At 38.9% G+C, this 72,089-nt stretch overlaps 3 protein-coding genes across 3 annotated transcripts; 2 read left to right on the top strand and 1 right to left on the bottom strand.

Annotated features, from left to right (window-relative positions):
• Positions 1 to 1,018: 1,018 nt before the first annotated feature.
• On the top strand, positions 1,019 to 5,536 carry MRPS18C (mitochondrial ribosomal protein S18C). Its single transcript, XM_053455818.1, has 6 exons — positions 1,019 to 1,186; positions 1,940 to 1,998; positions 3,565 to 3,648; positions 3,906 to 3,963; positions 5,296 to 5,355; positions 5,437 to 5,536. Exons 1-6 carry the CDS (start codon positions 1,084 to 1,086, stop codon positions 5,499 to 5,501), a joined length of 429 nt encoding a protein of 142 aa, XP_053311793.1. The 5' UTR covers positions 1,019 to 1,083; the 3' UTR covers positions 5,502 to 5,536.
• A 327-nt stretch (positions 5,537 to 5,863) lies between these two features.
• ABRAXAS1 (abraxas 1, BRCA1 A complex subunit) lies at positions 5,864 to 15,671 on the bottom strand. The gene is made up of 9 exons (XM_053461715.1): positions 15,331 to 15,671; positions 14,361 to 14,451; positions 11,504 to 11,540; positions 10,904 to 10,970; positions 9,818 to 10,011; positions 8,679 to 8,798; positions 8,090 to 8,174; positions 7,544 to 7,658; positions 5,864 to 6,362 (listed from the first exon to the last, which is right to left on the bottom strand). The coding sequence occupies exons 1-9, from the start codon at positions 15,415 to 15,417 to the stop codon at positions 5,932 to 5,934; spliced, it is 1,227 nt and encodes a 408-aa protein (XP_053317690.1). The 5' UTR covers positions 15,418 to 15,671; the 3' UTR covers positions 5,864 to 5,931.
• Positions 15,672 to 26,965: 11,294 nt separating this feature from the next.
• On the top strand, positions 26,966 to 52,793 carry GPAT3 (glycerol-3-phosphate acyltransferase 3). Its single transcript, XM_053461716.1, has 12 exons — positions 26,966 to 27,226; positions 35,838 to 35,904; positions 40,991 to 41,285; positions 41,696 to 41,770; positions 43,296 to 43,385; positions 44,377 to 44,470; positions 45,463 to 45,578; positions 45,830 to 45,885; positions 46,429 to 46,514; positions 49,979 to 50,107; positions 51,589 to 51,668; positions 52,124 to 52,793. Exons 1-12 carry the CDS (start codon positions 27,083 to 27,085, stop codon positions 52,236 to 52,238), a joined length of 1,347 nt encoding a protein of 448 aa, XP_053317691.1. The 5' UTR covers positions 26,966 to 27,082; the 3' UTR covers positions 52,239 to 52,793.
• The last annotated feature ends 19,296 nt before the right edge of the window (positions 52,794 to 72,089 follow it).

A 72,089-nucleotide genomic window follows, 5' to 3' on the forward strand; every position in this document is an offset into this window, starting at 1 on the left:
ATGTCTTCTTGTTACTAAATAACGTAACATATAAAATGATTTGCTGTGAATAAAACAAAGTATCCATTTGAGAACCTGCTGGCTATTTAAACCAACGAATGGATAATATGTTTCTCCTTCAGAAACATAGTGGAGAAAGTGTTCCACATCGTTCTATTTACTATTGTAGCAATTCAGCTGGCTCTATACATTGCACTGTACAGCCTGACATTTACCCCACCGCTTCCATTATTCATTATCCCTCCATTAGGTTACTACTCACGTCAGCCTAATCCGAAGAAGACAAATTCAAACTCAGCCACACTCTGCATTAACCTGGCCAATGAAAAGCCCAAAATGCATTTTTTTTAATAAACCGGAAGTTTTACTTTTTCCATCGTTACGTAGAAACCCACATTTCAAATTTGAATCTCAGAGTACTAATCACGAAGAGAAAAGGCGAGGCCAAAACGTCTCCATTGTGGAGTCCAGACACATCCATTTTCACGGCGACTAGTTTTATTCGAGTACTCTTTTGTCGATAGCATATACTGGCCCGTGTTATAGCTCCGGTGTTTATCACTCTACGGTTCAAAAGTCGGGAATCACTGGAAGTGCTAGAGAGCGTAGCGATTTTTTTTTTGGAAATAGGGTATTTGTATTTTCCATATGAGTATGTTTGCTTAGTCCAAAGAACTATTTTATTATTGCACAATTTAAATGAATCGTGATGAACGCAAAGAAACCGCTAAAATGATCTGATTTTTTCGATACATAAACAAATGTATATAATATATAAATACATCGATTTAGATATATAGATATATACTTATACATTATATACTTAAACAGGTATAGACTGGAATATATATATATATATATATATATATATATATATATATATATATATATATATATATATATATATAATTTTGCATACTGTATTGCAGATTTTACTCCCGTCAGTGTGGTTTTCTTGAATTGCACGGAACAGGAGTTTAACAGACACTGTTTCCGGTCGGACTCTTATGTTGGTTACCAAAACAGGAAGCAATAGGATTCCTCCTTCTCTCATGCAGGTCATAGGACAAGCTTTGCTGTAGGATGCTTCTTATAAGATTGTCGCTAAAAACTTTTGCTAGCAGACAGCTACCTGTAAAGCTGTTCAGTCCCTCAGCATTGCATGGTGCCGGAGGCTCTGGCACAGGTAGGTTCCCATTGTAGTGGCAGCTCTACCAAAAAGTGCTATGGATGAAGTGCCACACATCGATTAGTCTTTTCAAGTGCATATAAAGACATTTGTTTGCCATTACTACAATATACACTGTAAGCTCATTGAGCAGGGCCCTCCTCACCTGTTGTTTTTGTAAGTCAGTACTACTTGTTATGTCCTGTCTACCCACTGTACAGCGCTACGGAATATGATGGCGCTATGTAACATGTTACACAATACGTAAGTGGCATCACTGGTGTTTATCGATTTGTTTTCCCTACTGATCTTCCTAAAGAGTTGTGGAAGCTGAGTATCCCTGGCACATTTTTCTACCCCTAATTTTATTACATAATTACCTTTCTTTTTTATGGGGTACTTGGGAAGATGACCCCCCCCATTCGAAGATCAATTACATTATGTATCTTGGTGGTGTGATTGTAAGCTTGAGAGCCGGACCCTCGGTGTCAGTTGTATAAGAACGTATGTTCTGTAAGAAGTGCTGTGTGAAGAGTTATAATAATAATCTTAGCATTTATGTACGTAAATCCATGCAGTAAAAGTTCCCAACTCCAAGGGATGGCTTTTCAAGTCATGTAGCAAATGAATATGTCTTGACCAGTAGATATACAATGTTGATTAAACAGTAGACGCTACTACAATTTTCTCAATGAATTAACAATTTTTGTCTATTAATAGCAACAATTATGAAGTAAAGTCTGACTGATGTTTTTTTCTTTCTTTCTTTAGTAATATGTCTTAGAAGCCAGAGTACACATCAAACTACACAACATGTGCATGATGATATGGTAAGATATTGTGTTTAAATAAATGCTATATATAATAATTTACTTTGGTATAATAGACCACGAAACAATCCTGGCAGGGAGGGACAGGGAGGTGAGTGGTACCTGGAATCCTTCCTAATCCCTTTCTTGTAGAAGATGCTGTATCTTCTTATGCCTTTTTCTTTTGACACCAGTTGGTGGGGTTGTGCAAAGAAAATGTGTGAGGACTCCTCGATGAGACAATATCCTTTGATGCTTTCCCAAAGCTTGTAAAACATCACCCCATAAGTAAAACGTCTGCCCCCCTGGTCAGGGGGTGTGCATTTAAAAAAAAATGTACTATGAAAAACAATCTTAAATAGTTTTTATAAATGGTCAAAATATGGGTCACCCATTGGGCATTAGCATTAAAATGGAGATATCTGAGCAGGCTATACCTGAACCTGAGGTATTCAATGGAATATTTGAGGGCTGAAAAGCTATGATTTTTCATAGAAATCACAAACTCATGCTCGCTCTTGCCACAGATCATAAAGAGCAGGGTGCAGCGCATGTTGGAGCTCGCCACAGGATTTTCTTCAGGGCTTACCGGTACGTCCATCAGGTAATCTTACCACGTCTTTTGTTGACGTACCGGTACGTCCATAGGTAAAGAAAGGGAATAAGAAACTTCCCGGGTCTCTGATACGTCGCTTCCTTAATGGATTGCTCTATTTCCCTGCATGTGATGCTTTTCATTGCCGGATCACAGTTTAGTTCTGTATTATTTACCGTATTTGCTCGATTATAAGACAAGGTTTTTTCCAGAGCAAATGGTCTGAAAAATACCCCTCGTCTTATAATCGGGGGTCGTCTCATAATTAGACCTCAACTAGGTCTGACTATGAGACTAAGATCCAGATCCCCCGCAGCGATGCAGGGGACTCGGATCCTCCTGCCCCCCCCACTTACCGGTACTTCTGAGTCCCCGGTGCTTAGTCCGGGCAGCGTGTAGAGCCAGGAGGAGGTGCGGTTAGCAGCGGGGGTTGTCTGCGTCCATCGCGCAGACCTTCCCCGGCTGTCAGAGATCAGAGATCCCCCTGATAGTTTACACGAATTAACATTTACTGGTAAAACTTTTTTCCTATAGGGTCGTCTTTTATTCAGGCTTTTTCTTTTTTTCATAAATTAATATTCAGATTTTGGGGGGGGGTCGTCTTATAATCAGGGTCGTCTTATAATCGAGCAAATACGGTAGTTATTTCTGTTACTACAATATGGTTTTACTATGTGGAACCAGGACTGGCGTGCTACTCTGTAATTTTATTTTGTAATTTCAAATTCTACGAGTGCGCCCAGTCATTCTTCTTGTCATGATTATCTCTGTGATGTGCAATAGGCTCACACTTTTCTTTGGTACGTGACTAAAGATGAAGTATTTGACATGTATACTTTGTGTGAGTCATGTACAATACCCATGTGTCGGTACATTGTATTTCTGTATTTTCCACCCTTTTGTGCAATAAGAGAATTGATTAAGAAAAGAGGGATAACGTGTAAATATGTTTCAAAATATTTTATTTATCCATCTTTTTGAATTGATTACAGCCCCAGCAGATGGAGAATCCATATAAAGAGCCACCCAAGAAGTGCATATTGTGTGGGGTGCCTGTAGATTACAAGAACACACAGGTAAGGTGTACTGTACGCGCCTGCAGTCTACCGCTGTACGCGTCTGTTTCTACAGACGTTGGAAATGGGCTTGTGTGAAGTGGCATTTAAATAGCTGGGTTGCATAAATAATTCACTTAATGACCAGTTGCCAGAAACATTAAATGTCTATAAAACAATGTCATTTTTTCAGTCCTTCTTAGTGGGGTTTATTGACAACCTTATTTGTTCAAGTTGATCTAAGCTATAATAACCATTGTCCCATTTCATTCCAACAGCTATTGTCTCAGTTTGTTTCACCTCACACTGGGCGTATCTATGGCAGACACATAACAGGTAATTATTTGGTTTATTATAATTTATTATTATAATTTATAATATTATAATTATTATAATTGGTGCAAAGTCTTAAAAGGTTTTATCTTCATGGCCAGCAATTAAATGGTCCACCCAGCTGGAGCATACCAAGACATCACAGCGACGTGCCAATTGTTTACATTGTCTTTTGAGCCATTTCAAATGATAAAATTCAGGTATTGTATCATTTAACCTAATCACAGGTCAAATACAATTTGGATAAAAATTAGTTCTTTTTTTCTTACGATTTTACCACTTTTTGTAAGCTGATGGAGGAAAATACCTTTAAGTCAGGAAACAGGATCCCAAAATAACCAAAACATGCTCTTCAAAACCAGATATAGTTTATTGTGTCAAAGATATGTGGCTGCGGGTTACAGGGGGGAAGCCTGTGTCAGCATTATCAAAACGCCCCCGATCGAAGGTACACTACTGCTGGACACGAAGATGCAATTATGAATATATAAATGCTAAAAATGTATTATGTTCTGAGCATATTCCTTTGTTACGTAACTATATAATTGAAATGCAGGTCTAGTTCACGACCTCTACTTCCGTTTAGCAGTTTTAACACATGGTCAGAATTTCAAGTTTTTGTGGGGACGACAAATTCCTCATTCCCCACGGTACTTTGTAATTCCATTGGTTGAACTACTGTTCCTCAACAAAGAATCCATTTAAAAGGCACTTTGTAAATATCTTAATATGCATTTGTTAAACCTGTGGACAGAAAACAAATCACTTAACGTCAAAAGGAGCAACTGTTGCTCCTCTGTTGTCCAAAGTTTTGTGCCGCTGCACATAGAGGTCTTGTTGGATCGGCATAAGTAGGTAAGAACGTAGAATTTGGTGGAAGAACCATTAGGCTTATCTAGTTCACCATTTTTTTTTTCTAATGTAAAGACTCAAACCTTCAATCAGTCCTTGATCTTAGACTCTGAATAGTCATACACTTAGCTCGCGTGTGTTTAAATTCTCTCACTGTGTTAGCCTCTACTACTTCTGCTGAGAGGCTGTTCCCATTATCTACCATACTCTCTAGTAATGTAAAACTTTCTTGCATTGCATCTAAGCCTCTGACCCTCCAGTTTTATATTATGACCTGTTGTTCTAACCTTTATCCTCTTTTACCCTCCTGTATTGTTAAACTGATTAGTTTAAATTTGTATAGCACCAGCAGTTTATGTAGTGCTGTTGACATATTGGTACAGAAGGGTAAGCAACGGGGGCACCAACAAAACTTAAAAAGACCTCTGGGCTATGATTTGCATTAGGGTGCATGTGATGACTTATTTTTTTCCTCCTTTTCAGGGTTGTGCGGGAAGAAGCAGAGGGAGATCTCCAAAGCCATAAAGAGGGCACACATAATGGGTAAGAATTTTGTAACTCCTGTCTTCTCGCGATACCTGTGATATTGCTAGTTAGTACTCTAATTTTTATTTTATTTTACAGGTTTTATGCCTGTTACATTCAAGGATCCTGCATTTCTCAAAGACCCCAAAATATGTGACATATAAACGTAATACAGTTTAATAAATATCTATTTGAAATATGTTTTTTGTTTACGTTACTGTATTGCCTGTAAACATCAACAGAACATATACAATATTGCCAGGCTGCTGGTATCTTACAGCTAATACTGGATGATCTTCTCACTGGAGTTGGACCTTCATAATATATAGTGAAATAAGTGAGTTCAAATTACTCCTGCGCTCTCTTACTTTAGTGTACAGCGCTAAGTGGAAAAGGGGGAAGCAGCGCTGTTAGGGATGGCATTAGATTATACTGTATTAGAAAACAGTATCTTCATTTGAATTATTATAATAGTAAAAACATTATATTGGTAAACCACTTTTTCCCCAGTTGGCTAACCATGGGATATAGAAAAGTTACCACGTGTTTAATAAAATGTTTTATTATGTATGTAGACATACATTTTAAACAGATCTAGAAGGTTGGGGACTGTGGCACGGAGCACTCCATCTTTAAGCTGTCACAAATATCATCATCTGTTTCTGTGCCACTGGTAAGTGGCAGCTTTTCGCTGTCGCTAGTCTCACCCTCTCCCCTGAGAGAACGGGTCTTGCGAAGATGCAGAAACCGGGTCTTTTTTACTGCTTGTGCTCCATCTTGAATAGCCATTGCTTTTCTCTTTTTTGTCCGCCTTGCCCGGGTTTCTACGAAGTCACTTTGGCTGATCATTAAAGTGAGCTTGTCGGCCTGATGTAGGTCGTGGTTGACGCTGCAGCTATGTGGGATTGGCCTTCCAGTCGCTGAAAGCCGGCATGTTTGTAGGAGGACAGAACTTGGAAAAAATTTATGTAAGGCTTCACATAAGAGAACATTTTCCGGAAGTTCATTTGCAGTATGCTCTTCCCCTAAGAGAAGATAAAAAAAAAAAAAGAAAATACGATAGTCGTACCAATCTAATCATAGTGCTGTTTAAGAGGCAAAATGGGAAATGTCTTTTGTGAATTCACACGTAATCCTCAAAGCCAGGAGTGGAGCCAGTCCTCACTCCCTTCTCTGGCCCCAGGCACTGAGTTGGTTAAGTGGCTACCTGGTATTCCTGCCTGATCTGTAGGTGTGTTTTCATCATCAAGTGAGCAGAGGGGCTGCACAGAGCTGGCTATAGGTGATACTTGAGATTCAGCTCTGCGTGGCCTCTACGTTATCAAAATTGCCAAGCAGCCTCTGAATGTTTAAATCTTTCCCAGAATACTGGAGGATATGAAGTGACTGAGCATATATGAGTTGTGTAATTGTCTATGTGTTGTGATTGCTGTAAGTTATGTCTGTGAGAGATATCTCAAATTGTTGTGCATGTCTGTGAATGTTTTATGCATCATATAACTAAATATATATGTGAACTGGATTTTTTTTTTTTTATGGAGTAGAAAATATGCAGCCCCCAATTTGTGGCTGTGGATTCAAACCAGCCCCCATGTCCATTTGACACCCCCGATCAAAAGGAAAGTACAATCCGACCATATTTTCGGTTAAATTGAACTGTTAAATTAAAAGTATACTTCCTTCAACTACACAGTATCCTGCGGAATTTAAACACTGCAAGGCTACTTGAAACCGTCCCTTTTAGTTACATTGAATGGAAAGATCCCGGCCACTGGGAGCGCTGGGTGCACGTTCCTGGTTATTAAGACGTTTCCTACCTTTACGTTTAAACAGTCAATACATAGCCTCATGCTCATGGCACAACTCTGCCGAGGAAATTGCTGTCTGCCACTCTCCCAGTTAAATAACTATTTTATTTGAAGCAGCAAAACATGTTAGAATGGGGTGTACCTGATGAGCTACACCTTATTTACGATTATCAGCTGCAGGGGAGAACGCAAACATCTTAAAGGGGCACTGAGTGACTTGCACTAACCAGAGACCTACAGCGCATACAGTGCAACTTCATAATGAAGGTTTGTGGATTTTAAAAATAAGTAAAATGAAGGTAATCTTTGGTGTACTATGTGGTGCTTATCTCCATTCATCATCAGATATTTTGCACATTTTATTATGCTGTTAACTGATATTGTTGTTATAAAGTTACCTGACTTCAGACAAAGCTGCCTTTTCTTTTCGGCAATTTGGTTCTTAATATCATTCACTTCTTGCAAAAGCTTTTCCACCGATCTCTCGCTTTCTAGCACACTACTGCATGTTTTCTGCAAACCGAAAGAAAAGGGGGTTTTCTGTTGAAAATGTACACTTTAATGCAACAAAATTGTTAAGCTAACAAGCAAATTATCACGTCACAATTAGCCACCCATTAATATTCACGTGCACAAGCATCCAGTCCTTTCACAATGTCTATACCAACACCAGGTAAATGGCCTGGTTTAACCTCACAAGAGACATACAAATCAGAACTCCTTAAATTAAAATTATACCCTGAAATATGACTAAGGAGAAATTATTATGGTTATGTTTACAAGAAAAATGTAATTTGAGCTGTAGATTTGCTTCCAGCTCAAAGGATAGGCCATTTTTTATTACCAATGGATAAAATAGACATTATGCAATATTTAGATTGTTATTGTAATCATAAAGCAAAATATTTACATTAAAAGCTGATGTGCAGTACAATCTTAGTTACCTTTAGCTCTTCCTGAAGGCTCAGATACAAATTGTTGATTTTATTAACTTCTTTTAAAGTGTCATCTTCGTGAAAGAAGTGCGATCTGTTTAACACAAAAACATTGCGTGAAAACCAGGTCTACGCTTATTTGGCACATTTAGTGGTGAATATATTAAAAAAAAAAAAAAAAGTGTCATGAATTCCAGATAACACATCTAGTATTCCAACATGCAGAATATAGATATATATATATATATATATATATATATCTCCTAATACAGTAGTAAATGTGTACTTCCGTCTAGTGGCAGAGAAAGAACCACATGCCCATTATAATTAGATATATAGATATATAGATATAGACTAAGTAAACCTACAAAATGTTTGAAACTAGCCAGGTAAAAAATGCACTCACAAATGATGAATGCTACCGGATACAGAACATTAATCTTGCATCACAACTGTCAGTTGAAATATAAATACAAATGAATATAATTGGAAATGTGTGATATATTTAAAATGGAGCAGGATAAAACATATACAGAGCGTTGAAATAGCATTTTGTATGTTATCTCTCACTAAAAATGGTACAGTGTCCGGTGACTACCTGTGCTTGTTCACTGCTTGGCTAAACCCGATAGAAACGCATGACCCAGAAACCGTCTTATAGCCCTGCTGCTCAGACATCCCGAGGTTGGAAACTACCAGTGGCACTCTCTGAAAAACACTGATAAAAATAGGAAAGAGTTAGAATTTCACTGCACAGTTGGAAAGATGTAAAATTAAGTCGCAGAAAACAAAAAAACAAAAGAAAGAAAAACTTGAAATATGTATATGCGCAAACACAAAAACTGATATGCAGGTGTATCCAAAGACTGGTGCCAAGAAAAGGAACTTGTTCACCCGCTGGCACAATTTCGCCCAACTGGACATTTTGTTTTAAATGTGAAGAATCAGGATGTCCCTTCAAAACATTTAAGTTCATCATTCAAATGTATTGCATATAATTTATGTATTTCTACAAAACACTGATCTCCACCATCACCGAGGCACCCTTTTTGGGAGTATAATGTATTATTTAATCTAAATAAGGAGATGTACTTTTATAAAAAGCTTATCGTGTTTCGGAGATGCCTACGTTCCGGGTGAGAGAGTTCATAATTGCACCTTGAATTGGCTCAGATGCTCCAGGACTCAGATCTCATTACCAGATTCATCCCTGAGCCAGAAGGGATGCTGGTCATTCTGCCCATGTTCTGTCTAATACTACCCTTTTTATTATTATTTATTGTTTTATATAGCGCCATCAAATCCCGTAGCGCTGTACAATGGGTACTGCTGGCTAATCACATGTCTGTGCACATTTGGCCACACTTCCCCAAGTTATTGCCTCCATCCTCCCAGGTATGTTGACAATAAAAGAGAGCCTCAGTGCCTTATCTTATACGATCTTTCTATCATATCTCAATATTGAGATGTCTCTTGTCTAAGAATCACAGGATGAGCAACCCATTGTCTAGTAAACTCTAGTAACCTCATAAGTTATTTCAAAGGGATTGGGGCCACAAGCTTTACAACAGAATTGTTTAATAAAATGCCTCCAAGTGAAAGTGAAATGAATCGTTACTATGAACTCCAGTTCTCTCCCCTTTCCATATGAACTATTTACACTGCCATGTGTTGTGTGGTGGCACCAAATGTTTCATTGCATTTTAATGGAATTTCTGCTAGTAGACCGTAACTTGCCTGTCTTGAGGTTTATGTAAAGAATATTCCATCCGGTGGGTGGATTTTGTCTCTGTTGTCGAACTTGATGTTAATAATAAGAAGACGAGTCCTGGGTTTGACAGCTGCTCTTGCAGGTTCTTGTGAAGCAGCCTTTCCCGATACGTCATGGTCTGATCAGTGTTGTGTCGAAATCTGTACCAGCCTATCACATTCTGTTATTGCAACACAAACAGAGTCTGAGCACGGTTTACTATACAAAGTGTACAGATCATTTAAGATGCAACAAACTGGGTAGTCACTTAATATTTAAAACCCATTTTGCATTATATTAACCAAGTAAATTCACAAAGCATGCCACCTGTTCAGATGAATCAACTGCCATTAACTGGGTTAGGATATCGCATGGATAAAAGTAGAAAGCATAAACTAATACGACATCGTAATAAAGTATGATTTAATGCCTTTATCCCTGACTTATTACACACAACAGCAAGAATATCACTTCAAAACAAAATACCGTATTGGCCCGATTATAGGCCATGCGTTATAGTTCGGTGCTATTTTAAAGAAAAAATGCACATTAGTTCAATGGTAAAACAGTGTTTTATTTAATGAACAGGAATACATGTTTCTACAATTGCTTCAGAGTAACCAGAGTACTAAAATACATTAAAAAAATGTAATTTTATTTTTAAGGTTGGCTCATATAAAAAATATCACAAAGATTGAGAAGCTTTTCCGATCCTGTGTCACATGACCAGTGTTCCAAGCAAAATTTATGAACGCAATAGAATTTTAACTAGCTAAAGAATTATTTCTGGGAGAGTTTTGGACATTCAACAGTACTAGAAATGATGTTTTGGATGCGGCATTTAGTTATAAAACAAAAAGTGGTAAAGTCAACCGAGTAGGTGGAATAGAACTTTTAAGGAAAGTATTTCTTTATTCATGGGGTTGCCATAATGTTATGAATAATACATCCTTTGGTATGGAGCCATTACTTTTTATTGTCAAATCAACACACTACCAGTGGTGATTGCCTCACCCACCCTTCCTTGCTTGTCCTGAAGTATACTGCTCAACGTTAATAAAACCCACACTTACCTTTCTATGGCATGCAAGTAACTTTTTCAAGGCTGGTTTGTTGAGCTCACCCAATGAACTGTAAAAGCTAGACAGGACAATCATATTTAGAATAATGATATAGGAAGAAAATAAAATCCTTACTCTACATTTACATTTTACTAGATAATGTCTACTAATTTTATCAAACTGGAAAAGAAAAAAAACAGCAATGTAACATGAAAGCTTTTAGTTATCTGTAACTGGTTTAGGAAGGAAAACTTTTATAAGGAGATACATCTCCATGATGAACACCAAGAAGATGAAATAATCTCATATTTTTAACTGAAATAAGGACATATTCATTAAATTATGAGTAGAAACACTGCAGCTCAAAAGGCTAATCAACCCATTTTTGCCAGAGAAGCTCCCTGGCCCTTCACAATACATAGCCAATTTTTCTATACTGAATCTAAGATGAGAACAATGAGTAATTACATTTTTTTTAAAGGAAAAAAAAATAAAAAAGTCTTTCCATTAAGAAAAATGGCCAGACTGGTTAAGTTTCATCTTAAGTCTGCAGATCATTAAATAAACTTTGTTTGGGGCGTTTAGTTATTAACGTTTAACATGTATACAAACCTTGAAAGTCGATAACATGGTATATGTTTCTGAATATCTGGGTGGAAGAATGAGAAAATATATTTAAAACTAGTTACATACAAAATGCATTTAAGTACATTTAGTAGTACACAATTTGCAACACTTATGTCTAAGACATAAAAAACATAAAATATAATGTAAGTATCATTTGTACGTAACATTTAAATTGTATATTTTATTCCTTTCAATCTTTATGCTTGCATGATTTTACTTGTTTTGCAAAATTTTTTGCTTTGCACATTTAAAGATTTATTGTGCGTGTATATATATATTCAAGAATGCAGGCACTCATGAGTCCTTGTAATTAAATAACTTTTTTCTTCAATAAGAGGTATAGATGAATTGTATGTATACCTCTTATTCAAAAAAAAGTAAATTTATCACAAAGACAAAAGTATTGGGACACTTGACCATTACACCAAGGACTTTTAGAGAAACATAGAAGGTGATGGCAGATAAGAACCATTCAGCCCATTTAGTCAGCCCAATGTCTGAATGCTTTCCTTAGTCCCTGGTCTTATCTTCTGTCTATTTTAGCCTTATGCTTGGTTAATCTCCTTCACTGTATTAACCTCTATGACTTTTGCTGGAAGACTATTCCACGCATCCACTACCCTCTCAGCAAAGTAATATTTCCTGATATTAGTCTTAAATTACATGGGCTAAGGTTTAAAAGTATGTCCTCTTGTTGTGGAAGTATTTCTTTTGTTAAATAAACTCTCTGTTCATTCCCTTTAAGTATTAAAAAGTTTCTATCGCAGCCTGCTGTAACGTCTTTCCTCCAGGATATATATGTTAAGATCATTTAGCCTTTCATGGTAAATTTTATCATATAATCCATGAGCCATTTTAGTAGCCCTTCTCTAAACTTTCTCCAGCATATCTAGATCCTTCTTGAGGTACGGTCTCGGGTACTGTACACAATACCCCAAGTCAGGTCTCACCAGTGATCTGTGCTACTGCATGAATGGGGAAAGCCTTCTCAGAAGAGTGGAATCTAATATATCTGCAATGCGGGACCAACTACATTAATTACACTATTAATGTCTATGTATTAAGAGTGCAATTTCACAAAAGTATCTGGTGGTGTAATGGTCAGGTGTCCCAATACTTATGTCCATATAGTGTATTTCAAAGACCCTGGCAATGGTTTGGATTTTTTTTGAAAAGGCTAAGTGCAAGCATCTTGGACTATATATACTGATCACCATAACATTATGACTATTGACAGGTGAAGTGAACAACATCGATAATCTTTTTTTCATGGCACATGTCAATGGATGAGAGATATTAGGCAGCAAAGTTGATGTGTTAGAAGGCAGATCAAAAGCGACCAAATTGTGCTGTCTAGACCACTGAGTCAGAGCAGCTACAAAACTGCAACACTTGTCTGCATTGGTCAGTACCTATCAAAAGTGGTCCAAGAAAGAAAAGGCAGCGAACCAGTGACAGGGTCATGGACGGCCAAGGCTCACTGACACAAAGGCTGGCCCATGTGGTCAAATCCAACAAGCTACTGTAGCTCATTGCTGAAAAAGTTAATGCATTGCAGTTTGCTGCATATGGGGCTGCGTAACCACAGACTAGTCAGGGTGCCCATGCTGACCCCTGTCTTTTGTTGAAAGACATTGTGCGTACAATGGGCATGCGAGCATAAGAACTGGACCACAGAGCAATGGAAGAAGGTGACCTGGTCTAATAAATCACGTTTTCTTTTACATCATGTGGATGCAAAAAGCAAAAACTGTCTGCGCTTCTTACCCTAATAAAGTTGGCAACAAATGTATAAACATAATGTAAATGAGAGGTTTTGGTTATATGAATTGGCCAAAGCATAATTAAGCTCATCCGCCACGTCAAGGCACACTCTCAATAGGGTGAGAACCTACTCTCACCTCCTACATAGTGGGCACACAAAGCAGTTTATACTGCTACCAAAACCTTATTAATGTGTTGGGGGAGGTGCAATTAAACCTCCTCCATGTGGATGGCCAGGTGCGTGTGCATTGCTTACCTGGAGAACACGTGGCACCAGGATGTATCCATGGAGTCCCCACCTTGCAACTTAGAGAACTTAAAGGATCTGCTGCTAAAGTCTTGGTGCCACTTACCACAGCACACCTTCAGAGGTCCATGCCTCGATGGGTCAAGGCTGGTTTGGTGGCAATACAGGGGGTTTGTGTGAGCATGGTTGTGTGTGTGAGTATGGATGGAGAACACGGAGCACCAGGATGCACTATGAGAAGAAGGCAAGCCACAGAGGCAGTGTGATGCTTAGGACAATGTTCTGCTAGAAAACCTTGGGTCCTGCCCTTCACGTGGATGTTGTTTGACACCCTTTCACGGACACAGTATTCCCTGATGGCATTGGCCTCTTTCACTAGGATAATGCATCCTGCCATAAAGCCAAAACGGTTTAGGAATGGTTTGAGGAACACAACATCAAGTTCAAAGTGTTGACTTGGCCTCCAAATTTGCCAGATCTCAATCCAGTCAACCATCTGTGGGATATACTGGACAAACAAGTCTGATCTCTGGAGGCCCCACCTCACATCTTACAGGACTCAAAGAATCTGCTGCTTGAATCTTTGTGCCAGATACCACAGCGCACCTTCAGAGATTTAGTGGAGTCCATACCAGGACTGTTTTTTGCGACAAAAGGAACTACACAATATTAGGCAGGAGAATATAATGTTATGGCTGGTGTGTGTGTGTGTGTGTGTATATATATATATATATATACACATATACACACACACACACACACTTTTTTCAACAACATTTAAACATAGGGATTGATCTCACACACACATTGAGTAATAAAAACTAAACACACCTATTGTATAAACCACTTCGACATCATCCATTTGGGAGTCGGTGATGCTATTCTTTGCTTCTCCTTTGACTTCTCCAAGAAGAAATCCTTCCTATATCACCAAAGGAAGTACAAATCATTCACAGCAGATGCTAACTGCCAACATTTTTTTTATGATTGACTATATAGCATATCAACCCCCTTGTACTGTAGAAAACTGGATTTACACAATTTAAACATGCATCCTTATAAAGTCACGTTTGCTCCTTTCTTTTCCTGTTACATTCCATTTTATTTATAGAGCAATAGCTGATTCTGTAGCACTATTACAATAGGGAAAAGTGAAAATGAACAAGAATACTAATATTAAGACATAACGGTACCGAACGAGAAGAACCTTACTTAATATACATTGAATAATATAGTGTGTCTTTAGACATGAAAACGCCATGAGGAAAAACACTGGAAATAGTAGGCATTTGGAACACTAATACACAGTCCAAGGAAGAAGTAACTTTTACATATATATTGCTTAAACATGCAAGTGCAAGGCAGGTAAATTATGTATGGATACTCAGAAATGACGCAGGTACATAATGTAACATAATAATATGATGGTGCTATAGACAAAACAAGGATACATTAACATGATGCATAAAATAAATGATATAACAATATCAGCCTATACCAATAATCATGAAATCTACAAATGTATAATAACTCGGAAAAATTACACAAAAATATGATACACAGGACCACCAGGATCAATCCAAACTATCTGTATTTCAGGACAGACCCTCCTATCCCCACACAACTAGCTCACAGCACTGAGACCATTACTTTATCCCACAGTTCCCGCCCAGCTGTACTGGTTTAACCTCTTCGGGACCGTGCCAGAGAGTTTATGCAAAGCAGGAAAAAGTGGTTAAACATGGTACGCAGCACTGAAAGGGTTACCACCCCTCTTCCTCCCAAATTCTCGCCTACTTACGGTGTCTGATCCGGAGTTCAAATGGTGGAAGGCGAGGGCGCCAAAAACAAACCCACCGAGGAGCGCTGTGGTGCTTTCTCCCTCCATACCGCACACACTGCCCACTGAGGCTGCTGGTAGTCAGAAGAGGGTAAAAGAAAGACACGGGGCAAAAAAAAATCAAATAAAAAAGTGCTGTTTCAGATTATCTTTCCTAAACTGAAACCCCACAAAAAAAAACAAAGCAATTTTTTTTAAAAAATCCAATACACAGTAGATAAAAGATGGAACGCAGGAGCGCACAAGCAGGAAGCAGGCAGTGCGATTACACGAACACACACAGCTGGGTGAGCTTCGGAGAAGAGGCAGGACCTGCCCGGCTGCTGAATGGGAAGACACAGAGACCTCTGCTGGGCAAATGCTGCACTCAAGCTCTGCAAGCCAATTCCTTGCCTGTCAAAACACCACCGTCCCCACTGACAGCCAGCTTCAAAGAGAACAACATGTTTCTCTTTAATCCGATAATATAGTGTTGTATGCAGTAGTGTAGATAAGCACTGACAAAACATGATTTTTTTAAATCTCATTTTGTTGCAGTAAACGTCCTTTCGATGCAGACCCAGAGGCTGCCGTTCTTGTCGGTCATGTGGTATTTTGGGTAACTTTCCCTACTTTGATGCCACATTGTGCAGATTCTTTATGGCCATGGTAATGATGTCCTGCTTGGATATTGATGTCTATTCCTACATAGACTTTACAACAGCCCTTAAGAATTGATGCAGGGGCTGCATGATGGCATGTAATGGTCATTGAATATAGGTAGACAGTTTAAATGCAAAATGCATTGTGTATAGGTGTGATGGGACGCCCTGTACCCCGCCTGGGTACTTCCGCCAAACTATGCTTTCTCCTGCCAGGACACCAACAGTTAACCCATTCAGTGCCAGACGGAACCAGCATTTTAGAAAGAAGGGTGATGCCGCTGCACCAGCGCTGTGGCAAGCAGTAGCTTAGCGTATTCAGCACATGTACTGTCCTGAAAATGACAGTGAGTTATTACAACAGCCCACCCCAAGCATCAGACAGCATCATGTTGAGGTGAAAACAGGACTTGGTTTATTTGGAAAAAGCACAGCTATTTATACACAGAAACATAACTGGATCAGGAGTTTAATCCCATCACTACCAGACAGCCTGGCACCTCCATACAGTTCTATGGCCAGCAAGGCTCACCCGACAAAGAGTCACTATTTCAGGGTGATCCAGAGGGAGCATTCCCGGGGTACCAATGGAGAGCTCAGGGTCCAATGATGTTATGTTCCAAAAAGCGACGCAATCCAACCTCGGGACCCTGAGCGACATAATCAGAAACTTCCTCAGGAATAGTCCGCGCAGCAGCCGGGCCCGAGTTCCATAGCCGTGCCTCGGTAAACCCCGGTCCTAAATATTGGTAATAAAACCATGATTCCCAAATGAGCTCCCTCAGCATAACCACCGCCAAGTGTTGCCCACCACAAGCTTGATGTAACCTCAAAAGAGCTACGTGGTGGGACAACAAGTATCCGTAGCGTTGCAGTTCCAATTGTCGGCTGGTATTGCCACAGTTCCTAGCCTCCGTATAGTTTCATAAATTTGCAGCTAGGTCTCGGTCAGGCACATCGAGCGTTTCAGTGCATGTAGATCCCCCATAGCCGGCTAGGTCATGGGAGTCTGGTTAGGGTGACCTAGACACAAGAGGAGATTGGGCAATCAGGTAAGGAGTCTCCCCAGGAATCTATCAATGCCCCCCTCCCAAACTCAAACATACCCCCAAGTGTCCTCAATCATAGGTCTCTTATCTTATTACAGACCAGCAAGCAGCGTTGATGATGAGGCTGCCTCATCATATCTTAAAAAAGAAAGATACATTTCATGTTTCAGTTAGAGCTTTTCAGGTACTATGTTTAACATTAACAGGGCTGCTTGAGTGGATGGGAATTCATTACGACACAGTATAGGGGTGTGTGGGCTGTAGAGTTAAGATGATAGCCCATGATTCAGCGTCAAAAAGGGGCTGCTTTATTTGGCATGGAATATCATTAGCATAAATAGTGCTAAGGTTCAGATTTATGTGGATAGGGCAGAAGGAATTTTACTTGCGGAAGGGCTGGTAAGCAGGAATGATGGGAGGTTATAAAAGGTAGGGCTTCACAAAATTCAGACTTCTTTGGATAGATCTGCCACAAGATGTGTTTCCCTCTCAATGTCATCTGGTTTAAGGTCAGGATTAGTGTGGGCGGAGGGGGGTCCCTGAGGGCTGGCAACGATGCAGAACTTTGTCTGAGGTACAGCTAGTTTAAGTGGCACTCGCACTAGTAGCTAAGTGGATCCCTGTGAGTGACAAGGGGAAGTTACAAGGGAAGTTACGCCGGTGTCAATGCCTATGTCAGCAGACCTCAGCCAATCAAGGAGCACATGAGTTAGCACGTTTATCACTTAATCAATATATTTATTACAGTTTGGCCTTTAAATACATAGTCACAGTGTTCAGTACACTGTGGCCTTTTACTGCCACGCCTCAGTGTCTGTTTCATTATTTTTATATATTTAATGTTGCACAACTCATATTTAGTAAGGCACTATAATAAGCAGTCAGGATGCTTGGCTAGTAAATTAGGCCAAGATAACACAACTAGAACGTATAAATAATTACTTATTTGTAGCTGTATGAGAACATTATATTATACATAAACCTTTTTTTTTAAACCCAATACTTTTAAAGACTTTTGAAGATAATCTGATAATAGCAGTAAAAAAATTAATTACGTTCCCCTTTACAGTGCTCTTCCACTTACACAAATGTTAACTGACCCACTAGTATACTAAGCAAATAAAACCATATTTTTATGCTGTGCAAGAAGCAGTACTATAACTCTGGTGAGTTTTGTGTTATGTGGGAGGAGGAAATGTCTAAGGGTGTTGCAGATGAGTCAATGGGAAGGAGAAGGCATCCATGTGAGAAGAAATCATCATAAACTTGTCCTGTTATCGCAGAGAGTGAAACTGTCCAGTGAAAATGTCCGTCTACTATCTTGTTTTGTTCTCCCAGAACATATTCCGCAACTCCATACTCCTGTTACTTTTGCAATTAATATGGGATCTTTGCCAAATACTTGTTATATGTAAATATGCATTATTGAATAAGACGATATGTTGTATCAACTCCCTTTTCTGTTTAAGCTCAAAACCTACCAATAATTTGGTACTTTACTTTCTTGTGGACATTTAAGAAACAACAATCTCAAGAGATTTAAGTGACTTTTACTCAAAATGTATTTCATTTGAAAAAATGTATACACAGCTGTCATGATTAACTTATATAATGTAGTGGATGCATGGAAGGGTAACCCAGCAGAGGTGGTTAGTTTCATTGTTTGAGCATTCCATGAGTTAATCTGAGGTTGATTTAAATGTGTTTCTTTGTGCATGCCCTCTGTATCTGTTCTGTCTAGAGGTGCCATCTTCTCAAAGGACCCCTGTGGTGATTCATGGCCTAACAGATAAGGATCTTTAGTTATAGGAATTCAATTCCTATCTTAAGTGGAGGGGTTTCCATCACCTTTACCACGTTACCATATTGTTATTGAGTTCTACAGGATATATATATATGTTGTTTGCCCGGGGTGGGTTGATATATATATAGAGATAAAGGTTCTAGTTCGGATTTCTCACGAATCCGGTATCAAAATCGTGAGTGGTGGCAGACTACCTGGGGGGATACAGGCAGGATTTGGGGGTTAATTTGGTATAACTTATGCCTTGTTAAGGGGTCAAGTTAGTAAATCCAGAGGCCTGGTGCTATTAACCCCTTCATGCCCACACCCTCCACTCAGTCACGGCTTGGCAAGTAGTCCTGACCGTGACAACAGCAAAATAAAGATTGACTTTAATTGAGTTCCTGAAATCAGGATTGACAACTATTCTGTGAATAGTTCCCAATTATCAAAGACATTACGTTTGCTGAATGGTTGTTTCCTGCATTTTTCTCTGGAAACAGAACTTTGGCACTTTAAACACGATGATCCATAGGACCTTGAAAATGAAAGGGATTCTTCATCCTGGGCTTGTCGAGAAGAGGTTTGGAAACTGTAACGCTTTAGGAGCCTGATCAGCTGTCTCAGCCTTAGAGTAGACAGGGGGCTATCATAATCCTCTGAATTAGGGTCTAGAAGCATTTTAAGGCTTATGAGGCTGAAACATTGATTAACCCCTTGAGGAGAACTGGCGTGCCAGACACATCACGACAATTGGCACGCCTGGCACTTCATGGGGTTAAACAAGCTTGGAAAGCCATCAACGGTCACTTTCGTAGCTCAGCGAAGTGGTGGCTTGTTTTAAAAAATATATGGTTTAATCAGGTAATTCAATTGGCCAGCTTCAAAGTAGGACATGGACTCAGGATGACCAAATGCCAAAATTCCAAGTTGAAAAGCTGAATTTTGCATGTCCCAAAAATGGCCTTTTTATCCCCATACCAACTAACCTATGAATGGGAAATATATATCTGTACTTAGCAGATGTTGCTGAAGACAAATTGGGGTGTTGTTTGGCAATGACATATACCAGGCAGTTATAAATTCATACCTGAAGTACAGTATGTATGAAAAAAACAAAATTAGTACCTCATTAACATTGACAAAAGCTGGTGGAAGAATTTGTGTGCTCAGATACTCATTTTCAAAAATATATTGTTTGATCAGGGCAAATTCAATTGGTTGGCATCAAAGATTTCCCCAATAGGACATATACTTGAAGCTGTAAATTCATATGGTTTTGAAATAGCAATATGCTACATCCACCTATTTCCCTATAACTTGTAACAAAAAACAAAACGTGAAAACAATGGGTATTTCTCAGGATAGAATGCTTCTACCGTGGGTTGTCTGCTTTCCAAAAATATATACTCTGGTCTCCCAAATTCTGGTTTCCGAGCCACACCTCAGAAAATGGGGCTCAGACCAGGATCAACCATGAGAGAGGTGGCAGAACGAAGAAGACCCATACAAGATCTCAGGGCAGGTACTCAACTCGCCTCCAAGAGGGCTCCTAATTACAATTAACTATACTCAGTCTTCCCACAAATTACACCAGTGGAAGAGAGACTTCTGAGCAAGGGTTTGGATTTTACAAATAACAATGCTGACACTAGTATGCCTGACTCAAATATACCTACTTTGCTTTTTGATATGGACAATCTCGATGAATGCATTAATAATGATAATGAATTTTAAACTGATTTAAATAGATCTAATGTATCTTCTCAAGTTGCCTTTAAGCATCTAACTGATTTAAGTGATATGTGTGCCCTCCAGACCCTTAAGGCTTTGGCTTCTAAGTCTGGTTCTCTTTGTGAGAGGAAAGTTCAGGTGGACAAGCATTGTAAATTTCAAAATAAATTAGCATGTTATCCTATTTGTTCCAGTGGACCTGGGAAAGAAGTATGCATTTTAGCTAAAAGCTAATTAATTGAAAAACAATCTGAGAAAGGCTGAACGTTCTGGTATTTGACCTTAGAAACAATAATAGCATTGTGATTAAGAGCTTAGACAAGGGGGGTGCAGTTGTGTTAGACACTGTGCAATACAGAGAAAAAGCAGTAACTATCTGACACTAACTCATACGTCAAGCTGAAGGAAATCCCACCAATCAATACCTACAGCAATAAAGAGATTTGATAGATAATGGTCTTGCAGCTAACATCTTTTTCCAAAAGGTGGCAGAGTTCTCAATAGCTGAGCACCCAGTCACACCGGGTTTCAATCATCTGCACAACACACTTTCCACTCCACCTGGCAGACTGATAGTATATAAGGTGAGGGCTCGCTCAACGATAACCTGTCACAATGGTTGGACTGCCACCTACAGGACTTAGTAGTTACTTTCCCTGGTTATCTTAGCGATATGAGGAGACATATACATATGGTGATGCTAATAGTACTGAATTTTAGATACATTGATGATCTGATCCTGATTTGGAGAGGCGATCATCTACAAGTGTTCAATTGTGTTGCTCTGCTTAACCGAAATGAATGCAATTTGAAATTTACGTTTGAATTTCATTGTGTTAAAATACATTACTTGGATGTGTCTCTTACAGGAAATCTCACAGATATATAATTCTGAACATGATGAGGGATTCTGAGAGAATAGTCTATAGGATTAGTAGAACGTCCCTTTTAGGGGGTTAAATTAAAAGTCTGGACAAATCTTTGGAGCATTACAAGATATGTGGCATAGTTAAGGCACACTTACCCAGGGGCATAACTAGAAACCACAGGGCTCTGGTGTGAAAATTGCCCCGGGCCCCCCAACTGCACTAAGCAACATGTCATACAGTGCCACCTTTGCCCCTAACCCCAAACAGCCTGTTTGTGCCATCTTTTCCCCAGTGTGTCAGTGCCCCCAAACAGCTTATCTGTGCCCTCTTTGCCCCAAACAACTGCACTGTGCTTTTATTGCCCTCAAACACCTTGCTCTCACACAAACACACATACACAAATATACATCTATGCTCACACACAGAATTACGCATCCATGCTCACACACAATTACATATCCATGCTCACACACACTTATACATAGACATCCATGCTCACATACATACAGTGGCGACTCTAGAAACAATATATGGGGGGGCACAAAAGATACCACAGTCAAAACTGGGGGGGCATTAATAATTTCCACCATTAAATCATACCACTGAAAAAAACTATATATATATATATATATATATATATATAATATTCCCAAAAGTAATGATACGTTTGTTATTGGACTAACATAATACTTCAACATGGGAAGCCTGAAGCCACAAATAAATAACACAATACCTTAACTTTTCCACTAAATGATTTCTGGGCCTTGAAAATTTTGTCCCCTGAAGTCACTACAAATTCAGGAGGGCATTTTATCTCTGGATAAAACTCTGCCATACCGCCACCTAGACAAACACACCAGGACAGGCTCTGCCACACCAACTACCAAACACACACACCAGGACAGGCTCGGCCACACCAACATCCAGACACATGCACCTGGAATGCATATGGCAAACTGGGGGCAAAGGCAAACTCTGTCCCCAGTTTCCCATAGGCATATTTGTCACTAAACATGGGACCATGGTAAGTTATTTACTGACAAAGATGCCTATGGGAAACTGGGGACAGAGTTTGCCTTTGCCCCAGTTTCCCATAGGCATCTTTGTCACTAAACATGGGACCAAAGATGCCTATGGGAAACTGGGGACAGTGTTTTCCTTTGCCCCCAGTTTCCCATAGGCATCTTTGTCACTAAACATGGGACCATGGTAAGTTATTTACTGACAAAGATGCCTATGGGAAACTGGGGACAGAGTTTGCCTTTGCCCCCAGTTTCCCATAGGCATCTTTGTCACTAAACATGGGACCATGGTAAGTTATTTACTGACAAAGATGCCTATGGGAAACTGGGGACAGAGTTTGCCTTTGCCCCCAGTTTCCCATAGGCATCTTTGTCACTAAACATGGGATCAAAGATGCCTATGGGAAACTGGGGACAGTGTTTTCCTTTGCCCCCAGTTTCCCATAGGCATCTTTGTCACTAAACATGGGACTATGGTAAGCTATTTACTGACAAAGATGCCTATGTGAAACTGGGGAGAGTTTGCCTTTGCCCCCAGTTTCCTAAAGGCATCTTTGTCACTAAACATGGGACCATGGGGAGCTATTTAGTGACAAAGATGCCTATGAGAAACTGGGGACAGAGTTTGCCTTTGCCCCCAGTTTCCCATAGGCATCTCTGTCACTAAACATGGGACCATGGGGAGCTATTTAGTGACAAAGATGCCTATGGGAAACCGGGGACAGAGTTTCTCACCAGTTTCCCATAGCCATCTTTGTCCCAGCCTCCCGTTGCCAACCATGCCCCCAGTTTGTCAACTTACCTGACTGAAGACACGCGGCCTGACAGTGGACTCTGCTGAATTCCCGCTGCCAACTTTCTCCACCCACTTCACTGAACGGGGCTGGCACCGCCCCACAAAGGTAATTGAGCCGTTCTGACGCCGCCCACGAATGTTATTGAGCGGCGCCGGCTGACTCAATTCAATTTCAAATCGACAGGGGCGGCATTTTAAGAATCCACCCCTGTCGATCCGAAATAGAATTGAGTCAGCTGGCCAGCGCGACTCAATAACCTTCGTGGGTGATGACAGCCCCGTTCAGTGAGGTGCACTGTCCCGGATTGAATCCGGGACATCTGGTTCCAAATTCGGCGGGGGGGCAACAGGGGGGGCAAAGAATAACCTAGGGGGGGCAATTGCCCCCCCTTGCCCCCCTGTAGCGACGCCACTGCATACATATATACAAACATACATACGTCCGCCCTCGCTTACCTCTCCAGCAGCTTTCTCTTCAGCTGCTTGCACACTATGGCCCCCTGCACATACCTGTGCTTCTTACTTACTTGCAGTTTGAGTCGGAAGTCAAAATAAGCATCAATTTCTCGGAAAGACGATCTAGAACGTTAGAGAACATTCTTCTCCCAGTATATTTTGTCTTGGCTTAAGGCCATAGGTGATTATAAGTGTGGCCTTCAGTTTTTTTGTTGTGCCATTTTCACATTAGTAGTGTATGGTTTCTACAAACCATGCACTACTATGGTTTTTACACAAAGTCATATTATTTGCTTCTGATGTATAGAAAGTAATAGTGAGATATTTAAGTTTTATTATTGTTTGGGTGTATTTAATTTACTAGTGTGATATTTAAGCTCTATACATGCCTTTGGGGTTTGATCCCAGTTAAGAATGTTTTAAAACCCAGTTAACATGAAATTTTAGAGCTGGTGGTTGAGGCATACATTTAAGGGGATGTTGATGAGTTTTGAATAATAGTATTTACGGATATGCTCACTTGGTTTGCCTCCTATCACCCAAATCAGTGGATATCTCCTGTTATTAGCATAAATTTGGTAATTTTAAATAGACGGGCTGCATCTTTTATTAAAAGATACACTTTATAGACAAAAGTATTGGTACACACCTCTTAATTATTGAATTGAGGTGCTTTAATCAGACCCATTGCTACAAGCGTATAAAATCAAACTTTACCTGCCTGACTGCATTGTGCCAACTGTAAAGTTTGGTGGAGGAGAGATAATGGTATGGGGCTGTTTTTGCTTCAGCATACAAAGACATTTTGGACAATGCTATGCTTCCAACTTTGTGGGAACAGTTTGCCCCAGTGTATAAAGGTCCATAAACACAGTCTTAGATGAATTTGATGTGGAAGGACTTGACTGGCCCGCACAGAGCCCTGACCTCAACCCTTTGAACATCTTTTGAATGAACTGGAACAGAGATTGCGAGCCAAGCCATCTCGTCCAACATCATTGCCTGACCTCACACATGCTCTACTGGATAAATAGGCAAATATTCCCACAGAAACACTCCAAAATCATGGGGGAAGCCTTCCCAGAAGAGTGGAAGCTGTTATAGCTGCAAAGGGGGGACGAACTAGTAATTAATGTCTATGCACACATTCACCACACACTCACCTAAGGCCAGTCCATGTCTGGGGGAGGGAAGCCGCTCTCGCCATAAATGCTCCAGCTCCCCTCTCCGGGACACCTGTAGTGATGGTAAAGTCCCCGTCCCTTCCTTGGCACTGCCTCATGTTGGCTCCGCTTCACATTACTCACTCAGTTAACCGTGTCTGTCTTATTATTGGTTAAGAAGTGATGTTACGAGGTTGGCGCATAGGCCCCAGATGTACTGCCTGGGGCGCCCCAGATGTGCTTCCTGGGATTTTCTAAATTAATATTGAAATCTGTTACCCCTCCAAACTCCCAAAGTACTTCTAATATAGTTGGTGGATATATTTTGCTTGAATCAAGATGAAAACACAGGGCAAGCAATCAGCCCAGACTAAAGCCAGATCATTTTGTGGCATAAGGTTGTCATTAAGGATCCTAAATGCGTTTCCATTGTTGTATCAACTTGTATGTATATGAGCATAGCGATGTCTAATTTCGGCACACTTATTTGCAGGGCCGGCAGACCAACATTCAAATCAGCCGCTGAGCGGCTGCGAGCGAGATTGAAAGCGGCCGCCGGGCCGGCTTCTTCTTCAGCTGCTGGCACCGCTAAGGAAGTTAAAGGGGCCCGGCCCCTTTTAAGACGTGGAACGAAGTGCTGAGGCACGGCCATTGGGCGGTGCGGTGCGTGGACGCCAGCCCCTTTAACTTCATGAATGCCGGCCTCAACCCGCTGCCCTCACCAGACACCAGGGAGTCAGAAGCAGTGGTAAGTCGGGGGGTTAAAAGGGGGCATAAGGCATTTCTGCCATTCTGCCTCTAGAAATGCCTTTTAGCCCCCCATATGCTACTCTGCCTCCAGAAATGCCTTATACTCCCCTAAATGCCACTCTGTCCTATGATATGCCTTTTAACCCCCTATATGCCACTATGTCCCATGATATGGCCCTGGCATATAGGGATATAAGGCTTTTCTGGAGGCAGAGTGGCATATAGGGGGTTAAAAGGCATTTCTGGAGGCAGAGTGGCATATAGGCCGGTATAAGGCATATCAGGGAGGCAGAGTGGCATATAGGGGGGGTATAAGGCATTTCTGGGGGCAGAGTGGCAAGCCTGGGGGCAGATGTTCATAACTGGGGAGGGGGCAGGTTGGCAAATAAAAGGAAATAAAAACAAAAAAAAAATTTTTCTCAATCACAGCTTTTATTAAATATGAAAAAAATAGTTTACATGAATTAATAAGAAAATAAAAGTTTCTTACAAGAATATCGTGAAGAATAATGTGATCCCTGTTTTGTTCCACTGAATAAAATGGAACTTTTTCATCTAAACATTTTTGCAGTAGCAAATGTTTTGATTCCATTATGTCTAATGTATTTCATTTATTAGGCCTTTTAACACTTTTTTCTGGATTCTATAACGTATACCATGCAATTTTAATCCAAAATCCCTGTGTTGATTCCCTTTACTTTAAAGATAAAAAGTACATTTTTAGGGATGCATTGTCTTAGAGAGGACAAATTCTATTTTGGTATATATCACTTTTCAAAATGTCCCATGTCATTTAAAATTTCTGCCCAATATTTGGAGAGTAATCAGACCAGCCAACTATCAAAGGCAGGATTACCTGGCCAAATCCAGACTACTGTGAACTATGTGAAACACATTAAACGTCCTGAAAATGGTCATTTACAAACTTATCATTTAGTAAGCAAAAGTTTTGAGAGAAGCTAAAGCCCCATGGAATAGTACAATTATGTGCTCCCCTTATGTCATAAATATTGGCACCTTAATAAAAATACCCATGAAAGAGTCCCATAACTTTTAACCATGATCAGCATTCATTACTCGGCGAAAGATCCCTTTTAGAACAATAAAAGGTGACTTTTGAACTGCTAACTAAAATCTCCTAGTCAACTACAGCCCAAGAGACAACTAATTGCCATTATCAGAGCAAAGGGCGATGTAGCAATCACTCCATTCAGCTCCAGGGCCAGAGGTTAGAAGACATTTCTGCACAAGCAGAATTTGGGAGGGGTGAGATGATTCAGGAGGGGCAGGGAATAAGGGGGGGGGGGAGTGACCTGGAGAAAATAGGAAGTCATCGCTTCAATAGTAAACTTTGCTGTTCCTGCACTGTCAGGCTGTGGAGTGGATCGGAGGAGCCACAGATGACAAGGTTGGCACCTGGGAGCCTACAGAGCGACAGCTTGGCTGAGCCATGGAGGACTTTAAGACATTGGCTTACACCAGCTTCACTATATGGCTCGCTGCGATCGTCGTGCTAATATTGTTGCCTTCGATGTTCGGATTTTCCTTGGGGATCTCAGAACTGTACATGAAGGTTCTAGTTAAAGTTCTAGAGGTAAGAGCGGCATGTTCTAATGGTGGGGGTTCCTGCTTATTAATGGAGGTGACAATGATCCACACCCTACAGCGATCAGCCAAAGTATTGGAGCATTGTGATTGAAATATGCACTAATCGATTTTGTCTCTCCGCTCTTCACTTCATTTTACCTATTATGTTGTTCTATAGATAATAAATATATATATTATTCCATTATAATATATACACTCTGTTTTAACATGGGCACTATCACTGTTTTAATGGTGTTCATCATTATGAAGCCTATGTTTAATAAAACGTAAGTTGCTGAGAGCGTCAGTGGTTGCCCTAATCTTAAATTGGTTACACCGGCTACTTAATTACTAACTAGTGGATGGGCTATAATCAGTGTGATTTTTGATCAAGTGGTTGCTATAGTGATTGCACAGCTTTGCACTACAAATTCCTTTTATAGTTTTATAGTGTTTTTTCAACTAAATGCAATTCGCCTCAAGTCACTGAGACTTGAAAGAGTTAAAGTAGGACCAGGGACTTTTTTTACATTGTCGCTTGATTCACAAAACGTTGTGTTTGTTGAAATGAATCCATTAATATGTCTGGGTTTCTGTGCGTGTCTAATTGTGTGGGGGCAGTAAATGTATTCTGTAAGATAGAACATATAATAAATCTACCACAATGATGTAGATGCTTTGTATTGTTATATTGTCCAGCATCAGTATATTATCAGTTTTTTTAACTCTGTATCATACATGAAAGCAACTTTGCATTATTTGATATATTCAGGGGTGTTTCGAGGTTCATATGAGACCTGGGGTTGAACCTATGACCAGTAGGTTAAATGGTTTTATCACATAGTCCTTACGTACTTTTTCACAGCCCTGTATTTGCCCCCCTTTCCAATTTCTTGTATTTTTGCTTATTTGTCACATTTAAATTAAGATCATCATTTAAGATCATCCAACTAATTTTAATATAAGACAATGCGTAAACGCAAAATGTAACTTTTAAATAATATTTTCATTTATTGAAAGTAAACAGTTAATCAAAAACCTATATCACCCGTGTGAAAAAGTAGTTTGCCCCTCAAACTAATAACTGGTTGTGCCACCCTTGGTGGCTATAACTGCAATCAAACTTTAGTGATTACTGGCAATGGGTTTTTTGCATCGCTGTGGAGCAATTTTGGCCCACTCTTCTTGAATTTTAATTCAGCCACTTTGGAGGGTTTTCAAGCATTAATGGCTTTTTTTCTTTTTGGTCATGCCATATCATCTTAATCATATTCAAGTCAGGACTTTGGCTAGGCTATACCTTTTTTTTTTTTCCCCCATTTGAGCCATTTATAGGTGGAGTTGCTTGTGTGCTTCAGCGTAACCCAACTGCGCTTCAGCTTTGGTCACAATTTGGTGGTCGGACATTCTTCTTCAGGATTTTCTGGTACAGAGCAGAATTCCCGGTTCCATCAACCTTAAATAAAGCAACCGAGACCTGCAGTTCTTCACATGTTAATCGCTTTTTAATTCTCTTGTTGCCTCCGGGATGAGTTGTCTATGCGCTCTTGGAGGAATTTTGGTAGGCCGACCACTCTTGAGAAGGTTCACCTCTGTTCCCAGTTTTCTTCATTCATAGATAAACTTTAACGTTAATTCTTTGGAGTCCCTGAGCCTTAAAAGAGTAAGCCTTTCCAGACTGACAGATGCCAGTGACTTTGTCACCTTTAGATTACACCATCATGTGCTGCTTTTTGAGACCTTTTAGCCTACTTGATATTTAGGTTCAACAGTTGAGTTCAAGAGTTGGTAGCAATCATGCAATTTTGTGTTTACTCTGGTTATCTTTTGTCTAATATTGACATTAGTTGGCTCTGAAACACTTTGATTGTGATAAATATGCAAAAATATAAGAAATCGGGAAGGGGGCAATTACTTTTTCACAATACTGTACTACATTCACAATTATTACACATATCATAAACACACAAATTCCTCTCTTTACCTAATGGAATTGGTTTTCAAACTGGGCTTGTGATACATATTAGCTAGCGATCGGGTTCTGGTTGGAAAAAAAATCACATGCTACTGATCCTGGGACAAATTATTATTTGCAGATGACATCAAATAAACTAGTGGATTAGATCTAAATGTTTAGATCTAGTTTTGGTCCCGCTCCAGGTACCACTCTAGTATTATTAGTATTGTTAATTGTTCATATAGCACCAGAAAAGGACACAGAGGCTCATCTCACATTTGCCCAAAAACATCTTAACGACCCCCAAGAACTTTGGACTGATGAGTCAAAAATTTAACTTTTTGGAAAACATGGGTCCTGCTACATCTGCTTAAAGCTAACACATCATTCCGTAATAAGAACATCATACCAACAGTCAAACACCGTTCAGGACCTGTGTGACTTTCCATAATTGATGGAATCATGCGGTATACCAGAAAATTCTGAAGGAGAATGTCCGACCATCAATTTGTGACCAGAGCTGAAGCACAGTTGGGTTACTCTACCTCTAAATGGCTCAAAAGAAAAAAAAAAATTGACATTTTGAAGTGGTATAGTCAAAGTCTTCCACAGCGATGTTAAAAACTCATTGCTGGTTTCTTCAGGTGTATTCAGTGATCCTAAGCCTCACTGGTGTGCCTTTTATGCAAGAACATTTATTGTTGGATTATGGCAGCATAAATCTTTATTAGCACACATTTCAATACTTGTATGTAATCTAAGAAATTTCATGAATAAAAATTTTTACAAAAAGGCAGTAATCTCAGAATCTGTGTTCAGACCTTCTGGTAGAGTCTTCATGTCAAAAATCGATATTTCAAATGTACATAATTTTCTACGCCCATCACCTCTCTTACGCCCTGGTAAGATTTTTATTAATAACCATAAGGCTAGATTTCCACTTGGTTTTTTTATGCTAAAAACGCCCATAAAAACGCCAATAGCGCCACCTGGCGTTTTTTTAGTGAAAAACGGCTGCAGCCAGATGTTAGCTGTTCTTCAATAGGAAATCGCACAATGCCATATCCACTTGGCGTTTTTCTGTTTGGCGTTTTTTCAGTCCTCTTTGGCGTTTTTCTGCTTTTTTGGGCTCTGTGGCAGTTTTTCAAAATTGCAGCATGTTGACACTCTGGCGTTTTTTGCAAGGAAATCTTGGCGTTTTTCTCCAATAGAAGTCTATGGGAGAGAAAAAACGCCATGAAAAAGCCATGTGGGTTTATTGCCTTGGCGTTTTTTATGGCGTTTTTTCCACAGTTACAATGCAGAGGATGGACCCAGTATCTGTGTGTCCTACGAGAAATAGGCTGAAAACAAACAGTTTCACACAAAACAAAGTCCTGGACTGGTTCATATTGAATTTTACACCATTTGGAACAAACATGCCATTACAAACAAACATACGCGACCGGATCCTGCGTGCCAAAAGCAACAGCAAACAATTTGCACCATCATTTGGGGCCAATCTTCCCAGAGGAGCAGACGTTCGAAATAAAGCATGCCTTACAAACCACAGAAAAGAGACAAAAGGGTCTACCAAGTAAATGACATCAGGAGAGGGCAGATACTTGCCATTTATCCTAATCCCTTTTAGCTGGGTGAAACTTCTAACTTGTAAAGGCTGGAAAAACTGCCTAAGGTCAAAAAAAGCAATTTCTACAGAAAGGCTAAAACGCCAGAAAAAACTCCAGAAAAAACGCCAAAACGCAGGTAAATGCAGTGGCAGTTTTCTTGGCAGTTTTCCTGGCGTTTTTCATCAAGAAAAAAACGCCGGACAAAAACCAAAGTGGAAACCTAGCCTAAAAGTAGAAAATCTAGCTTTGGGGCAAATTTGGAAGTGTCAGCATGCTTATCTGATTTATGTTCAATGAGATTTAAATGCTCAAAATTTTTTTCTCATAGAGGTCTATATATTAACTATAGCACCCACCAATATTTGATGAAATGTTTTATAATATAAGTTCTGCCTCTAACTATACAGATGAATTCAGTTTGTTTTCTAATTTGGTATTTGACAGGCCTTACACCCACTGCGGATGGAAACCCAGTGGTTTCTGACTTAACCATGAGATAATGTTTTTTCAGAGTGGAATCCTTTAATGTGCTAGGAGCTAAAATACTTTTAATATTAAGTGCCATTTTAAATATCACCTTTGGTTTTTTGAGTAGTATCGTTCCTAGAATGAGGTCTTGTTCAAGTACTCTGCAATGTTTTATCACTTTTTTTAAAATCCTTGCTTGTATTTCTTGCTTATCCAGTTCTTCTTCTATTATGCTGTTTTTCTATAAATCTGTTTCTAAGCACCACCTTCTATCATAGTCAGCTACAGTCTATACTTTCCAAAAGGTATGTCGTTAAGCCATTGATTGTGATGGCAACTATACCGGCTGATGTCATTTCTAGCATTGACAAAAACCTGTTTTTTTTTGTTTTTTTTTTGTCCAATTAAACTCCATTTTTCTACAACCCTGGAGATTACCATTGTTATTAGTCGAGATATTTTAGGGGACTTTCTCTGCACAATCTCCACAATATAGTGATTCTTTATGTAAAAAGCGTTGTATTGTTTACCCCAGACTGTATAAGGAGTCTGGATGTTTTGTCTACAGTAGTAGATAACAGGGATAGAACACATACAAATGACGAATATGTAGCTACTTGAGAACATTCTATTTCTAGTATAAAAATGGTGGAAGTTCCCCTTCATTATAGTGTATGCTTGAGAATACTAAATGATTAATGGAGCACTCCAACTCTATTTTGATGAAAAATGCATATGGGAGTCCTTTTTGCATGGACTCCAATATATTTTACTGCATGCAAATCGGTGCATACATTCCTTGCTTTCTGGGTCTTCTGTCTCGTTTAACCCCTGACTGCTTCTACTCAAAGCAGCAACCATACAGAAGCCCATTTTCCCAACACCATGAAAGTAGCAGTGTCTAATTCTGTTTATGTTAGGTGAGCATGTTAGGATCTCATCACATCACGTATAGTCAGTCTATGCGCATGATCTAACTGATGCGATGACAGTGCAGGATGTAATGGAATAACTTGGTTTAATGGCCAATGATATCAGCTTCAATTAATATGCTGAGCGAGGAATGCCACAAGAATTCTTCCTAGACGGGTAGCTTCTGGAGGTGTTATGATTGTATTTCATATAGCTAGAACTGGATAGCTCTATTTACTGGCAGCGGTGTGAATGGAGGTTGTTGACGATAGGAATCCATAAGAGTTTCAGTGGAAGTGCTTTTGTCAATCTAGTTAAAAAGAGACTATTTTGTGATTTGGAATATGAGTATCAATCTGTCATTTCAATGCTTAGAAATAGAGAGAAAGCATTGCACTTATGTCTTGCTTACCCATTGTACAGCAATGTGGAATGTGATGACTATATAAATCAACAAATAATAATTACTAAAAAAGAATTTCATTGTGGCCACTGAATGTTGCCTTTTGGTGGAAATAACTTTTTTTCTAGCTGAATGGGTTAGGACACTTACTTACCAAGTATCTATTTTTAATCTGTTAATCACATTGTATAGCCAAGTATCCATTTTTTGATCAGTAATAACTTTACAAAATGTCCCTCTAGTTCTTGCAAATGAAAATCTTCAGCCAGCTTTTTGTTATCAAGCGTTGGATGCCATAAAACTCTTATGCAGCACTCTCTGTTACTATGTAGAGTGATGTTTTATCATTCAGGGTTTTCATATAGCTAAGTAAAATGAATTGCACCTATTAACAAATATATATATCACTGGCCACTTTATTAGGTACACCTATTCAATTGCTTGTTAACACAAATAGATAGGGTTTACAGAGAATGGTCCGAAAAAGAGAAAATATCCAGTGAGGGGCAGTTGTGTGGACGAAAATGCCTTGTTGATGTCAGAAGAGAATGGGCAGACTGATTCGAGATGACAGAATAGTACTCAAGTAACCACTCGTTACAACCAAGGTATGCAGAATACCATCTCTGAATGCACAACACGTCGAACCTTGAATCGGATGGGCTACAGCAGCAGAAGACCACACCGGGTACAACTCCTGTCCACTAAGAACAGGAAACTGAGGCTACAATTCACACAGGTTCGCTAAAACTGGACAATGGAAGACTGAAAGTACATTGCCTGGTCTGATGAGTCTCGATTCCAGCTGCGACATTCAAATGGCAGGGTCAGACTTTGGCGTAAACAACATGAAAGCATGGATCCATCCTGCCTTGTATCAACGGTTCAGGCGTGGTGGTATAATGGTGTGGGGGACATTTTCTTTGCACACTTTGGGCCCCTTAATACCAACTGAGCATCATTTAAATGTGACAGATTTGGTCAGTATTGTTGCTGACCATGTGCATACCTTTATGACCACAGTGTCACAAAGCTCACATTATCTCAAACTGGTTTCCTGAACATGAAAGTGAGTTCACTGTACCCCAATGGTCTCCACAGTCACCAGATCTCAATCCAATAGAGCACCTTTGGGATGTGGTGAAACGGGAGATTTGTATCATGGATGTGCAGCCAACAAATTTGGAACAGCAACTGCGTGATGCCATCATGTCCATATGGACCAAAATCTCTAAGGAATGTTTCCAGCACATTGTAGAAAGTATGCCACAAAGAATGAAGGCAGTTATGAAGGCAAAAGGGAGTCCAACCCGGTACTAGCTAGTGAGTGTGTGTATATGTATATAGATATATATAACGGAGCTACTTGGATGGAATATGCAGTGTCTGTAATTCCTGCAACTGCATTTCAAGTCATCCTATAGCTTTTGTTTGTTGATTCAGACCAAGCCATTCTACTGCTTACCACAACTAGTTTTAGTAACTGAGTTCAAATGAGTTGAAACATTTCAACTTGCGTGCTATAGGAGACTACAACCAAGAGTTTCTTCAAATAAGAAATATTGAGGAAGACCCGCACAATGAATACTTAGCTTTTTCTTTCCATTCCCCCCCCCCCATCCCTAAAGCTAAATACAATAAAAATGTGCTCTATATATGTCTTACATGCCTTATGGAAAATCTTCCCCTTCTAAATTTAGTCAGCACAAAAGATAACATAAAAATTATACTCTTCTGATCCAGAAGAACAATAGATGTCTTTCAAATTATACTGCACAATGCATCCTGTCAAACTCTTTAAACATACCTTGTAAGTTAAGCCCAAACCTAATATGACCTTTTAGTTTTCCACCAAACAACATTGTCTGTATTGTTTAGAATAGAAAGCAATGTTTGTAATGAAATACCAAATCGTCTTGCAGCGCATCGGTTAGACAACATGCACAATGCATTTCAGAATTTGGCAGGATTGATTGCACGGTACAGTGTACTAATATGACTATATAGCTTCTTTTTACCATGGCAACACTGATCAGAAATAGCCATTAGAAATTAAATAACTATATATTGAACAATTTCTAAATCTTTTTTTTTTTTTTTAAATAAAAATTTCAATATTTGAGTGCTCCATGCTTTTATTTTTAGTCACACATATTAAAAAATGTTTTGATACCTGTATGAAAAAAAATTATTTTCTCCTTTTTAGTGCACTTAGATAAGTGGGTTAAAAAAAAAAAATCTCAATTATTTTTTCTGTACTTTTTTTTTTAATTTAACTTGTATGATAAAATTACATTATGTTTTCAATTTTTGGCTTAAAATATGATGAAAATATTGCTACCTTCATCAGTTTTGAAAAATGTAAATTCCAAACACATTCAACGTTCGAAAAAAAAAATAAAAAATAAAAAAAATAAAATTCATTTGCAGCCAACTTCATTGTTTACAAATTCCATATATAAAAATCAAATGTAATTTTATTAATATTTTCTAATTTTTTTTAAAGCTGCAAATAATTGAACCTTGCATTGCCATTGTACAAAATTTCAAAACTAGGATTACAAAATGAAGTTAAACAAAAGTATGTAATAATAATAATAATAAATTTTAAAAAACCCTCCAAATTTTATCTGAACTGCAATTTCGTCATTAAACTAAATTTGATGTCCAAAAACAAATTTGCCAAAAATGAAATTGTCTGAATTAATTCTAAACACCATGCACAAGTCTAGTGGCCATACAAATAACAACTGAAAGGGGGGAGCGCATGCTAGAATCAATACAGCTTAGGCACCTTCCGGCTTCCATGTTCAGGTGCCCTCTATATCTGAAGACCTCGATATGTCTTGTGTTGTGTCATAGACAGCTTGCCCACCTCTAATATATAGTAATATTTATTAAAAAAAAAAAAAAAAAAAAAACTGGGAATCAACAGCAACTATGATCAAAATAATACGAAATAAGTTATAATTTACTTAGCTAGATCATATATTATGAGGGGAAAAAAAACTTTGAAAAAATCTCTCTCTGCAATCTAATCATTGCTTAATATAACATGTAATAATACATTTATATTGTTTCTTCACCCGAATGAGTGTTTCAATAAAGTGAGTGAGACGAGGCTCAGTGTCATTTAGAATGGGGTGAAACAAAGAGTGAGTGGGAGGTTAGGGCTGTGGGAAAGGAGCTGATGGAAGATGATAATGGAATTGTGGAAATAAATGTGTGTATCCATCTTTCTTTAATCTTCTTCTTTTTTTTTTTCTAGTGGGCAACTTTACGAATTCAGAAAGGGTTTGATGATCTGAAAAAGCGTCGTGTTACTCCTTCCAATGGTAAGATGTAAACAAAATGAAAATAATAAATAGAAACTCCATTGAATAGCTACTGTTTTCTATTTCACACAACGGTACCACATCAAAGTATTGTTTTCCTTATTGCCTGAATAAATAAATGAGATAATTACAAACGGCAAGATGGCTGGTAAGAGTAAGCTGAAAACGTCTAGTCAGCCCTGAGATTTTTTTTTACTGTGCGTCTGTTCTTCTGCATTTCGGGCCATATTCGGAGCTCTGCATGTGGAGAATACACTGTGGAAACAATCTGATTACTCCGACTGACTGTTCCACATTTATAACTTTTCATTCGAATTGATGCTTGTTCATTTTACTGGCTGGGGGTTTTCTATACAAAGAGACAAAAAAGGTCAATGTTTTTTCCTTTCCTGGGAAGGAAGTAACACCATATGTGAGATATGGTGGGCCTTTGAGTCGTATGGAGATTCCTGATTATCTGTGGTCCCTGAATTCTGATGTTTCCTAAGTAGCTTTAATTTGAAAAAAAGTTGTTTCTTTACTGTTTGGTATCACAGAAGCCTTAAGGTTCTTTCTCAGAGATATGGAAAGTCAGGTTTCCTTTGCATTCTGGCCATGAAGTGGAAAGACATTTAGAGATGTAGTTAGGGGCACCTTAAAATGCATCTGCTGGCATATTTGTAGTTATCAAGGCTAAAGTCCTTCAAGTAGACAGGAGGAGACTGACAAGGGGGCAATGTCTATTTTAGACCACTTCCTGAAGTATGTTTGTTTTGTATGTTTCACTTGAAATGTCAAGATACAGCCACTGGAGTTTCTAAAATGAGAATGAGTTTAGGAATAATTTGATCTTTATTAGCAGCTTTGTTGATCTTCTGTGGTCTTTCAATGATATTTTTCTTGGGGATTGTGTGTTGAACTGGTCCACATTTTCACTTAAATACATTGGTCTACTTAGTGGGCCTTGCCCCTTTGCTAAATGCCATACCTCCACAAAAAGCACTGAGGAAAAATAATTATTGAATTCAGGTGTTTCAATCAGACCCTACAAAATTTATGTGGGAATTTTTTGGCCATTCATCCAGTAGAGCATTTGTAAGGTCAGGCACTGATGTTGGACGAGAAGGCCTTCTAGTCCGATCTCCATTCCAGTTCATCCCAAAGGTATTCGATGGGGTTGCGGTCAAGACTCTGTCCTGGCTAGTCACATTCTTCCACACTAAACTCATCCAACCATGTCTTTATGGACCTTGCTTTGTGCACTGGGGCACAGTCCTGCCGAAATAGAAAAGGGCCTCCCACAAAATTGGAAGCATAGCAGTTAGACATTTAGTATTTTTGTATTTTCCTATATTGTGAATATGAGTATAAGGCAAAGTTTGCCCCCAATATATATGTAGCACTGACTTCACTGAAACCTTTCAAATCCAACCCTTACTGGCAGCTGCCGACCGCACTAACACACGAGCGGTGGCCGATGCGTTAAGTATCAGTAGAGGGAGAAAGGATATTGTACTAAAGCTATATTGATTTGTGCAGTTATACAACTATCATCTAAATATCAAATCAAGATTTGCGCCCGTTGAATGATTATTTGGGCAGGACCAAATGTTTTGCTTATTGCCCCCAAAAACCTAGAGCCACCCCGGATGATGATATATATTTGCCTTGTTAAGTGTGTGGGTCAAAGTTCAGAAATCCCATCAGGGCCCATGGGTTGAGACATTCCATGCAATATTTACACTGTAGGCAATGCTGATTAGATAATGTTTAGTCTGCACATACCATGAAGTGACTCAATTATAACCTTTAGGAGTAGGTTTCTCCTGGAACGCCGAACAATTGTATAAATGTACTGAATTAAAGTTTTTTCATAGTTTTTTTTTTGACACAGTAAAGCAATCAATGTTTTTAAGACTGAACATTGTCTGATATGCCAATAAAAAGTGTTTTAAGGGACGAACCATGCCAGCTCCATCCAGACCATTGGCACATAGGCGAGCTGAACAAAGTAATGTGCATCAACTTGAAAAGGGTGGAATTGGGATACTCTGCAGAGTTTGACATTAAAACACACTGTAAAGTATGGGGATTTAGCGCCCGCACTCCAGTTTTTAGAAATCATTCTTATGAGTAGGTCCTGGGCTAAAAAAATCAAATAATGTCCTTTCTTCTACATGGTCACTCTGGTTGTCCTCTATCCTCTAATTATAGTTATATCACCTGTTATTTTGTATGTATATATAAAATAAAAACAGTGTGAAAACGGTTTAACCTGTTAGGTTGCATACAAATAATTCTACATCTCTTCCACCGTTACCTTGTATACCTCAGAAGGTGTGACGCATACACTCTTTCCCCAGGACACCCAAGGGCCCACACGTTTTTAAGGAAAATAATCAGTTAGGCTCCTAGATTTTAAACGGCCAACCCTTTTTCCTTCTGATAGTGTAAAATATCTGCTGCAAAGTATGGTGACAGTAATTATTGTGTGTTGGAACGTGTGACAGGGAGATAAAGATATTATAGAGGGAACAAAGGACAGGTTATGTAATGTTACCAGTCAAAGTGGGTAAACATTTACCTCTCTGCAAGACTTGCAAGAACTCGAGTGTCCAGCATTCACTTGCAGAATAAGACTGTGTTTTTACTAAACTTGTATATTCAGCATATTTGTAACCTAAACGGTTGAGAGTACGCAGTCCTGCACCTTTTTTTTCATATATGTATTTTTTATGCCTTACCTTAGAAAATTGTTAATCTTTTGAAGTCTTATGTCATAAATTGGAAATGGAAAAGGGAAGACGTTACATATGATATTATGTGTAAAAGTGCTATATCTATATGGTGTATAGTAGAGCTATCTGTCTTACTTGGCCCTTCTATAAATCCATACGTATTTCTTGCCCATTTGTCAAAAGATATGATGATTACACAAGCAGCTTCAACATTGTTGTATATGGCTCCCTGAAAATTTTGCCCTCCTGAAAGCCGGACCTGGCCTTTTATGAACACTCACTTAGGCAAAGAGATAATCATGTTATATTGCCAAAAATTGCACTTAATTACATAATGGTTACTTTTACTGCATAAAAAAATGGAGAAAACCCTACTGCAAAGTCTTATTTATTTCCCCTCTTTCCATACACAGTTCTCTGTTTTGCTCCCACTGAGGCTGAAATGTTAATTTCTACCTCCCGTAGTTATGTTGCAAGTGTATTACTTGGCACCCAGCATCACGTATTTATAGAAGATGATTTTATCTTTAGTGTATTGCACACACCATGTGGATATTGTTACAGGGGGATAGCGTTAAAACAGCTAGTGGAGTTTGCTGTTATGTTGCAGTAAATGGACTTATCCAGGTCCAGCAGGGTGCAGCCCCTGTAACTGCTCTGTTCTGTACTGAAGCCTACACATACATTTGTGTGCATAATAGATGGGATGGTGGGTTAGCAATGAATGTAAGAACTCTGAGTGTAATAAAAAAAAAAATAGTACATGTACGGGCTCAAAATGCATTGTTTTCAATGGGTTTAGGGACCGCCCACTGTCCTTAAGGGGTTAAAATTTTGGCAGTGACCCAGGGCATTGGTTTAGACTTAAACTGATTGGCGTGCTGTGCAGCCTTTGGTACTTAAGGCAAAGTGCCAGAGCTTCTGGACTGGGAATCTAGTATGTTGGTGTCTGCCATCGTTTGCTATTCTTGAACCTTGTCCTTTAATTTGCATGCACTAAGGTTACCTTCCCCCCTGTTACAAATTAGGGAGCATGACATAAGATGTTTGTTAGTTTAAGTTGGCACTGCATAGTAAGCTAGTGTTCGCAAGCGAAAAGTAGATGCCGGTACATAAAACAAAGTGTAAGAAATTACCATAAATATATAAAATCCACTGTATGCTTCTAAAGGGAAGGTCATACAGAGTTGTGTTTTTTGCATATAAGTGAACAGAACATAACAAGTTTAAATTTACAGTGACAAAAGATGAGGAGGGCACAGCTCAAACACAGTTCAAATGAGGTGAGGAGACACTGAAAGTGCGATCAGTGAAGGTGGCATGATAACCTAGCAAAGAAAAGTGTTATGGAGACCAAGATTGTAAAGAGTTTGAAGAAGAAAATCAACCAAAAAGTCTAGAAGAATTAACAAAGACTAACAACCCTTGGATTTAGCAGAGAGCAAATGGCTGGTCACTTTAGTAAGAGCTTTCTCAGTCAAGAATAGAATCTAGATTGAAGAGAATCAAGTAGAGAGTTGGAATCAAAGAAGTTAGCTTGCTATATTCAAGCTGTTTAAGAAGTTTGGAGCCATGATAGAAGTTGGGAGATACCGAGCATTATGTTGGCTTTAATGAAACGCATTAGTAAAATGGTATAATCCTTCACAGCTCTCCTCTCTTTATCCAATCAGGATTTGAGAATAGCTGCTGGGAAGCTTCCACACAACAAAAGCCAGAAATTATTCAGAACTGTAATCTGTTGGGCCTTCGTATTATATGGGGAAGTTGAAGAGTTAAAAATGACAACTGTCCCTTTAAGTAGACCTCAGTGATAATTCTGAAAGTCCCATCTAGGCAGGTTTTTTTTTCTTTTTAATAAACTTTTCTGAATCCAAATACAAAGTAGTTGATGCCAATAAAAAAAAAAAAGATACTTGTTATTTGAAACTGTTAAAGGGACACTCCAGCCAATGCCCATCATATGAAATTTAACACATATAATAGTTGACTAAACACTTATTAGTGTGGTGCCATCCTTGCAAATGCATGGACGGATGCTGCCGTGTGTCATACTCACCGCCAGTCACCGCCAGTCAGCTCCAGCAATCATATGTTGAAAGCTCTTCTACTGATTTTAATGGGAGTGCTTTCCTGCCACTGATTAGCTACATCAAGCAGCCAATCAATGTTGTAAAACATCTGACATTGGAGGAGAATGGAGGTCTTTAGCTCTGAAGCCGCAGCTTCTCCTTAAAGTAAGTGGTTTATTTTTTTAATTAATGTACAATGTACTTTAATATGCATTGTTTTCTGTGGAGGCTGTCAGGGACCTTATACCATCTCTTTAAAGAAACTAAAGTGATTTGATTTTTTTCCATTCTGTCAAGGTATAATCCAACGAGATGAATCACCAATGGAGACAGAGATTGTAGGCCTTAGGCAGAGTCGAAGCCAGTGCTTGCAACAAGGAGATTTTGAGATGTCCGATGTGTTCTATTTCTCCAAGAAAGGGTTTGAAGCTATTGTTGAAGATGAGGTCACTCAACGCTTTTCATCTGAAGAGTTGATATCATGGAATCTACTCACTAGGACTAACTACAACTTCCAGTACGTCAGCTGGAGGGTCACACTGATCTGGGCTGTGGGAATATTTGTGCGATACTGCATTCTTCTTCCCCTCCGGTAAGACTACTGAATACTACTAAATTGCCATGGTTATACCAGCTATGCCATTTATTCATACATTTGTTTTTTACATTTCTGTCTCACTTTCCACTGTCCTACCTGCTTCTACTGAAGCGGTGAGCTGACCAAATTTGACCTGACGTCTAGGTTTTTTTTTCGTTTTGTTTTTTACGAACAATACAGATTTTTTATTTTCTGTAATGCAAATATCATTAAGTCTGCATTCGTAATAAAAAGATTTGAAGTGGCCGTATCAATCTACCCTTTTCTTTTTAGTAGCATTCTTCTTCAATTTAAACCTGTATTCCGAGGAATAATAGCAACACTGAAGTCACATCTGTTTGTGTGCAGTAAATTATGTGTTAACAGGTTAACAAGTCATACACCTGCTTGATTATGTGTTGCAGTGTTACCTTGGCTACTATTGGCATCAGCTGGCTGGTGATAGGAGCTACTCTGGTTGGACAGCTGCCAAACAGCAGGTAAAAAGATTCAGAAGAGACACCCTGGAGTCACATGGCTATGGTAAACTTTGAAGCCAGGTGCACATATTTTAGGAGTCTGCATGATAGCCCCCCATCCTCGCACATAATTTTTTGATTGGATCATTACTCTCAAGCAAGTTAGGTGCAGTAATGTCCGTAAATTGTGGTTCTGGTGTATTGTCAAGCACACTTATTTACCAATATTATTGATGTACTGTTCATTCAGACTCGTTCAGGTCAGACTGTTTATTCTGGCACTGTAAGGGTTAAGAGTAGTAATCTAATATGTCACTTTTGGAACAGATGGCAACACAACCATGCTCGGTGGATATGTGTCTTGGCATTATGGCCCAGTTCTCTTTTTTTATTCTTTATTTTATTTTATAATTTAATAAAAATATTTTACAAATGATGAAATAGACAGTTTCCATAGGACAGGATTAATGATAATGTGATAGTAAGATTTACTTGTAAACATTGATTATATGGAAACTGTCTATTTCATAATTTGTAAAATATTTTTATTAAATTATAATATAAAATAGACAGTTTCCATATAATCAATGTTTACAAGTAAATCTTAATATCACATTATCATTAATCCTGTCCTATGGAAACTGCTAATTATTTCCCCAGGATAGTCTTAAGAAACAATACACATATAATTAACATATACATTCATACTACACTCAATTATGTTTTTGCTACTGTTTAATGAAGGCTAGGTGGAGTCATAATTAGATGTATATATATTTTCCTATATATTTTGTCCAAGGGGTGGCCAAGTTCCTTTATCATCAAACCTGAGAAATTTCCAGGGTGGGCTTCAGGAAGGTGCTGTGCTCACTGCACGCAAGCTCAGGACAAGCCCCAGACAGTGTTTAGCGGGAAAGGAGGGGGAAGAATCTAGGAGTGACCAAACACCTCTCCTCCATTCAGAAGAAGAAGAAGGAGATGAGGACTTCACTGTGTCCTAGTAGACACCTAAAATGATCAGAGGGAAATCCTCTTATTTCTGTGGGGTCAAGGTTTTCTGCAGTTTTGTACCAATTGCACTTAGTTTGGTAGAGATTAACTTCCTAGATAAGCATGATTTCTTAATTTGTCTACAATGTTATTGATAACAGATGATGACCAACCTATGTCCTAGTAGAAGAGGGTTCTTCAAACTTTGCTACAATGAATCCATTATGTCCTAGTAGGGCTTGAATTTGGGGTCAGCACTGGATTGCAAGATATTTGACTCTGCCCTCACTGTACTGAGCAGTGCACTTTACAGGAGCGTTTGACACTGTAATTGTGTAACGTGTTTTAGACTCGTATTGCTGGACCACTTGGGTTAAAGTTACCCACGCTCCCCTGTATGCACACAAATAGAGAAAAATGTTTGAAGAACACTGCACTAGACTAGCTTGTACTGTAATGTTATAGTGGTGGTTGCCACCCTCGATTCTTCAGTGTTTTCAAATGTATTGATTTTCTTCTAGGGCTTTTTTTTTTTAACAATCTGTTTCTCTCACAGTGTGAAAAGCTGGCTTAGTGAAAAGGTTCACCTGGTTTGTTGCCGGATTTGTGCACGCGCTCTCTCCAGTGCTATCCGGTACCATAACAAGTGAGTGAGCACAGCCTCTTCCAGTTATTTATTGCTTGGCTCCATTACTGAACACTTCAATTCTCTAAGCTGCCATACTAAATTTAGATTGAAATCCTTATTAAGCGGTGCTGGTTATAGTGGACTTGAGTGAAATTTACATAGACCAAAGTCAGCTTGCATATTGCAAGTATACTCCTGAAAGACCAGAATATTTAAGTCTCTGTCTAAGCCACCTAGCCAATGCAAACAACTGTAATTTTGTTATTTACATAAATTATACAAAATCTCTTGGCGCTCGATTGTTGGGGAATCTTATACCACACCTCACACCACACCTGAAACCTTAATAAACATTGGCATGCAGAAGACTATAAATCTAGGGCAAGAACAGTTGCGGGTTTCCTTTTGTTTGTACCATTTAACTATGTTTTTGTTTATAAAAAAAAAAACTGATTAAATAACTTCTCAGGTGGCCCGGGGTTACCTTGTATTTTTTACTTAAATGCCTTATTTAATGCTAAATGTTCTGAGAGCCAATAATATTCATCAGCATTAAGTAAACAAACATAAGACCATTACTCTCCACCGTCGTGCTGTGGAAGTTTTTTTTTTTTGTTGTGGTTTTTTTTTACCATCTACTCTTTCTTTTGCTTCAAATGCTTTTGAAGTACCCTCAGGACAAATCAAAAGAGAAATAGTGGAGAAATGCTGTTCTGTAGAATCTATTTAACTAACAATGTCACTTTTACTACTGGGATGAGCCAGTGTGGGTTTGAGTCGAATGCCTATTTAGACCCAGCTTCTCAGCAGGGGAGAGGTGTGAGCAGAAAGCATGGAATTAGTTAAACCTTTCTACACCATCACTATGTTGTAGCGCGGTTCCTGAAGTACATGTTCATGAGGTAGGCCATCCCGGCTCATGCTCTTCAAAAGCTGACTTGCCCACCTCTACTTGTAGTTATACATAGCTCTTTTGTGCAATATTTCTCTCCTTTTTCCCCCCCCACAGAGAAAACAGACCAAAAAAAGGAGGGATCTGTGTTGCGAACCATACCTCTCCTATAGATATCATCATTCTGGCCAATGATGGTTGCTATGCTATGGTAAGTAGAGCCCTCATGCCGTGCTGTTTGTATTACCATATGTGATCTCTGCAGTTCATGTGGATTAATCCCACCTAAAAATGATCAGAGGGAAGTCTTTGACTTCCATTGGGTGAAGGTTCTCTGCAGTTTGCGCCAACTGCACACAGTGTGGTAGAGATTAACTTCCTAGATAAGCATAATCTCTGATTTTTGTCAATACTAGCTTTTCCTTTAATATGTGCCACTTACTGCAAATGGCCTGTACGTACAATATATTGTTCTAACGGGAGAACTGTGCCTTCATTTTGCTCTTCAGAATACAGAAATACGTGTGCTGAAAACATGCCTGTTGTTTTGTTTTCATTTGATAATTTGAGGTCTTTGAATGGCCTCTTAGGGTTGAGCTAACTGGGCACTGGAAGTGGCATGTGGGGAAACCGTTTATTATTGCTGATATCAGGGTGAGGTCTCCAATAAGAGTTGAGGAAAGATTTAATTTTGTTATTGCTAATGCATATATAGACCATATGATTCGTTATTATCTTGAATCATTATGAGGCACTTTTGTTATTCAAAGTTGAGTACATTTGTGTCACATTTACACTGAAATAAGAATATTGGTTCATTGAGAAACACTGCTCATTCACTCAGCTGGTGGCAGCCTACTGACTTGGCAGCACTGGTTCATAATACCCGTGCATGCTGCCAGACGTTGGCACTGCACATTCCCACGCAGTCAAGGCACGTGGGATTAGAAGCTGGAACATTCGTTAGATTGTGGAATATCATATCCATAATCCATCACACAATGCATTTTTATTTAGTATGATTGGGATATAACTTTAGATAGAATTGGATATTAGCTTGCAAAAAATGCCCCCCCCCCATCTTTGTTTAACAATGGCTATAATTATTTAAGTACTCTAAGTATCAGAGTTTGGATAATGCACTTGTCTTGGATTAAACTGCAGCATATTGTTGAAGGTGTGTGCTTATGCTGAATATTACAGGTCGGGCAGGTTCATGGAGGACTCATGGGAGTTATCCAACGAGCAATGGTCAGGGCTTGCCCACATGTGTGGTTTGAGCGTTCTGAGATGAAAGACCGCCACCTAGTGGCAAAAAGGTAGATAAAACTTTTTCATTTTTTTTTCTGTTCTCTTTCAGTTCAAATATTTATTTTACAATAACACCTAAATGAAATTATAAATTTGGTGGAACCACAGTTCAGGCATTATTATTTCAAGATGTTCTTACTTGTATCATTAAATTATCCATTTGATCCAATTATCCATCTTATCCATTTCCTTTCCTTTGTAGTATGTATGTAAACTGTGCATGGAGTTTAACTAATGTGTTGTCTTGCCCTTTAAACAGGCTTAGAGAGCATGTATTTGACAAAACAAAGCTGCCCATTCTGATTTTCCCAGAAGGTAAGAATATTTGTTTGCGTGTAATTTATTTTTAAAGGGGGTGTGTAAGTAATGTAGCAAGGTGCATTATTTTCCAGCTGGAAATCAATGGGAGTGCTTTGCACGCATGCACACATAGGTCTGAACAGACCCCTAACTACAGTGTTCGTAGAGCCAGCAAGGTGTGTATATTACATGCATGGTGATGTTTGACCAAAGACATTTCCTGCACGAAAAATAATTAGGGGAAGGGAAAGGAGCGAAGACATGGGGGGGCATTTCCAAGGGGGACATCACGAAAATGTAAAGGGAACCTGCAGTTACCATAAGTGTGCAATTTTCATGATCCAAATCCTGGGTTTTTCAGTACCACAACAGATGTGGAGCCACTTTCCAAATTTTAATCATCTTTATTAGTGCCATATACTTAGCAGAGTTAGTAAAAATAAACAAAAAAAGTGGAGTAGCTTATGGGATCATTGCACTAATGCTGCTTACCGTTAATAATGTGCAAATAAAATGCTTCAGGTTACTATGATCTAAATGCCAGTTTCCTATTTACAGGAACTTGTATCAATAACACATCTGTGATGATGTTCAAAAAGGGCAGTTTTGAAATCGGAGGGACCATATATCCAGTGGCAATTAAGGTAAAATATAATATATAATATACGTTTTGTAGTTTTGGAAAATAGTATTGAAACATTTTATGACTGATTCGTTAAATAGTACCGTATTTGCTCGATTATAAGACGACCCCGATTATAAGACGACCCCCAAAATCAAAATATTAATTTAGGAAAAAAACAAAAAGCCTGAATATAAGACGACCCTATAGGAAAAAAAGTTTTACCAGTAAATATTAATTCATGTAAATATATTTTTTAAATTTCCTTTTATTTGCCAACCTGCCCCCCCAGTTATGCCACTCTGCCCCCAGAAATGCTTTATACCCCCCCTATTTGCCACTCTGCCCCATGATATGCCTTATACCCCTATATGCCACTCTGGCATATAGGGGGTTAAAAGGCATATCATGGGGCTGAGTGGCATATAGGGGGTTAAAATGCATTTCTGGAGGTATATATGCATATCATGGGGCTGAGTGGCATATAGGGGGTTAAAATGCATTTCTGGAGGTCCAGAAATGCATTTTAACCCCCTATATGCCACTCAGCCCCATGATATGCCTTTTAACCCAGCATGTACTGGCTGCCTTGGCTTGATAGGAGTGTGATTGCTGCTAACAGCAATCACACTCCTAACAAGCCAAGGCAGCCAGTACATGCTGGAACCTGGGGATGATAGTAGTGGGATTACAGCCTCCCTATGCCATGCTACAACCCCCACCCCCCTTACACATCCATGCTATCACACACAAACACACATTCACAAACATTTAAATACTCATTCATTCCATTAATCACACATACTTCACACATTAATCACACATACTTACCCAAAAACCCTCCCCCACCCCCTTACCTGAACTGCAGATCTCTCACTCGAAGACTTCTGCAGGGGACCGGCTGTACCAGCAACTTCTCTGGCCCCGCCCCCAGAGGAGGGAGGGGGAGATAGAGTTCTGTGAGGAAGCTACAAGCTTCCTGTCCTCCTGCTTCTAACGGAAGAGACGCTGCTCGCGACCGGTAAGCAGCATGGCCCCAGCCATTTTTTTGGGGTCTGATTAGAAGACGACCCCGATTATAAGACGAGGGGTATTTTTCAGAGCATTTGCTCTGGAAAAAACCTCGTCTTATAATCGAGCAAATACGGTATATGTAGACTGTTATTAGCCAAATATGTCATAGGACTCAAACAAGGAAGATGAAAGTCTTATTATTATTTAAAATTGCTCATTATTGCCTTGATTAATGTTCTTGATTGGCCACATCTTTGTTGACACCACATAGACCAGGGGTGTCCAAGTTTTTTCTGGACCACTTCATCAGAAATGTAAGTGTGCGTGGGCCGCACTCCTTTTCCACTGAGAGAAAATATGGCCTTTTAGCTTTATAATGCATATTAATACAGGGTTAATTTGGCTATAATGAAAAAAGCAGTGGACAGTTTTTTGAACAACCTTTATATGTCATTCTATCAGTACTAAATTACTTAAACAGTAAAACAAAATCAGTCCACAAGCGATTTAAAACAAGTTTAGCCAATTAAAACTGCACAAGGCTGCAGCACACTGGAGGCAGGGCCGGGTCAAGAGCATCATGGGCCTGGTGCTGAGGATTTTGGTGGCCATTTTATGGAAAAAAATAAAATAGACAGAAACTTAACTCCTGGGGATCGATGTGTACTGGATACAGATGAAATCAGTGCTTGGCAGACAATACAAGATAGAATCTTATGTGATAGGATGGCGAGTAATCAATAAACTAAAAAAGTCATCATACACGGGACACCTGAAGCCACAATTTAGTGCCACTAATCCTTTTTAATAAAATATGCAGATCGAAACAGTAAATAACACAAAACCTTTACTTTTCCTCTAACTGATTTCTGGGCCAAGAAGCGACTACAAATTCAGGAGGTCGTTTTCATTTTATTCCTACAGTAAAGTGCCAGGAACAAGATGACCAAATACACACCAGGACAGGTTCTGCCTCACAGACGCCCAAACACACACACACCAGGACCGGTTCTGCCTCACAGACGCCCAAACACACACACACACCGGGACAGGTTCTGCCTCACAGACGGCAAAACACACACACACACACACCAGGACAGACTCTGCCACACAGACGCCCACACACACCAGGACAGGCTCTGCCACGCCGACACCCAAACACACACACACACACACCAGGACAGGCTCTGCCTGTCCACCACCCAGACACACACACACCAGTACAGGCTCTGCCACACTGACACCCAGACACACACACCAAGACAGGCTAAGACAGTAGGAATGCACCAATATATCGGTGGCCGAAGCATATCGGCCAAAAATAGCATTATTGGCAAAATGCCGAAACAAAAAAAAAAACCACAGAAAATAATCATCCGCAGGGGCCCTGCTGCTTCCCTCTGTGTTGCTCAGCAGCGTCTCTTGCTCCGTCAAGGGGACACAGAAACCCAGCGTGTCACCTCACGTGACTTCGCTCCGTTCCTGTTCCCCTGGGCAGGTCAAGAGAAGTTCAAACAGAATGCGAGCAATGCAGAGGGAGACAGCGCCCCTGCGAGCGGCACTGGAAGGTCTGCAGTTCAGGTAAGGGTTGGGAAGGGTTTTGAATGAGTATAAGTGAACTGAGGGAATGTTTGTAATGAATGAATATGCATGTGATAGCATGGATGTGTAAGTAGGGGGGTAGGGCACAAGGAGGCTGTAGGTTATGTGCATGTATTGGCTGCTTGTGCATGATAGGAGTGTCATTGCTATATTATATTTATATATATATATATATATATATATATATATATATCATATCATATCATGCCCAGGCATATCCAGATTCCAGCATGTACTGGCTGACTTGGCATGATAGGAGTGTGATTGCTGTTAGTAATCATATATATTTAATATAGCAATGACACTCCTATCATGCACAAGCAGCCACAGTAGCAAAAGCTAGCAGAAATTACACTTCTATCATGTCCATTGGTAATACTTACATTTTTGTTTTTTATTTTTTCCTGCTCTCCTCTCCTTGGAACACCTTCTGTGGGCCCGCCCCCTCGAACGTCACATGTTCATAGCCGCACGACGGCTGCTATGAACTTCGCAGCCGGGCGGCCACTTTGAATGCCCACGGACCGGCAGACCACTGCGTGAGTGAGCAGGACCGGCCAGTCCGGTCTTGTTAACTCACGCGGGCCGCACCTCGAAGTCCGGCGGGCCGCATTTGGCCCGCAGGCTGCACGTTGGACGCCCCTGACATAGACATTATTCTAATGTGATGTCCATGGAATATTTTACTGTTTTCTCTAATGTTAAATAATAAATGTCTTAAGGTGAGGTGACTGAAAGGGGGAACTAGAATCTTCTCTTAGTGCTTTCAATCAAAGTTGATTAAATTACTCTAACTCAGCAGTGGTATTTGGTTTTCATCATGCACCGTCACAGGTTTATATTAATAGGGTATCTCTCCCTTTAATATAGTACGATCCTCGATTTGGCGATGCTTTTTGGAACAGCAGTAAGAACTCTATGGTGAGCTATCTTCTCAGGATGATGACAAGCTGGGCCCTCAAGTGCAAGGTTTGGTACCTGCCTCCCATGACTAGACAGGTATTGTACATTCGATATTACTGCTCAATACTTCATGGCCTTGGAGGTTATACATTTTGTATTTATCAATGTGTAGTTTTTTATTTAGATAGGTCAGTAGTCATATTTTCAAGTACGTACCTTGGTTTTAATTATATATACCTCAAACATGTGGTAAAGATTATAATCTATGTGCATCAACACAAGAAAGGTTGTGTATAACTAGATATCGGCATGGATAAAACACCACGCTTCACAATACTGATGGGTACAAAACCGGTCATTTAATTCTACTTACAAGGCCTTCTACCCAATCACACTGACCATTACCGTATTTTCCGGCGTATAAGACGACTGGGCGTATAAGACGACCCCCAACTTTTCCAGTTAAAATATAGAGTTTGGGCTATACTCGCCGTATAAGACTACCCCTCTACCCAGTATACAACAACCAGCCAATCACGGCAAGCGATGTACCTGACCGGTGATTGGCTGGTTGTTGTATACAAAGCCTGCTTGGATTGGGTGGGTCAGCTCTCCCTAACATATGCCTGTCCATACACACATGTATAGACATACACTGCCCATACACAGACATATACATACATACACTGCCCTTACACACACACACACACACACACACACACACACACACACACACACACACACACACACACACACACATATATATATATCTCTATATCTCTACATATACTAACATACGCCTGTCCATACATACACGTTTCTACACCGCCCTCACCACACACCCCTGCCTTTACACACACATCCAGTTGTGGGAGCGTGAGGTCTGTCATTTCAGACCTCTGCTTTACTGCTCCCTCATCACTACACGCCGGCAATTGATGCCGAGCGCCGGGACATGACGTCATGTGATTAGGGAGCACGGAAGCCGAGGTCTGAAGTGCCAGACCTCGAGCTCACTAATGCTGGGCTAGTTAGAGGGAGGTCGTGATCTCCCTAATGAGCCCTGCTCATCGGGCGCCCACTGATCAGGGATAGTTGGGGAGATCACGATCTTGCAGCTACCTCGGCGCGGCCCTGAAGACCGGCCCAGGGGAGGCGGCTTCTCCGCTTGCCCCTCCCCTAGAGATTCCGCTCCGGCTCGGTAAGTAAGTAAGTATACCCGACGTATAAGACGACCCCCGACTTTTGATAGATTTTCACGGGTTAAAAAGTCGTCTTATACGCCGGAAAATACGGTAACTTTTTTTTTTATTTTTTTTATTTCCTTTTAACCCTGTCTTTATTGTTACAGTAACTAAAAGGTTACATCTTGCACATCAGTCTGCCTCAATGCCAGTATCCTCAATGATCAGTTTCAGGGTAGCACAAAGCCCAATGGCTCAACTGTTCCTTTAAACATTAAAGAATGTCACCCCGTTTCCAAGAAAATTAGTCAATTAAACTCTGGTGTATATTGCACTAGCAATTTTAAACCAGATGGCATTGCAAGTTATATTAAAACAGATGCTGTTTTTCAGGAGGGAGAAGACGCTGTTCAGTTTGCCAACAGAGTCAAGTCTGCCATTGCCAAGCAGGGAGGACTAGTTGAACTTTCCTGGTAAGAGTTACACATGGTTTGTAAACCTGATGGCTTTAATTATTAATTTTTATTATTCTTTTTGTTTAAAAGTTCTGCAGGTCAGACATATCCAGTTAATTTATTGAGATTTGTTTTACTGTTACACACTTGTGACTAAAATAAGAAAACCCATACACTACGCATTGTATGTTGTAGTAGTAGAATTTCCAGCATAATGCATAAATCTAGAGGGGAAAAAAAATATTTGATTTATTGAATTTTCTTATTTATGCCACCACTGTAGTTAATTTAAGAATCAAACAGAATTTGTTAACTTGCATATGGCTCCACAAAATAATGTTATAAATTATATATAAAAAATTGTCACAATATGTATTAAACTACAATTTTCTATAGCACAATAAACTAATAAACTCCTCTGATATTACATGCATCCTGCTCCAAATATATTTTTTTGTTTTTCTGTATTACAGGGATGGAGGCCTTAAAAGAGACAGAGTCAAAGAATCATTCAAACAAGAACAGCAGAAAAACTACAGCAAGATAATTGTGGGTGATAATATCACGTTCCGTGGTACAGCCAATTGATTTGTTATTCAAGCTGTTCAAAATTGCTTGTTTTGTCATTTTTCCTGATATTTGCACAAACTGGAGGGCATATTTAGGTGACTTTCCCCACTTCACAAAGTGCTTTGGGTAAAAGTCTCAAGTCATCAGCTTTTGTATTTGATGACCCAGAATTCTATATCCTAAACCCCTGAATTCAATCAGCATGGCTAAACCATGCAGGCTGCCATGATTCTGAGTCAAATCATGGATATGTATTATTGACCGCCATAACAGTTGGGTCTTCAGTGATAAAGACAGAAAAGGAATTTGGTTTAAAAAAATGAATAAATAAAATGGTTCCCTCTATGAGTGAATGGTTATGACTAGATTACAAGTGTTAGTATTCATGATGAGATAAATGGACCTGTGATGTGAAGTTGATCTGTGTTCTGTGATCTCATTAAATACAGTTCTACATATTTCACCATGTAAATGGGACTACATGAATGTGTTTGCATCATTTCAATGTTCTGTTTTTCTACCTATAATTTCTTTGCTGTAACAAAATAATAAAAACAAAGTTTTTGTTTGTTAGATTTATAATTACTGTCATGACCACTGACACCACGGCAGAAGTTCTTCTGCCTAGAAACCTGCTACCAAAAGAGACCCTTGGCTATAGTAACCAGGACTGAGTGAGGGGGCCAGGTGTAGCGGATAATATAGGTGCAGAAGTCAGTGTAGAACAGGATCCGAAGACAAACTCAGCAATGCAGGGGTTAACATAAGCTAGTCAGGATAGCCGGGTCGGTACACAAAGAGGGTAGTCATACAAGCTGGGAATCAATCTCAGAGCGGTAACCAGATAAGACGGGCAAAGGTACAAAATCGCTAGGCAGAAGGGGAGTCCGGCAAGCAAAGGGTCAAAGTATCGGGCAACAAAATATCAGGCACGTCACCGCAGCTTCCCGCCTCCCGTCCTGCCTAGCCGGCAATGAAATACTCCTTTCATAGGAAATATAGTGACATTAAGATAAAATATAAGTTAGATTTTCAAACAGCATTTTCAATTAGTGTACTCCATTAGAACATTTCATTATATTTCATAAGAACTTTTGCTAGATCAGCAAGGATTTAAGTAATATCCAATCTTCCAGTTTATGTGGAAAAATATAAATGAGAGAGGTAAAAGTGAAGGCAATTGGAAAATCAAATGACACAACTCAGTAAAACTAGCTATTACCAAATTTAAGCCTTAGTGTGGTGAGCATACCTGGGAACTCTCTCTGCCCAGGAAAGGGCAGTGCAATATGTAAAAAGACCATGCGGTGCCCCGACTTTTTTGTTTTGTTTTGTTTTGTGGTTCTTGTCTGATACCACGATGTAGTTGGATTGATTGGCCAGTACCTGCTTGTCCACCTGGATCTGGAAGTCCCATACCCTGTGCAGATGTTCTTGTACACAATGCCAGCTACTTGGTTGTGCTGTGCTGTTCAGTGTATGCTGTTTCTGCAACCATCTCAAATATGTTAGACTGTCTCAGAAGCCTCTCTACATGGTCTGCACCTATGGTGGTATGTGACCCTTTTGGAATTACATGGATTTCTGCCTATATTGATCATTACATTTGATCTGATCTTTAAGTTACAACAATAGAGAAACATAGTCTGCTTTGGCTAATAACACAGAAGCAATTTTCCATGCCTTTATCAAACGCACCATGTAAACATTCACATTGCAGGGTGGTAACTGTATGTATGTATGTATGTATGTGAACGCTTGGATTAAATGACTGGCTGACTCCTCTGGCAGCGATAAACTCAATCAAGCATTTTTTATAGTTGTGGATCGGACCTGCACAACAGTTGAGGGATTTTGGACCATTCCTCTTCCTCAGACATGGAAAATAAAGTGTTTTATTAGATTAAGCAGACTGTGTCTTTTGTTGTGACTTAGTTTAAGATCAGCCACCTCTTCCATCCTCATTAAGGAGTGATGGAATATGACGTTATATGTCTGAAAAGTCACGCAGGGGCATCTTCATGCATCTTATGAAGGCACTACTGTCTCAGCACAGTCCTCCATGGTAAAAACGGGCTGGTTCTTCCTTGAAACCAGCCCATTGAACAGGAGGGCGGTTAGAGCAATCATTTCTCGGCCTTTGTTTTTGGGGCAGAGAGCTGCCACACTCTGGACTTGCCTCCCGAGGCGTAGTCAGCCAAGACCAGAATATGCTGATAAGGATCAGATGGGAATATCAGTTTTCAAATGTGAAGTTTTTAGGAGTGTACCCATAAGGATGTACCACTTCTCACTTACAGATGCATCGTATTCCAACTCTGTGTCATTGGTATCTGAGTCACGTGAAAAAAGGGCATATGGCTCTTCCCAAGGTAATACTTTTCAGCCTAAAAGTCTCCACTTACTAACTACTCACCCAAATTTACTAATTTCCCAGTCCTAATAAATGAGAGTGGCTATAATACTTATCATAAAAACAAATACAATATCTTAAACTTAAATCAAAATTATAATTGTATGATTATTATTGAGTAAAAACATTGTTTTATTAAATGTTGCTCCTTAGAGTTAAGTCCTATAATGTTTCTGTGATAAATACCCATGACGCCAAAAAACTTAAAAGTCTGAGTCATTATTCAGTTTCCTTTTATTTGACCTCCCAGTAAAATGTGTCTGCACGTGACCAAAATGGATTTGTCATCTGTTTTTATTATTGTGGTTATCAAAAGAACATCATAAAGAAGATAGATTGTGACTTAAAACGGAGGAATAGAGACTTCAAAGATAGCTTAGAGTCTCCATCCTATTATTAAATTCCCTGTTTTTTTTTCTTCATGTTGGGTAAAAATCTATACAAATAGAATATAGACACTCTCAGTAAATAATAATGAAAAAGTAAATTAATTTCAACGGCAAGGCTATTGCATGTAAGACATCTTGACTGATATCTCAGAGCCAATCTGTAGGCTATTACAGTCTTTCAGAAGTAATAGATTTTGCTTTTAGACGTTGTGGTAGGCTAAAATACCTTCATCCCTATAATAATTTTGTCATCTAGACAGAACAAAGTAATTATATTTGAGTGGTCGTTGAGGCTATGCGCATCTAAACATGATACACATAAGTCACAATCCATAGTCTTATTTGATCAGTTTACATCACACAAAGAAAATATAATGTCAACTCCCTTTGACTAAATTAAAAAGATAATACCAAGCATAAGCATACAAATATGTATTTTTTTTAAGTAAAGTTATCGCTCTTGCAATTGCTTAGTAATGCATTGTTAATGTGCAGCGTAAATAAAAGAAAATGTACCAAATTCCACATCCGTGGGAATATTATCCCACATATAGTTTTTAATCTAGTCAATTCACCATGCTCTTGAGAGCAGAATTCAATTGAAAGCCTAGGTTTCTTGATAGCTGTCAAAGAACAGATAATGTCTGTGACAAAATGGCAGCTCTAAATTTCTGCTCTGCAAGCGTTACAAAATACGTCATTAGATGTCTTTCTGCCATTGACGAGATTAACTGGGTGCAATAAAACATAAGTGTGACACTTGAGCCAAGAGGCCTTTGAAGACTAATTTGTTTGCTTTTCATCCACCTTATGTGGTGGTTCCACACATTACGTCCCAAATCCCTGACAACGTACACCTGAGCTCTTCAAATAAGCCCTAAGTAATATAAAACCGGGTTTTGTGCAATAGGAATTAGTTGAAAATGTTCATGTAGAATGAAACACTGACATGCTCTTGGCCTCCAGGGTCACTAGAAAAATATTATCCCTGTCAAGTGCAACAGAACGTGTGAATGACATTGATCAACTTGTTAACTGTAAGCATGTAATCATGTGATAAATTGTCTAACCTCACCCCATACAAAATGAGTAAAAAAAAAACAACCCAGTATCCTTTGTAGTAAGAATGACAATGTCAAATGTAATAAATACCCATATATTCTTGGCTGATGTATATAGGTTTTTTACTTCCACCACTAGATCACAAAAGATGAGAGACCCTTCCTGTAAAAAAAAGTAATATCATTGGAATATCACTGGGTCAAAAAGGAGGACATATATTACAATATAGAACAATGAAAGAGTAGGTTAAAAGAGTGTAAAAATGAGGAAAAAAGAAAACATGTAAAAATGATTTTAAAATTAGATAGATAATTGGATAGATATAACGGAGAAAAAAATGGAGAGAGTGGAAGGAGAGTGGAGTGGGTTAAAAATGCACGAGCACTGCCCATGCCTCCCCCCAACAAATTCTGCTGGCAGCTTGTCATGCCTCCAGCAACTCAGAAAAAAGGGTGCACTGTTGGCACCATTGATGCCCTGTGTACCCCAATACACAGTAATGCACAGCTGGATGCATGACATGCCACAAGCCTCTTCACTTACCTTGAGGAAGCAGCAGCTCCTGTTCCTTCATGTACATGCCTCTTCAAAGGATACCTCAATCATTCCACTGGGCTCCAGTAGAGTTAGCTTGCTGCAGAGTGTGTGTTCGCTATTCTGACTGATCTTCCAGATTTTGACTCCTATTTGACTTACCACTTGTGAGCCTTGCCACCAGTCCTGACCTTTGCCTTAACTGACTATGAGTTTGGATCACCACATGTTACTACGCACATGGCCTCCTTGCCTTTTGGGGTCCTCTAACTAGTAACCCTGACAGAAACAAAGGAACACAGTAGGCCACTGCTACCTCCTGTGATGAGAGGGCTCCAAGGTTGAATGGCTCAGACCATCAAATGCACTTTAATGCTTAGGATAGTTGTGTGGTCCCTTTAAATTTTCTTACCAATGTCCTGCAGAATCCCCCCGAATGCATTTGACCCCTCCCCCCAGCTATGTTCTATGCAGGAGATGTGTTTGGCACTGATATATATATACTGATATACTGCTCTAGGACCTCCATTTGCATGTGCAAAAAGCTTTGCCACTGATGGGCATCAATGCAGTATGCATTTTAAGGGTGTCATCATCACCCTAGCTTTCCATAATATAACACACAGGTGAGGATTGATTTAACACATGCACACTGACATTCCAACGGCACTTTTTTATATCAAAATATGATACATACATGAAGAGGGTGGCTTCAACACATCTTGCAGTGGGCCACAGCACGATACCCAACTTCACCAAGTACCTTTACATAAACATACCCCAGGAAATACTCTGAAAAATACCCCCTGTCTTATAATTGAGGTTGTCTTCTAATCAGACCTCTAACGAGGAGGGTATAAGGCATATCAGGGAGGCAGAGTGGCAAGCCTGGGGGCAGATGTGCATAACAACAAAAAATATTTTTCTCAATCATAGTTTTTATTAAATATGAAACAAATAGTTTACATGACTTAATATTTACTAGTAAAACTTTTTTCCTAAATGGTAGTGTTATATTCAGGATTTTTCTTTTTTTCCTAAATTAATATTCAGATTTTGGGGGGGGGTCGTTTTATAATCATAGTCATCTTAATCTAGCAAATATGGTAGTTATACACTGGACACAATAGGGGAAGGGTCATTCAATTTTCCAATGATTAGTATTTAAAGTCTTCTGTGCAGCAATTTTTTTTTTTTTTAGAAATCGGTGGTGCTTATGATAAGAAAGGGCAAAACAGAAAGCCCATTCTGAATCTAATCAAAGTTCTTGCAAGTTTCTGTTTTGTACTTTGGGGTGTATATAGCCCTTGTTAAACTTCTCTGGGAGCTTTCTAATTTCTCACATAATGGGATACCCACTACAGTTACTGAAAGGGATGCCTAGTGTGACTTGCAGGACATGCTTATGTGGTTTTGTCTTATTTCATCTGGATGTGCTGTCTAGAAGCTTGACTATTATTATTATTATTATCATTATTATTTATTGTTTTATATAGAGCCATCAAATTCAATAGCGCTGTACAATGGGTGGACAGGACAAAACAAGTAGTATGTAACATAACAATTTACTCTAAATTTGACCTTGAGATTGGAGGTTTTAGCAAAGGCGTTTCAAATTACCAATCGCAGCAGCTCAAGTGCCCTTGATGTGGATGCTTTTGGAAAGGTAATAACCAAACTCTCTTTGAGCCTTCTGCTGGTAAGTATGCAAACAGGCTGGTAAGAGAGTAAGGGAGCAAGAAGAGGGCTCACAAGGAAGACGGGGCAAAATGCCTTTAACTAACTAAATGTAGGGTATGCAGGGTTTGGAGCGTAGCACAGTGAGACACCAGATATGCAAAAGAGGCAAACAGGCAATATCAGGAATATCAGCAAGTTTATTCCACAGAATAGAAAAAGGCATAAACTGTACCGTGTAGCAATCCTGAGGTCAAGTGTAGGTGAAGTATAGCAAAGTCCATTAAACAAGCCGAGATCAAGGGTAGGAGAGGTATATCAAAGTCCATAAACAAGCTGAGGTCAAAAGTCCAGTAAATCCAATAAAGGGGTTTCAGCATACAGGTTCAGCACGGGTATCAGCAAACAGGTAGGTAGAGACTTGAACAATCAAGTAATGAGGCCTAGAAGCTGTCGGTTTAAATAGCCCTCTAGAAATCAGCTCCTCCCCACCAATACCAGAGACCCCTCCCCACCTTAGTATGTACAATGGAGTAGTGACTGTCAATCACTACTCGTCTCGCCCCCGACCAGTAGTTATACATTATTGGGGCGCTGGCCACTCCTCCCCGCCATCACTCCACGTGTGGCGTTTCTCCCGTGCTGCATTCGCCGCACTGGAGTCCGGGGATGCGGCCTATCGTAGGCCGCAGTAGGCCGCGACCGCGTGGTACGCGGACGAAGTCCAGGGCGTCCCGCGACTCCACCATCGGGTGGAGACCTGTGCTGTCGCCGAGGGAGTGAGGTAGGACTCTGACACTAAATCTGAGAAACTAACTAAAGTTTTTATAGGTATTCTGTGTAAATAAGTATAATACTTATTTGGGCAGCAGGTTCCCATAGAGTTGTCCCCCTTAGGGGCTTCTTCCTCTCCTAAGTGCCACTAGCTGCCTTTTTGAGAGTTCAGGAGAATAGTTGGCTCTGAGATCTCTCCATTGATACAAGGGAAGATATATATACGAAATTGGATTGTGATAGATTGTGTTTCACGTTTATCCCCGCAGCATGCAGATACAGTGTGCATAGCTGGCAAACTGTAGCCTGTGCTAATGTATTAGTTTTGTAGGGAGATTGTCTGCAGTCCGCGTAATCAGAAGAACATGTTGTATTAGAGGTGCCACTCTCCCCAACCACACAAGATGAAGGAGGAGGAAAATTAATTTACTTGTGGTGTCTTGTCTGCTCCCGGTCCTGGTTATAGATGTTCTACCATTCTGTTTGCTTCTAAACAGCATTGTGAGTCCACCAAAGTCATTGCAGAGGTGTATATAATGGATACCTGCATCCTCTGCTAACTAGTAAGAAGAATCTGTGCTCCCCACCCTCATCCTCTTGTGAGTGGAGCATAAGAAACAAAATGCTTGCCAACAGTTGCACTGTCCACATCCCAGGGACTGGGTATTGCTGGAATAAGCTATTAATGAACCAGGACACACCTCAAGGCTCCTCTAGTTTACACGGTCAATCCCCCACCTTTGTTTTCCTTATGTCTTGATAAACCAACTAAACTGTGAAGCCATCAAATATAACACTGAAAATCCAAAGGCAAGGATAGGACCTGGGATATTTTTGTATTAATCTTGTAACCTGTGACCCTACCTCGGGCATCTAGAGTGGTAAGGGTCGAAGGAACAGTTTTGTGAGATTTGGACATAAAAAGTAACAGATCATCAGCAGCTCCCTGGACACCGAAATAATGCCAAGAAAATTTACGGCGACATTGATAGATCTAAAAATAGGATCAAGTGCAATATCAAATAGTTAGGGGGGCAATAGGCATCCCTCCTTAACTCCCCTATGCATTACAACTTATCTCATTTGGTCAAATATTTTAATGTTATATATACGATTTATTTATGAATTTATTCATGAATGGATATATATGTCTATAATCTGCTGGTAGAATCTCTTGTTTTAAATTTGCTGATTTGTTATTTATGTAAGGTATTTATGTATGTATGTCATTTGATACGTTTATAATAAAAAAAAAAAAAATGATATTCCTGTAACAAGTTAGAGGGAAATACATTTGAAGAACACCGGACTATAGACTTTTTTAAACTATATAAGTGGTATTTTTTGTATTTCCACTAGGTGGTACTGTCTCCTTCCTTTTACACAGCTTACTTTTAAAATAATGTTTTAACAAGTGCTGTTCCTATTCAAAACATTAACTTCTAGCCTGTCAGAATAAATGGTAATGTCAACATTACCAACTCATCAGCATATTGCATTCACAAAAAATAATGAAAGATGTACTTTGTTATTACACTATTTGTATTTGTATTTTTTAATGCTTCTTGGAATAAAGTTGCAAATTATCTATATACAGTTTCATTTGTGCAAATTAACTGTATAATTTTTAATCTTTTTAATAGACGACAAAACTCATTGACTTGAATCAATGTTTTTGTTTAGTTGCCAGACATTACGCACTCCATCATGCTGTGTTCACTTAAATCTTTGTTACCCAATTACATTTTTAAGTTAATCACTACAAGAAGTTTTAAGTGGGATTTGAACCTGAATTACAGAGCGAGTGGATTTTAATTAGCTGTATTCTTTACACAAAAAGTGGATTACATCTTAATACAATTACCAAAGTGAACATTCTTCAGCCCAATTATTGATGGACAAATGGTATATCTTGGAACAGCATCAATAATTCTTTGTTGTATAATAAAGAATAATATGTATGGTTATTTTCCTTTAATTGTCAATAAAGGCATATAAAACATTTTTAAAGTGTACTGTCCACATGAACTTAAAGTGAACTTAATTATGAAGTCAATAGTGACCCTCTGCTAACATGACATCATGACCCAGCAGTTGCTATGACTATAAGAGTGCTCGGCCATGATTTCATCACCTGACTTCCATAGTGTTTATGTCACAAAATATACTTTGCGGATCCCTTTCACTTGGCCACCAGTTGCTGGTGATTTTATGAATGGAGAGAGAGCTTCACATGTGAATAGACCAAGCCAGGCAATTCCAAAGAGTTATATACCACAGAAAAAATTAAACAATCGAAAAAGTATTAACATTTAACTTACACTTCTGTAGTAATAACAATGAAGAACTGAAATGGTCAATAAAGCTAACAAAAACAAAACTTTAGTGAAGAAAAAAAAGGAATCATATCTATATAAACTATCTTTGGATGGCACATACTATATATGTGCTTGTAACTTGTAATGACTAAACCATTAGCAGTACACAGGGTTATCATCAATAGAGAAACATCCCATCACCCCACTGCTGGTAAATTATTATTATTGGACTGATATCCAGTTTTTAACAGCCTGGTTGTAAAATGCCAACTAGGTGACAACCATAATAGTGCAATAAAATTCAGAGGTAGACAGCATTCTGAGATTAAAAACCTATTGGCTGATTTATTGCCTGCCTCAGTGAAAGAGCCAGTAACATCTTTTACATCAGTGCGATCTACATGTTTCATGGGGTGAACCATATATCTCTCAGGTCTATATAATGGCTGGCTGGATTCTATCGAAGTAATGATGTCATATAATATAAGCCTTGAGATGGAATGGGTTGCCTTTGTAGGACTCATCTAAAACATTAATCTTCCTTTCAATAGTTGTGTCATTATTATTTTGTTTCAATATAATGTAGACAACACCATGATTTAAATTAAACGTATTAAAAGAAATTTATATATAGTATAAAGCTACTTTATTTGTATTCCTTAGAGCAGCCTAACCTTTCTGCATCTGAATTATTATTTCTCTTCTCAATAGTTAGGTTACTGGTTGTTGATCAGTTCAGGTGAGGATACGGGAGGTAACTTCAGAGCAAGGAATTAGAATGTAAAGAGAAAAAGTTATAGATTGGGCAATTGAGTACCTTGGTAAGCATCAGCTCAATTGGCAAGTTGTGGAGATCAGAGATTGCCTATGTAACTAGCCTCTTTTCCTTACAGATGTCTGTTATTAGCTGACACGGGCCTTCAATGTGTGCCTTCCATCATACCCATACCTGGGAACTCTCAGGTTTTTAGTCACAGATTCTCTGGGTCAGGGCACTAAATCTACGGGTTGTGGGAGCGTTGCCTAGACATGCCCACTCTACGTATTTTCCATCGACCAACATACATTTGTATGTGGATAGGCTTGCCTACATATGGCACAAATCCCACCTATGAAGCCACTCCTCCCTCAAAGAAGGAGGGCTCCGAATAGCCAGATCCTGAAAGTTCCCAGAAATGCTCATACCGCTCAACCTTATGAGACATTCCCCCAATATTATGTCATATCCTGATGTCCAACACAGAAAACATGCAGTATGTGGTGGAAAACACACTCCTTAACATAGACTACAGATAGTCTTAGAAAGCTGAAAGCTATGATGGCAAAAGGTTCCCTTTAACCCTTTCCGTACCAACCTTGTATGTGGTTGGCAAAATGGACCTTGGAAGACAACCATTAATCCTCGTATGTTAGGGTGTTGTTTTCTGTACTGCAGTGGAGGCTGCTGATCAGTTCCTGAGTCAACCAGCAGCCATCTTCTATTCCTTCCCAGTTGTTGCATATACAAATAACACCAGTGGGAGTGTTAAACTGTACATGTTAAAGAGGACATTGCATTTAAAGAAAGTTCTGGCAAGCTTATGCAGCATTTTATCTTCTGAGCTAGAACAAATTGGGCATTTTAAGTCTTGGCAGCGCTGAAGATGTAGTCTATTTAAAATTTTCCAAGGAATTTTGTATAGTGCCTAATAGGAGTGTGATCTTTCAATAAGGAGCATTAACTCAAGGCTAATAAATTTGTACAATGATGGAAAAACCACAAGGGACAAAGTGTTATAAATTTCCTATGACACCATTGTGAAAATGGAAGGACATCAGGGTAATTCTAGGTCCTCTGAAATGTCAAATAGTGGTCCAGAATGAATTCAAGTCGAAGGATGAGTATAACCTTTTAATATGATTTCTTTCTATTGAAATAACCTATTGATTTTTAATTTGTTTAAAAATAAATTACTATGTTAACACCTGAAAACTGAGATCTCTTGTGAAATGTGGCAAAACTAGTTTAGAAATGAATTTCCTGATTCCCGATGTTTTTTACCCAAGATCCACTGCCACCAAGTAGCAGCGAGAGTGACTTATATGAAAAATACTTACATAAACATTGAAGGTTAGGGAGGAATAAGCATGCAGAACAGGAAGTTAAGATGATTGTTCCCATTGTATGCACGGACTGTTGGTATGGAATCTGCAAGAACTTTTGAAATATCATCCCTAACTTTCTTTTTGTGCTGCTGCTCACAGCTAGAGACCAATAAATGCATGTTAATGGTATCTCTTTCTTAATTGCATTCACTGCGATGGTTTCCCTTGGGTAGATCCTCGTTTGTATGTTTCCCTATTTACATACTCTAACGAGATGGGCCATAATTGGTCTTTATTGATTCTGTTTTCATTGAGCTACAATAGAGTAAGAACTTTGTACGCTGAGAGAGTTGATTGATCTGAAGAAAAGATTCAAGACTATTCAGTTGTAGAAATAATTAATTATCTTCTTATTTACTAATAATGCTCAGATTATTCTGGGCATGACACAGTTTGGCTTCTATTTAATTGAGAAGAGGAAGATTATATTTTGATTAAGCAACTATGTAGTTGACTCCCAAGAGCTACACTCTAGTAACAAACAAACTCAAAAATCACTTTGGTAAATACATCTACCACTATAAATCTGTCATGTTCTCAAATGTTACATTTACCAGTTTTTGCACATAATAAATCTATATATTGGCATTTACATGATGCAATAAGCAATAGATCTGTATTATAAATCTACCATATGTGTGTACCACAGGAGCAGCCATTTTCACTTCCTTTTTTCAGAATGTGCATGCTCATTAAAGGGATAGTTTACCGTCCCCAACAGTCCCACTAAAGAAGAATGCATATTAAAGTAGTCTGTGAGTACGTTAATATGCATTGTTCAAAAAAGCAAAACAAGCTCTTACCTGAAGTAGAATTTGCAGTGAATCAATTGCAGCAAAGTGCTCGATTGTTGTTTATTTATTGCCTAGTTTTTTCTTCTAAACATTGCTCAGTCAAAAGTCCTTTTGGACCCGGGTTGCAACACATTGGTGCCCAGCTAACCTTGCTATAATTTCCATAATGCTCCTCCAATATCATTATTGATTAGGTTTGTTGTGTTGACCAACTGGATAACACCAGGGTACTGAGACAAAGGGAAATAGCTAAATAAATAGCAGTAGAAAGTAGGAGAGTTTGCAGGTCAGAGTGGTTTCAAGGCAGTAAATGCTTTACAAACCCTGTAAACAGGGCAATCCAAGCTATTCCTGGAGCAGAAGCTCACTGGGGTCAACCCTTCGTAATACAAAGCGAAGTCGGTGAGATGAACTCCAGCAAACTCTCCTACCACATCCTACTTTAGTGAGCAAGCTCAAGAGAGACACTACTATAAAATACCACTAGTTACATGGTCCACTTGACAGGGACACATTGTAGTTTAGTAGTTTAACATTCCACCACATGCATGTGGACGCACTAAAACTGTCAAAATAAACGATGCTTTATTAGCGTCATCAAAACCCCTCCACATCACAATTAATTATTAATTACCCATTTACCCAATTACCCATTTCGCTACCTCTGAAAGATAACTTTTTATATATAATTGCCTGTACTTCTGAATGGCCCAGAAAAGTTTCAACATTTTGGAACTGCTTCCAACTGACTGCACGCACGCATCTGCAAAAGACAAGTTGCCTTCCATGTGTCTCTCGTATACTCCAAATTGTGTATAGTTGTCATGGGAGAAAAATCGAAACTTTCTTCTGTAAACCTGCATCTAAAGTGAACATAGTCAACCTGGTGTGACCCTGCTGACCTTAGTGAGGGGGTTGCAGGGTGTGCAGAGCTGTTGGGCTCCTTGAAGTCAGAGCCAAGTTGCAGCTGTGTCAACTATGTAGTAATGCCAATGTTGAGAGCATATTCTTCAAAAACAAAGGGGATTATGTATAAAAAGTGGCACTGTTAGCTTCTTATTTTTCCCTCTATGTTAGTATGTTAGGTAATTTCTGTAATGGGTTTTATATATGAGAACAAAAAAGCAAACCATGACTTTTTCTTTAGCACAATATGGTGATTTAGAAATTGGCGGACAAATTATTTTAAATGCACGACAATTGTGGGCCAAGTGTGTTATGTTCTGGTGGGAGTGAACAGCCCAGATACATACAAAATAAATACATTTTATTATTGTTTTTAATGACCAAGAGGATTGGAAAATCATTTGTTTTCTAAAAATTGAGAATATATTTTTATTATATATATATATATATATATATATATATATACAGATAAAGACATTTAAATTATAATTTTACTATTAACCTATCTATAATATACAAAAAAGAAAATTATTAAAAACTTAATCACACGACTTATTTCTTTACAAAATGAAATTTCTTTCAATACGGCTTCTTAGAAAATGATGAACGCCTTCCAATTTATGGGAAGAGTTGTTAGATAAACATGTGCAATATGCTTGAGAAGTTCTTCTCATTGATATGTCAACAAGAATAGAGAGATGTGCCCTTCCAATCTTATCTCCCTGCATGTATTTGTAGATGATATCCTTGGAATTTATATTAAAATTGTAATAAACTTTATTCAGTCGTTCAATGGTTCATTAAGAAGACACTGCTTTCCAATTATGATTAATTTGATTAAATGTGCAGTATGTTATTGGTACAAATAATAAAAACAAGCTAGAAATGGCTGGATTAGGTGGCATGATGGATGATGAAAGAGTTTGATAAATGAAGAAAACAGCTGAACTAAATTGAATGTGTATTCATCCGTTTTCACTTCATAACTAATGATAAATTGAGCATGTCACATTTAACAATACATGCCTTGACTTAAGCACAAGCCAAGGCTTTGTGCTGTAAATACTGTGCCACTTACCTAGGGCATGATACGTCGGTTTAAAAAATGGCTACACTATTCATTGCATCCAGTCACATAACTTATTTTCATTGCTAGCAAAAATTGCACGCAAAGTTTTACAGAAATGTTATGGAGGCGGATCTGTACCTTTTCTAATATCCTACATTTTGTAGCTCTGTACACCAAATAAACCCAAGGGAGCGGTCATCTGAACTTCCCGTTGGATTGAGTTTTATTAATTACCAACGCCCATTATTTCTCTGACTTTGTTATTTCTTTCTTGGGTGCCAGGTGGTTTTGTAGCAATTATAAAGGCGAGGAAAGTAGAAAGAAGGGAGAAACAGATCAATATGCCAGTTTTTGCCACATGTCTCACAGATGAGAAACAGCCCTTGACAAAATCACCCCTGAACTATATAATTACATAGAATAACTTTTTGTTGCATGTATAGCAACAGTCCAAGTAAATTTCAAAACATATTATAGTAGGGTTAAATGATGGTTTAGGCCCCACTTTGTGATTTTAGTAAGGAGAATGTCCCCTGAAAATAAGCATATCTGCTCACACTACACTTATTGCATGTGAATTCCCATTGGCTGGTGAAGGATCATGTGACTGGTGTTTTGTCACTTGAACACCCCAAAATTACAGATATTCTAAACCTGCTGTCATAGCCATGAAACCATCGTAAAACTGGTTGTGTTACAATATTCCAGAATATGACTTTAAACCTACAGCGTTTATATGGATGGTAAGGCCATTTGTAGAGATGCACCTTTAATGTGAAATGTGAGTCATGTTCATTAAATGCGGAATAGCTGACAGCTTTATATTAGCAGTCATATAATGATTACAGCTTCCTGTAATAATGGGGCTGATGACTGCACAATAAGATTTGAGTGTTCATTGAAAGTTAATTCACAGCCTTTTAACTAATATGTTACATTTTAATCCCTTTTAACACACACTAAAAATAGACTTGGCAAAAAAAGTGCCGCAGCATTAAGGAAACGTTGATTTTTGCCTGCCTTATTGATCGTCAAGTTGCCTGTTTTAGTTTTTTCCTACCCTATATCCCATAGGGAATTTAATAATTGTTTATTCTGTATCAGTCACATACCGGTAGTTCATCAGTAATCCATCTGTCACAATTTTTTATTTTACGACATGCATATGGTATCTGTGCCCCTTTTAAAATTAACACATTTGCCCCTTGGAAATGCACGGAGGAATTCAGACAGTGCTGGCCCACGTTAGAGTTCCAGGAGAAGTAACATACATGCATGCCCATGACACATTTCCCATTGGGCAATATTTTTTTTTAAATAAAACATTAAGTATGTGAGTAATACATACATAATGTGTTATCTTGCACCCTCTTTGTGATTTAATTTTGCGTCCCTTAATGTTTCACAACCTCTGCTGTGGTGACCTGGAAACCTCATGGAGATTTTAACATTGCAGCGATTACTTAATACACAGCAAAGCAAGTGGCATAATCACACACACACATATATATATATATATATGGCCATATTTTAAGACAATATGTGGCTTCATGTATGGGGCATCTGATGTCATTGGAGGATAGTGTCACCCCCTTTGGTCCAAAGTCTTGCTTGGAAGAGGCAATGCTATAGAGCTATGAAGGAAGAAGCCACTTCATGTTGTTCACACAGAGGGTATCAGGAACAAAGGGCACCCATACCTCTTCAGGTAGTATATAAACGAGGTTTGGTAGGGTACATGTCCTTAACCCCCAAACTGGTACACCTTCATTGATTAGGAGGCGATAAAGGCAGGAAGATGTTAGGCTATAGGCAGTCCCTATTGCACCAACCTTATATCTTGTAATGTAGTGAAGCTAAGAACCAAGTTATTATGTCATCAATTTGTTGCAAGATGACCACATGGGAGCTGCAACAGCACAGAACCTGATCTATTTCCCAGCTCCTTGGGTGGTCAGGACCGATCACAGGATCTCTCAAACCAACCCCTGATTCCCACTGCCTGCAAATGTAGGACATTGGAGATGCCTGGTGTACTATTATCCAAAAATCGTGACTATCCAGCAGAAAATAAGACAAATGTGAGATATGCACGTCCATACCACACTAGGAAGGATCGTTTTTTGCGCACGTTGATGTCCCAGTCTCAACCTGGAGAAATTGGTGATGCACAGCTTATGTCATTTCCATCAGATCAGCTCAATGATTTGGGGAAGCAGACATATTTTAGGAATTGTTATAAAAGGGTTTATCATGGGATACACAAATTAGTATGGCCAAACAGGCAGGATGTGGACAAGTTAGATGCTACAATTTAGAAAAACCGCCAGTTCCTAACAGACTAGAGACCACTGCTGCCTCCATAATTTTACCTCACAATGTATACATTTTACCATGTAATGCATATATTACCAGCTGCATGCCCCTTGCAAAAAAATATAATGTTAACTATAAATGGCCATTTCCCTCATTCTCTTAATAAGTATTTTTATACATCAAATACATGCCAAAGTGCTATTTTCATTGCAACACATCATTGGGGATAAAAACCCTATAAAATTTCATGAAGAATAAAAGTTTCTCCCAATTATTATTGGCACTTCCAAAAAAAATGTTTATTACCACCTCCGGAAAGAAATAAGTGGCATGAAGATATATTCAAAGGTATAATAAAACGTTATTCTAAAATTTCCTTACTGCAATGAACTGCTGTTGGCATAACATAGGTATATTACTGGAGGGGTAGTAATCTTAATTTATGAGGAACTATTAACAAGGCCTCATTTCCTGTAATCCATTATTAGTAGCTTGTTTAGGCGGTTCTTAATACATGTAACCACATTGTCCTCAGAGTAGGTTTTTGCTTGAACAAAAGAACAGGAGGGTTTCTGGAAACAGTTTTAAGAAATTCATGAAGGCCTCTCCTTGAAATCTTCTGTAGAATCTTTTTATTCATCCTGATCATTGGACTGTGCACGTCAAAGCTCCTAAGGGAGCAACAAGATGTTGATATTTTCTTTCTTTTTCTCACCCCTGCAAAAATTCCCATCAATTTATTTTAAATCTAATCCAGGTAACCCATCATTTTTTTCACTCCACGACGCTGTTGCAACAGAGTTGAAAGTGCTTTTTAATGTGAGAGGTATATTTCCCCTCATAAGACCAGGGTCAAACCTGGAGTAACATTTTATGGGATTGCTTAAACTTTAGCACTGTAACTGTTGACTTTCCAGGCCTAATAAGAGACGCGGAAATTGTATGCTACATCGTGTGTGATTTGTATTCTCAAAATCTCTTTTTAATATAAAAAAGAAAAAGGAGCAGACAGACATTATGATACAAGTGTGAAAACATGAATTCAACTTGGACAACAAATCAGATTCACTTTTTTACCTCTTAGTATACATTTTAAGGGTATCTGTATGTGTGCATATATGTGACACCCTTCTATATTCCTTTTATACATCTATAGGTAGAGGTTTACATATATCTCTTTCTTTTTTTCTCTTGCTTCTTGCAGCTATCAGACAAAGGATAAGGGCCCTGTCCACCTTCCCTAGATTAGAATTGCAGGGAGGCCACATGGTACATGCAATGGAGGTTTGTGCTGCCATTGATTCCCTGAAAGGTTAGTTAAATCTATCTATGGCTACCAATGAGGCTACAAAAAGTGGCTTGACCTCGCAGAGGGAAACAATGCGACCTGACCACCACCACTTAATGGGTCACACTTATCAAGGTAATATTTGAGCAGTTCCACGGCAAAATTCTAAGTTTCGAGTAATACTCTATGATTCCACTTTTCCAAATATTTTATGTAGCCCCATCCAGCATGATGAGAACAAGCAGCGGGCAGGTTATAAAATAATGTCAATATAAATCAGGGCAGGGCTGGTAACCTTCAGCCCAGATGGTGGGAGGGGTTTCCTAGACAGATAACACAGTTATAATACATCCTAAAGCATGTTTGAAAGTAATACCCCAGTGAACACTAGCCCGTCTTTTCCACAAGAGTTTAAGAAAAAGGAACACAAAAAACACAGGGAACACAAAAAAGAAACATACAAAAGATTCAGTCTATGAGATTAGTACGTTATCTAATCCCCCTGGTGGCTGCATATGGAATTACAAGTAAAATGCACACTAAAGCTTCAAGCAGTAGACCTAAATCATTAAATCAGAGCCGCCCATAGGGCAATTTCCCCTCTGCCTCCTGACTTATCTTATAATTTGTGAATGATAAAACAATACACCTTCAGTGACAGTGGCGTAAACTTAGTTCAGCTTCCAAAATCTAATATCATGCACAATTTTGTGGGTATGATAAACAACGTTCCATTTAGTACGTAGACATTCTCTCAGATCTCAAACAATGTGTGAACAAATTTGTTGTATAAGTAAGCATCCTATGTCTAAAAAAAGGTTCATTTGGGAATATATATAGAATAAACAGGGCTTTGGGCCTTAAAGTAGCCAAACAAGGTTTATTGGTTAATGGTCTGAATTGCACATGGGATTGTTTGGGTAAGAAAAAAAAAACATTTAATTCAAATTTAGCAGAAAATCTATAGTTTCATTATTGATCTGGAATTGCAGGCTTATGAATAAATAAAAATCTGGAGTGTGATTACTTCAATATCATTGCGCTCATATAGACATTTAATCCTTAGCTTAGGTGTGCAGTAAATTCTGAAATGGGGCTTATTCTGAATAAATGAATGGCTGAGGCCAAGGGAATTGTGGGAGAACTTTCAGTTTCATATCCATGCTTTACTAGTACCCTCTATTGAAGCTTAATGCAGCTAAGTTAAATCTAGAACTAATGAGTTTATTTACTCAATTAGGGAAAACAAAATACCGGTAGTTACATATAACACTCTATGTAAACATGTGCTTCATCTTATCTTGTACAACATTCATCATAGGGAAGAAACTGCACAAAAACACAAATATGATCCAGTTTTTGTGTATAAGCTGCATTAAGACATTCTTACCCTAACTCCTGGTGGCTATATGTGGAATCACAAGCAAAACATATGGGAAACCATCAGGTGGTGCTTCAAGGAAGACAACACCTTTAGGAGAGTGAAGTTTATAAAATTAAAAAAGTAAACTATTCACAGATCCAATAACCTACAAGTTGCTTGTGAGTTGCACATGCAAGGTGGGACTTGGTGGGATACAAGATTATATGTCAGTTCCCCTTCCAAAAATGATTTTAAAAAACAAAAAGGGACCGAGTTGACAATGAAATTTAAGAAATGTCTAATTTCTAAAAAGGCAAACATTTTTATTTATAGCTGATGTATCTAACCTAGTTTGAATTTAAAACAGCCCATGTAATCTACTAGGTCACCTTGACATTTTTTCCTGGACTTCTGGGTTTATGTTTGTATTCTGCACACTTATATCAACCAAACTGTGAAACAGCGCTTTACATGTGACACTGTGTAGCAAATAAAAGTTTCTATAAAAACTCCCGCTTGTCTCATGGTAATTATTCAGATAAATTAATTCCACTCTGCTTTGCAAATTATGCTTTATTAGATTTAGACTTAACTAACGGGTGCCCATGCCCCTCCCATCAGCCAACTCCATGTCTATCCGCTGTCCCACCCAGGGCCGGCCTGTGCGGACTACTTCTCTGGTGCCCCCCTCGACAAAAAAGAAAGGGCAAAAATCTTGTAACAAGCAAATAGTTTTAAATAGAGATTATATATGTGCAAGTGCAAACAAGTACAATAATATATAACTGGAAACACTGGTAACAATAATGTACCTTAAATAC

The sequence above is a fragment of the Spea bombifrons genome, chromosome 1 (genome assembly GCF_027358695.1).
Source record: "Spea bombifrons isolate aSpeBom1 chromosome 1, aSpeBom1.2.pri, whole genome shotgun sequence".
NCBI lineage: Eukaryota > Metazoa > Chordata > Amphibia > Anura > Pelobatidae > Spea > Spea bombifrons.

Coding starts and splice junctions, on each gene's coding strand:
- ABRAXAS1 (XM_053461715.1), bottom strand. CDS start 15,417: ATGGAGGGAGAAAGCACCACAGCGCTCCTCGGTGGGTTTGTTTTTGGC. Junction 14,452..15,330: donor TGAACTCCGGATCAGACACC/GTAAGTAGGCGA, acceptor TTGGTGATATAG/GAAGGATTTCTTCTTGGAGA. Junction 7,659..8,089: donor GCCTTCAGGAAGAGCTAAAG/GTAACTAAGATT, acceptor TTCGGTTTGCAG/AAAACATGCAGTAGTGTGCT.
- GPAT3 (XM_053461716.1), top strand. CDS start 27,083: ATGGAGGACTTTAAGACATTGGCTTACACCAGCTTCACTATATGGCTC. Junction 41,771..43,295: donor GGACAGCTGCCAAACAGCAG/GTAAAAAGATTC, acceptor TTTCTCTCACAG/TGTGAAAAGCTGGCTTAGTG. Junction 51,669..52,123: donor GGACTAGTTGAACTTTCCTG/GTAAGAGTTACA, acceptor TCTGTATTACAG/GGATGGAGGCCTTAAAAGAG.
- MRPS18C (XM_053455818.1), top strand. CDS start 1,084: ATGCTTCTTATAAGATTGTCGCTAAAAACTTTTGCTAGCAGACAGCTA. Junction 3,649..3,905: donor TAGATTACAAGAACACACAG/GTAAGGTGTACT, acceptor TCATTCCAACAG/CTATTGTCTCAGTTTGTTTC. Junction 5,356..5,436: donor AAAGAGGGCACACATAATGG/GTAAGAATTTTG, acceptor TTTATTTTACAG/GTTTTATGCCTGTTACATTC.